The sequence below is a fragment of the Folsomia candida genome, unplaced genomic scaffold, assembly GCF_002217175.1.
Source record: "Folsomia candida strain VU population unplaced genomic scaffold, ASM221717v1 Fcan01_Sc004, whole genome shotgun sequence".
NCBI lineage: Eukaryota > Metazoa > Arthropoda > Collembola > Entomobryomorpha > Isotomidae > Folsomia > Folsomia candida.
The window spans coordinates 5576834-5648922 of NW_019091196.1; the positions used below are offsets into that span (position 1 = coordinate 5576834).

The 72089-nt window shown below is 33.3% G+C and overlaps 3 long non-coding RNA genes across 3 annotated transcripts; 2 read left to right on the forward strand and 1 right to left on the reverse strand.

Annotated features, from left to right (window-relative positions):
* The first annotated feature begins 31923 nt into the window (after positions 1-31923).
* LOC118435443 lies at positions 31924-53273 on the forward strand. The gene is made up of 3 exons (XR_004834754.1): positions 31924-32348; positions 32431-32753; positions 52692-53273. It is a non-coding gene; the product is annotated as an uncharacterized LOC118435443 (long non-coding RNA).
* Positions 48521-50370, reverse strand: LOC110849252. Its single transcript, XR_002547784.2, has 2 exons — positions 48891-50370; positions 48521-48815 (listed from the first exon to the last, which is right to left on the reverse strand). It is a non-coding gene; the product is annotated as an uncharacterized LOC110849252 (long non-coding RNA).
* Positions 53274-53325: 52 nt separating the features above from the next.
* Positions 53326-57088, forward strand: LOC118435441. Its single transcript, XR_004834753.1, has 2 exons — positions 53326-55381; positions 55498-57088. It is a non-coding gene; the product is annotated as an uncharacterized LOC118435441 (long non-coding RNA).
* The last annotated feature ends 15001 nt before the right edge of the window (positions 57089-72089 follow it).

The following is a 72089-nucleotide window of genomic DNA, read 5'->3' on the forward strand; positions in this document are numbered from 1 at the left end:
TACACACGAGCAGAAAACAAGGCAAAAGTTAAGACAATTAGTCTCCCTCCACGTCCACGAAAAGGTAAACAAAGAAGGTGGACAAGGTCGAAAAATTGTCACATTTCGAAAATAGACACTCACATAATTATTTATGTACAGTTAGCGAAAGATTCTAAACGTGATAAATTTTCAGAAATGAAAAATAGCAGGGATTTTCCGGACTTCATAATTATTAGAAAAGTTGTAAAATACATACATGGAAATAAATGCGTTGGGAATTTACAGAACCTTCTCTTAATAACTTTGTAAAGTTTGTAAATTCATAAAATTTTGAAAATATTTAAAATCAACTTTCAAACTTTATCTTTTTATTTGGAGAAATAATTTTAGAAATTGCGTTATAATTCGAAATAAAGAAGGAAAGGATCTATTTATAAATGATCTCGACTATATGCACAACATTTTATAATGAAATCCTTACAAAATTTTGAAAATAACAAATCTACTTATAAACTTTTTCGTTTTATTGTAAAAAATAATTTTAGAAATATTTTACGCTGCAATAAAAAGAGTAATCTATATTTACGATTTAAGTCGACAATATATTCAACTTTTTATAATGGCGTGTAGTCCAACAAAAATTTTTAAAAAATTTAAAATAAAATTTGCTTGCAAAGTTTCTTTGCATCTTGAAAATGGACAATGCGACAGTGCGACAGGAAGGAGAAATCTATATTTATTTATATGATCGATGATATTTAACATTTTATAATGACGTAAAGTTAAAAAAAATTTACAAAATTTTAGAAATAAAATCTACTTCCAAACTTAAACTTTTTAATTCGAAAAAATATATTTTACAATTGATTTATAATGCTAAAGATATAAGAAACACGGGGATCTACTTTCTAATAATATGTACAATGTGGTAAAAACATTTTGCTATGGTATACGGTAACCAAAATTTATAAAATTTTGAAAATACAATCCTCCCGGAGGCGTTATTTTTTTGTTTCGAAACATTAATTTTAGAGACTGTTTTGTCACATTGAAGTAGAAAAAGATGATACCTTTAATTATTATAAATATGGAAGATATATTTAATATTTTGTAATGGCAACAAAAGTTTACAAAAGTACGAAAATAAATTGTACTTTCAAACTTTGTCTATTAATTTGAAAACTAATTTTAGAAATTGTGTTATAACGACGAAGAAACGAGCAAGACATTTGAAACTTTTATTAAAATTTTAGTATATACTTAATAAAAATATCGACGATATCTTCAACATTTTATAATTGCGAATAATCCAACAAACATTTGGAAAATTTCGAAAATAAAATCTACTTGCAAAGTTGCTTTTTATTTCGAGAATAATTTTAGAATTTTTTTTATAATATGCAAATATTAATGAAGAGGAATCCATATTTACTTATAGGATGGATGATATTCAACTTTTATAACGGTTCCAACAAAAATTTAAAAAATTTTGGAAATAAAATCTACTTTCAAAGTAGATTTCCGAAATAGAAGTAGAAGTTTGGAAGTAGATTTTATTTCCAATTTTTTTTCTAAAGTTTGCAAATTTTTAATTAGAAAAACATTTTTAACAATTGAGTTATAACGCGAAATGTATAAGAAACAGGAATCTACGTTCTAATAAAATCGACAATGTGGTACAAACATTTTATAAATACATCACAAATTTACAAAATTTTGAAAATAAAATCCTCCCGAAAACTTTTTTATGTCGAAAATTATTTTAGAAATTATTTCATAATACCAAATACAAAATGAAATATCTATGCTAATTAAAAATATGGATGACATGTTTAATATTTTCCAACTTCACCAAAAAATTGCAAATAAAACCAAATTTTTAAAATGAAATCTTTTGTATTTCGAAAAAAGTTAAAGAATTGTTTAAGGTGAGCTTCGATGAGTCATTCCCGCGTGTCTTATTCCGCCCCATATGTCATGTTTCCTTATGGAGAACTTGAAATTAATATTCAATGAAATTCAAATGTTATTACTTTAAAATATTCTATATTTTTAACTTAACAAAATTGTAGCTTAGATTTTTGGGAAACATATTCCTTCCTCAATAGTTTATTGCCCCTCACAGGAAGGGAATTTTTTTCCTAAACTCTAAGCTACAATTTTGTTAAGTTAAAAATATAGAATATTTTAAAGTAATAACATTTAAATTTCATTGAATATTAACACCGGAAAGTTAATTTCAAGTTCTCCATAAGGAAACATGACATATGGGGCGGAATAAGACACGCGGGAATGACTCATCGAAGTTCATCTTAATACAGCGGTAATGAGCAGAGATAGGTATCTGTATACTAACGAAGATTATTAACATGTTCGACATTTCACAATGACGTAAAAATTTACCAAATTTTAAAATCTATTGTTGAATCCAATTTTGTGTTACAATTAATTCGTCGTGAATAATCTGAATTTTTTTCTTATTACAGTTTTACCAATTTTTACCCTCTTCACGCATTTTTAATCTGATAACATTACGCATTTATTTACACCCAAACAAAACTTTCTCTTAGGTTTGCTATATACACATGGAATTTTTTTTTCACTGGCAAAAAAAATGTATGCAAGAAAAAACGATTTTTAATTAGGACAAATTTTCATAAAACGTGTTTTCGATTTTTTTGTAGAAAAATCGTATCCACAAATCTGTGAAATTAATTAATTCTGATCCTATTTTTCATTGGGGACAATTCCCATAATGCTTAGAAAAGGGCACGTTTTTATATAAAAACGGGTTTCGATTTTGTAAAACTTTTAAAAATTAGGTTTTCGATTTTTTCGTAAAAACCCGTTTTATACATATGCATGCGAATCTCTTAAAGCTACTGAATACGCAAATAACTGTCACATCTGCTACTACTTAATATATGCAAATCGTATGCCATCTCACTGCTAATGATGCATTAACCCAGATCAGTCGAACTACAAACAAGTACAGATTACAGAAAAAAACGTGTAAAAATGCTTGCAAACGGTGACAAACTCATCCTCAGTAAAGCGGAAATGAATCAGACATCAAAATCTGTCGTAGGTATCACCTTCTGGCGACGCGTTCTGCTCTTCCATCCTCCATTGACAAGCAAAGTTTGTTTTCGTGGATCAGTTTCCGTCCTCACAAGTTTTGATCTCTTTGTTTATTAAGTAAGTAGGTAGCGGTAAGGAGATGAAGCTACTTATTGCGATCGATTTGTCCGTCCGTCCGTCTGTCCGATAACTTTGGAATGAATCAATTATTTGAAGTTCTAATTTCTGATATTGATGTCTAATTTAAAAATAAGAGAGAGCTCGTTAAGTGACCTTAGAAAAATTTGAAAATGAAATCGTTTTTTACTTAGAAAATAATTTTAGAAATTTTTTATAACACGAGTATGAGATCTTTATTCTTTACTTATTGCTAATGTTATGCTATGTTCAACATAATGGCATATAAATCCAACAAAAGTCTTTCAAAAGCTTTTTTTTAATTTTCTGAAAATTTTCATAAAACGGGTTTTCGATTTTAAAAAACGTATTAACATACCTTTACATGATATAAATACGAAGACCTCGTGACCATGTCCCAAAAGTTAAAAATGTCGAATCGCCAAAAATGTCAAATTTTCGCATTGTATTTCAAAGCACATATGTAGATGCAAAATTTGCATTGAATATGTACATGAACATGTTACAGTTAATGAACATATTCAAGACAGAATTTTCCGCTACTTCATTCTACCTGCTGCTTAAGTTTATTTCAAAGGAAGTGGATTCCCATTGATGAGAAGGAAGTGTGAACTTAAGTGCTCTTTCTCTCTCTGATCTCAACTAAGCAGTCCCTCTTGATCCCTTGAATGAAGGTAAATGAGGGACCCTGCACCAAAAATATCGCCAAATTTTGACCCCGGGTCCATAACAATGAAGGGCCCTCCGCCCAACATGCTCTCCCAACCCGTGATCTACTCATCTAATAAGTATCCCTTGAAATTCAGGCATGAACACTCTTACAAAACTGGTATTAAATCATTACTGACATATGATTCTACCTTCTTTGGTGCAAAGTTATATCCAAATCATTTCAGGGTGAGCTACTTCTAACGTTACTACGGTTTATTACCGTTTAGTAATGTCGTGGTAATGAAAAATTTACCACCCAAAAACAAACCACTACCAATCCGGTAGGAAGTTATTACCAAAGCAATACCAGTACGGAGTAAAACCAGATTTCTAACAGTGAATGAAGGGCCCCTTGCGTGAAAAATGTCATCTAATTTTGCCCCACGCTATGATGCCATGACCCTTAACGAAGGACCCCCAGCATGACTTTGATCTTTATCTCTCTCGAGAATCTTGTGCTTGGCTCGAGCCCATGAAGACAATGTGCTTCTCTCTCTCACTCTCTCACTCACTCACACTTCTCCGTGTCAAGATTCAATCAGAGAGAGAGAGAGAACAGTTAGATGATTGTCATGTCGAGGGATGAGTGACAGGCAGAGCAGTGTCTCTCTCTCTCTTTACGGCAAAAACAACATTTTCATATCTCCTTCTCATCCTCTAAAGTAAACGAGGAGAGAAACTTGCAATTTAGAAGGAGGAAGGAAAAAGGTATGGCTTGTGCAGAAAGGATGATGAATTTCATTCATGGGGATGTTTGTAACTCTTGAAATGATGAGGCAATTCATGAAACACTGTAAAATCCGTAAATTCTGGAAACGTACAAACTTTTATAAAATTTTAGGAAGGTATAAAGAGTGCCTTGAAAATGTAGGGTTTTTGGTAAAAAAAACATTTTTGAAAATTTCCGGCAGGCTATTTTTAACCGCATTGAAAAAAATTAAAATTATTATTATTATTATTGAAGGAAAAAAAATAACTTTTTACAACTCAATGAAACCTATACTTTTTTTATATCGACAAATAGTGCCTAATTTTTGTATCGGTGTCAAATTTTGACAATGTTTTGTGACCAAAACTTTTACCAACCTTTGTGAAATGAAAACAAGAATGAAATTAATATGCAATTCACACAAGCCTTGGTAACTTTGTTAAATCCGTGAATTCTGTAAACTTATAAACTTTTACCAAATTTTACACATATTTCGAAGGAAAATTAGATTACAAATTTTTGTAAACTTGCTCAGATCAAGGTGTCTCTTTATTTTGTAAGAGTTCGTAAAATTACTTTACAAAACGCACTGTTTTTACAAAGTTACCAGTTACCAATTAAATTGCCTCACTATTTTTAAATTTGCATTTTCATAAAGTATGATACTCAATTCGATAAACTTAAAAGATAAGATATAAATGTGAAGCTCATGATGAACTATTTTGTTTTGTATATTTTTTAAAATGAAATTTTCCCATTTTCTATAATATCACATATAGCACAAGTTAGACACCCACCTGAATTAGCAAATTTATAATTGAATAAGTACTAACATTTTATAAACGGCGCAAATAACTGCATTTAAACTTTTTCTTAAATCTCATTACTTTTTAGTCACACAATGTTTTGTTAATTGCTATTAAGCTGCTCAACAAGTAATATTTAAAATGTGAACTATGAGCGAATTTCCAAAATAAGTCGAGTAAAATTATTTTACAAAACGCACTGATTTTACAAAGTTACTAATGACTGCGAGAATTGCCTTAGTATAGATGTCAAAGCGTATGCTCTCGGATTTTGACCAAAACTAGTGTCAATCGATCACAAATTTAATTAGGATGGAATTTGCAAAAAAACACGGTCTCCCAATGGGCACGTTTGGAGGAGATATTTGCATCCGAACAAAAAAGGTGCCTAAAAGTTTACAAATTTTGCATTGTCCAAATTCATTGCACGTTTTTTCTGCTTTCTCTCTTTCATCAAAATCTGACAGCATCGCATAAATTCGCATAAATTCGCAAAGGAAAATTATACATAAAGATTTGAGGAAATGTATCCTAAATTTAGTAATTATCTATTACAACTTTTGTGATATAAACATGCTTAATGTTTGTTAATGGCGTGAATAACTCGCAAATTAATCTTTACCACAATTTCAGAGTTTCATGTAACATTGTAAAAAAAAATGTGTGTAAATTGACAAAACTTTACAAACATGTGAGTGAATTAGCTTCAGAGAGCAGTGGATAAATAGCGAATGTACAACTCTTCATGGTTGGAAACGAATAAAACTACATTTACCTATATAAAATCAAATTGGACAATTAAAATTAAAAAATTTGTAATTCAAGTTGGTATCAAATAATTCTACTAAAGTTTTTTTTACTGGGTTACAACAACTTATACAAATATCCGAATACGTATTACCAATTTGGTATTACGTATCTATCACAAGTTTTGGAATGCACACACATAATTTAGTTATTTTAATGTCACAAATTAATCTTTAATCGATTGAGAGATCTGAAAACGAGGACTACCCGGAAAATTTACATGTTAAATAGCAAGAAAGCAAGTTTGGTTCCCTGTGCTCATAAATATATTAGAAAATCTGTCGACGAAAAATAAAAATTCGTGGGTTAGAATTTCAACGCCATTTACGAATAGTAAGAAAAATTAAAAGTACTAAAAATATCAGAGATGGGTACAATATGGGCCATGCGTCGTTGTAAACTCGTAAATTCATGTTTCCATTAAAAATCCAATAAAAAACAATGTGTCAAATTTTGCGAAAATCAAACATGCTTAACAAAGCAAAGATGTTTAACATAAGTTAGGTGTTTAACGTGTTAATCACTTTTTATGAAATCAGTTAACAAACATCCGAGTGAATCCGGTTACTGTAAAAAAATATTCTAGAGTCTTGTATGCATGCACAACTCTTCAGAATTGGTAGCAAATATACATTTACCGATCAGTGATAATAAAATTGAACAGAAAATCCACAATTTTCTCCCCAATTTTAGCTTTCATGTCTTTGAAGCAATTCACGCAGTCATTGGTAACTTTATAAAATCCGTGCATTTTGTAAAATATTCTTACAAACTGCTACCAAATAAAGAGACGCCCTTGATCTGATTGAGTACGTTTACAAAAATCTGTATGCTAATTTTCCTTCGAAATATTTGAAATTTCAGAACTTACAAACTTATTCGTCAATATCAGGCGATCTAGGTAATTTAATTCCACTTTCTTATTCATTTATCCACATTTGGCGTAAACATTTGCCAGGTTACAAATATAACGCTTTCATAATAAATTTTCACAATAAAGTGTCCTCTGCAATTATGAAAATTGGGTTTCAAATATGAAATTGTAAACTAATTTTGCTTTAAAATGTTTGCAAAATGTTGTAAAAGTTTGTAAGTTACGGATTTTACAAAGTTACCAAACCCTTATCATCACCTATCCCATTTTCTTTCCCATCCTTCCCGCACGGGCATCTCTCTACTCGTCATCATATTTCTGTCTCTCTCTCTCCAAATACGTATTGAACTCGAGAGAGAGAACAAAATCCGAAGTGATTCTAGATGTGAGATTTATGCCAGAAATTTTACTTTTAGTTTCTCCCAGGAAGTCGGAATGGGCCGGGTGGTTTGCTTGGTGGGGGAAGAGAGAGGATAGGATTTCCGTAGAGATGACATTAAGTCAGACCCAGAAGAAGAAGAAGAAAGCGAGTTTCATTTTATGAATTTATTCAAATTTAAATAATATGCGAGGAGTTGAGTGGAGTGGAGTTGCAGGCAGAAGAAGATGATCCATATGTTTGAGCAACTATCTAATGGCTTTTATTGGATTTCTACCACCCAGCAAAACTTACTTGTAGGACCACCAAAAGTACCACCAAACCAAACCAAATCTAAATCTTCTCCACTTAACTATTGATCCATCTCTGCCGCCGCGATGCTTCCCACTTCCTGAGAGAGAGGAAAAGCGTACTTATGCACTTTGAGCTAGGAGCAACAGACGTAGTAGATTTCTGGATGTACAGAAAAGAGAAGAACAATTTGGAAAAGATGAAAATTATGGGAGATGAAGGAATGAAATGAAATTTGTGGATTATTTTTATTCGATGAGATGTCAGCTGTACATATGTTGGAAGTGGTTTTGGTGTATATATTTTTAGGATATTTTTGTAGTTTGTGTGGTTTTTTTTAAGAAATTGGAATAAATGTATATTTCGACAATTTTGGAAAAGACTAAATTACTGGAAATGAAATTAGCGGATTATTGGAGGATAAGATATCAAATGTATTTATATTGTAGATGGTTTGGTTGATTTCCGGATATTTTTGTAATTTTTATGGAAATGTTTAATTTTATGAAATGAAATTTGTGTATTATTTTTCGGCTTTATTAGTGTATGAGGCACACATTAAATGTATTTAATGGGTGGCAAAGTTGGAGGTTCTTTGGTATACAGTTTATTCATAGAGTTTTAGATTTGTTTAATTTGGGGAAAGTGAAGTGTTCAGAATTTAATTTCATATATATTTTTGGATAATTTTTTACTTGCGGAAAATTGCATTTTTTTCTTAAAGTGAGCATTTCAGTATTTAAAATCGTGTTATAACATCAGTTGAGATATTAAGTTGAGATAATAAGTTGAGATGGTTAAACAAATTTGCTAAAAATTTACACACAATTTCATACAAATAAATAATTTATTTAAATTGCACATGTTACATACCGGTGTACAAATTTGCACAAAAATTAAATTATCTTAGGGAGATTAGATAAAATACTTCTTGGTATCTAAGTATAAGAGTAATTCCGTAAATTATTTTTTTTAAATTTCTCTTCAGATTCCTAAACAGCAGATAAATTCGTAACAATTCCTTAAATTTCACAAATTTTATAATTTCCCAAACTTTGTCAAATTTTGTTATCTCCTTGAAAGTATTTTATTTATGGGAACTAAATTTCATCCCATTTTCCACAAGTTTTCCACATTTCCCATCGTATACAAATAATTCGTTAAAATTGCACAGTTGTTCCCCTGTATACAAATTTGCACAAAAATTAAATACCATAAAGAAAATTAGATGTAGTTTATCTCAAGGACAAACTCGATTTGCACTTAATAATTTCGCAAATTTTATGCAAATTTACTTTAGATCAATTTTAGAAAATGGAATTCCATTCCATTTTCCTCCAAAAGTTAAAAATATCTTGTAAAAATAAATAATTAAAATTGCACGAGTTACAACCCTGTGTTAAAATTTGTAGAACAAAATTAGACATGCCACATCATTAGATTCAAAAAGCCGACATCAGTAATATCAGTAATTCAAATTCTATAATTTCTCAAATTTTACAATCTCCTTGAACGTTTTTCTATTTATGGGAACTAACTAACATTCCATTTTCCACTAATTTTACCAATCCTTGCAAATAAATAATTAATTTATATTGCATGAGTTACAAACCTATACACAAAGGTGTGTAGAAATAAAATATCATAAAAAAATTCAGATGGACCTTTCCCCTCAGAAAAATTTAAATTGTAGATAAGAATTTCGTAACTTTTATAAAGTTTTAGCCCAATTTTAGAAAATGGAACTGAATTTCATTCTGTATTCTGCCAATGTTAAAAATATTTGGTAAAAATAAATAATTCTGTGACTTAACAAATTATAGAATTTCTCCAATTTTGCAATCTCCTTGAATATATTTCATTTATGAGGATTAAATAAATTTCATTCCATTTCCACAAATTTTCCACAATCCTTGGAAATAAATAATTTATTTATATTCAACTTGTTACAGTTACAACCCTATATAAAAATTTATATAAAAATTGAAGATCATAAACAGCATTAGATGAGTCATCCGTGACAAAAAACTCGGTTCGTGTATAATAATTCCGTAAATTTTATAAATTTGTAAATTTACCTTAGACCAATTTTAGAAAACGGAATTAAATTTCATTCCATTTTCCTTCAAAGTTAAAAATATCGTGTAAAAATAAGTAATTAAAACTGAACGAGTTCAACCCAAAATATAAATTTGTATACAAATTAAATGCTATGAACAAGATTAGGTCGTAATTTTTTCCAAGACAAATTCCGTTTGTAAATAATAACTCCGTAAATTTTTAAATTTTTTTCCCCAAGTTTTTTTCGATATGGTTTAACGGAACTGAATTCCATTCGATTTTCCACCACAAATGTTAAATATCGTATAAAAAATTGTTAATTAGTAATTAATAAATAGTAATTAAATAGTAATTAAGAATTACTATAAAATTGTATGAGTTACAACCCGGTGTAAAAATTTGTAGAAGAAAATAAATTCTTTTCGACATCATAAGATACAAAAGTAAGATAAGTCCGAAAACTAAATCAATTTGTATAATTCAATAAATTTGGCAAACTCTGTAATTTATCCAATTCTGCAATCTCCTTGAATATTTTTTATTTAAAAGAAGTAAAAATTTCATCCTATTTTCCACAATATTTATACAAATAATTACTTTAAATCGTCAATAAATCCATACTTTTCCAATAAATCCTTATAAATTTATTGCTTCACACATCTCAGCCAAATTTTAGAATCATCTCGCATCTTAGACTAAATTCCAATCGATCTAGGTAAAAATCTGGAAATTAACTTACATCTCTAATTAATGTGAATAATTCAACAAAAGCAAGTACATAAATATTTTAATCAAAATTAAATACCATTTCCATTACTATGAACGTAAACACCGTCAAGTTTCAAAAATTCCTTATAAATTTTATAATTCCAAAATCCAATCTCATTTCGAATCCTCATTTCGAAACTAAATTTCATCCCATTTTCCACATACACACATTTCTGAGGAAACTTCTCTCTCTCTCTCTCTCAGATCGAGACAGCATATCGGTTTTGTGTCAGAGATTTAGATTTGTGTAGAAAAAAGAGCGAGAGGAAAAAAAGCCGGCAGGATGGTGGTGGTGGAAACATCTGCCCGTAATGAAGAAGGGTCGTCTGCTCGTGGGTCGTGGATGTACAGATGATTACAATGGAATGTATTCTAATTTGCACGGATTGAATTGTCCTCAAGTCTCCGAGGTGCCATCCATCATCTTCCCTCCCGTCAACTAATCCCCAGCCAGTCAACGAGCAGAACTAACTAAAGTGACTGCTCTCCTACTCGGCATCAGATGAGATGAACCTACCTCAACGTGAATGTGGATCCGGAAAGAAAAATGCATGTGTGAGAGAGATTGGATTTTATTTTTAAACCCTTTTTTTAATAATGATTTGGCAGGATGAATGATCAATTCGAGTTTGGTTCAATTTGGAATTTCGACTCGGTGCGAACTTTATTGGAATAAAATTTGAAAAGTTTACGGAGAAACGATGGAATTTAAGATAACTAAAAATTTAAAAATTTAAAATTTCTAAACAAAAAGTGCATGTACAAATATGAGAAGAGGATTGGATTTTATTATAAGCCCATTTTTCATTCAATAATTCAACAGAATAAATGATCAATTCGAATTTGGTTCGATTTAGAATTTCGACTCACAAGGGAACCTTAAGTACTGTCCCATCTCGATTTCCTTCGGAATAGCCTTAATCGACAGATAATTTAGTGAAACTAAAACTTTGTCAAAGAACATGCGGTGCAAAATCGCGTTTTCGCGAAATATTTAGCAAGACCCTTTCGAATGATGAAATGAGCTTAATCGAATATTGAAAAATTATATGCACATATCCGCGTAATTTCAGCCCGATCACGAATATGCAAAAGTGATGCAAGCATTTGCCAATTTTTTGCAAATTGCGAAAATCGGATAAATTCCGTAAAATAGAATTCTTCGTTTCTTTAAATTCAACAAAATTTACAAGTTTAACTAATGTAAAATACAATTTTCTTCAATACAATCAATTTGCAAAAATTTGCAAAAATTTAAGTTCGCAATGTTTCAGTTTTTCATCATCATTGTATAGAAACTAAACAAGTATCATTTACATACGTACGAATCAAGGAAAAGCTAATTTGTAGAACAACTAAAAAATCACGACATAAATTGTATTTTTTTTTGCAAAAATAAATATCGCAAATAATTTCGAAAAATGCGTAAAAATAGACTAGAATTGGTTATTTTAACTAATTTTCATGAAAAATTGCGAATTTCAATTTTTGCAAATTTTTGCAAATTTTTTGCAATAAGAATAATTTTATATTGGTCAAACTTTGCAAATTATGTTGAATTTAAAGGAACAAAGAATTCAAATTTGCGAAATTTTCCGATTTTCGCAATTTGAAAAAAATTGGCAAATGCTTGCATCGTGTTTTGCATGTTCGTGATCGGGCTGAAATTACGCGGACGGGTACATATATATTTTTTCAATATTCCATAAAGTTCATTTCATCATACGAAATGCTGGTGGCTATGTTAAAAGCATTGGGCGAATGGCAGGTTTTGGTGCAGCTCTTGCTAAATATTTGGCGAAAACGCGATTTTGCACCGCATGTTCTATGACAAAGTTTTAGTTTCACTAAATTATCTGTCGATTAAGGCTATTCCGAAGGAAATCGAGATGGGACAGTAGTTGTGGTTCCCTTGTCAGTAAGAATCTTATTTTGTGGGAAGTTTAGAAATTTTTTGAATTATCCAATTTGAAAAATTTGCGAGGACATGATGCAATAATTTTGCTTACATACAACGTTAGAAATCTGGCGGAGTCAGGTATTGATTTCTATATATTAAAGTTGTAAAATTTTTAAATTGATTTTTTAGCTCAGAATTTTAGTGTTTATACATAAATTGGCACAAAAGTAATTTCTGCCTGTGGTTAGAACAAGGACGCATCTATATTTACATAAAAAAAATTATTAGAATTTACAAAATATGCTGATCGGAGTTAAATCATGTTAGGTATATGTATGCCTACGTAGATATGTATATGTAATTAGTTATGAATCTGTACTCACTCCAGCTTTAACTCTCTTCCAATAAATACTCTCCTTTCATAAATCATTTGAAAAAATACAAAGTAAAATTTTACAATTATCTCACTTTGTTCACAAATCTTTTGTTATTATTTTGGACAGAAATGTTTTTCGGATAATAGAAGTGCATGAATTGACTCAAGTCAGAAGATGTTAACACGACCTGTTAATTCATCAGTAAATTAAAACCGTAGGAATATTTGCATCGGATTTCAGACTCTACAAGTTTAATACCAAAAGTTTCTTAAATGCAAGAAAAAATTATTTTTCCCCAAAAAAATTAAAATCATGCTAAATTTTTTGTTCTTACTTGTTTTAAATTCTTTTTATTCTCATTACAAAATTTGTTATACATACATTTCCTCGTTTCTCATACGGTACTATGCAAGTTCTCGCCCACAAGTTTTCGCCCGTAAGTTCTAACCCGGAAATTTTCGCCCGTAAGTTTTCACCGTATGTAAATTCTCACCCATACAAGTTCTCGCCCATACAAGTTCTCACCCATACAAGTTCTCACCCATACAAGTTCTCGCCCATACAAGTTCTCACCCGTACAAGTTCTCACCCATGAAAATTTTTCCCCATCCTCAATTTCATGTGAAAAAGGGTTTCAGCTATGCTTAGCTCATGAAATTGTATCACTGATAAATGGTAAAACTAATATGACATTTTTCGACTGCATTCTAAATTTCAGCTGATTATATCAACTTTTAGAAATTTTAGAAGTAATGATTAACAAAATAAACTAATAAGTCTACCTGTTTCAATAATTCAAATCTTGGAAGTTTATTATACAAAACCTACAGTGCAGGCTCCATTTAGCCCGAGTCAGGGACAGAGTCTCTGGCTCGGTGAGTCACAACCCGCTTCTCCGATTTGACCGACATAATATTATCAAGCTCTGTGGTGCGAATGGTTAAATCGTTGGTAGATATTTTCTGTTATTTGGCACCAAATTTTTGAAGGATTTACAAATTTTTCCCAGTTACTACCAGGATCGGTGGGCTTATTTAACATCTTGAACTTGAACAAAGCTATCCAGAAGTGGTTTTTAGCCTGTATACCAAATTTCAGCTCGGTCACCCGCTAGGATCACTCTGGTTGCACTTGGCTCACTTTTAACTTCATATTCTTTCATAAGAAGCATTAAGTATCACCGTGTCGGATTTCATATTTTTAAACCAATTTCTAAAAATCGGTATGGATGACCCTGTAGGGTCGCTGCAGATAAAAATTTTACCAATTTCATTCCATATTTTTCCATTAAGACCTATAAGTCTCTCTACCAAAATGTCATATTGGTTTTACCATTTGTCAGTGATGCAATTTCATGAGCTAAGCATAGCTGAAACCCTTTTTCACATTAAATTGAGGATGGGGAAAAATTTTCATGGGTGAGAACTTGTATGGGCGAGAACTTGTATGGGTGAGAATTTACATACGGTGAAAACTTACGGGCGAAAATTTCCGGGTGAGAACTTACGGGCGAAAACTTGTGGGCGAGAATTTACACCAAATCTCTCATACACATCTCGTCACTCTCTCTCTCTTCTTGTCACAGTTTAGATTTGAGTGTCACTCAAACGTTCAAAATTCCAAGGCAGAATTATTATTTACATTTATTTAGTTTAAATTACTTGAGCAAATTTATTTAACTAAAACTAAAACGAAATAAGAGATGAGATGAAACCGTGTGAAGTACAAAATCTCTAAAAAAAATGTAAAAAAATTAACTGCTTGTCAAAATTTTGGTCGAACATAGAATAATCCGTTGTTAACAAGTGATCGATTCGTCATGAAATGGCGAAATTTGACGCCGATTCAAAAAAAAATAAGTAAATCGTTTACACATATTTGTTTTAAGATGCAGATTTTAACGTCTTACCTTCTTTAGTGTTTGCAATTGACTTAAATTCAATTGAAATTATTGCAAAACTAAAAAAAATCGCAAAAAAGGATAAACAATCTGATGACAAAAATAATAAATTTTATGACCTAAACTGATCTAAATTTGTCACAAAGTTTGGTAACAAAAATTTCACAATTAATGGCAAAAATATTAATCCAAGGTGACACAACGATTGGACAATTTCCGCATTTATAAGTGTGTTGCAAGTATTTAGATTTGTAACTACTTTATGCCCAGGAGGAGATTTAGGCATTTATAACATGTCTTAATTGAATTTATGCCAATGTCCAGGAGATTTATGTCATACCAAAAATGTTAAAAATCTCGTATAGCATTTATTTCAATTCCAATGGTTGTGTATCTCTTTCATATTTAGCAAGGAAATACACGCAGGCCTTAGTGACATTGTAAACTCTGTAAATTCTGCGAATTTTTTAAAGAAATTTACAAATATTTCGAATTACGAAAATTTGCTTACAAATTTTTGAAAGCTAACTAAGATCAGAGGCGTCTCTTTGTTTTTTAAAAGTTTGCAATGTCATTCCACAAAATGAGGCATTTAACTATTTAATAAATAATGACTGGATAATTTCTGAGGCAAGTAAATGCGAACGTTACAAATTTTATCGTGAATTTAACAGCTTAAATGTTTAAAATCTAGATTTATTAGATTTATTCATTTAGATTTATTTCATTATTATTAGATAAATTGGTCTGAAATGAGTTAATTTTGTACGAAAAATCTGCAAACTGCAATTTGTACGATGTATACATGCATTTATAGATGTAATTATGCACGCTACACAACATGTCGTGAATTTGCGTCATTAAAACGCCATAAATATTTATAAAGATTTATATATATATATATTAAAATAGTAAAAAGGTAGTTTTGCATAGAATGTACAAGTGAATTTTGGTATGAAAAAGTTTGGCAAATTTGTAATTTGCTCGATTACACAAAATTTTATGAAATTGCGGTTAAATTACCACGAAAATTTACAAATTTGGAATTTATGTAGGAAATGCGATTATCGTGAACTTTACAAAATTTTATCGTGAATTTGCAGTAGGTAATTTCCGGGCTCGTAAAATTCGTAACCTTCGCAAAAACTTTATACACTTTAACAAAACAAAAAGACGCCCTTGATCCGAGCAAAGTTTACACAAATTTGTGACCTTATTTACCTCAGAAATATTTATAAAAGTCTGTAAGTTTAAAGAATTTCCGGATTTTACCATGTTACCAAGCCCTGCGTGAACAGCCTCTCAGTTTATCCTTTGTTGTAACCAGTAAGTAAAGTCCATGGCAGTAAATATACGTGGTGCTGGTCTGTTGGTGGTGGTGGCATGGTCATAAATCAAACGATGAGAGAACAACAAGTGAGACCGAGAATTGAATTACACTTCCAGTCCATTGTTTCCAAATAAATCTCATCTTCTTCCTATTTACAAATTGCCAATTCCCCACGGACGGGATGGACCTCTCCGAATTTCGTGTATTTATTTATATGTATGTACATACGCAGTAGTAGCTATCCATCCATCCATCCATCCATTAACACTCACTCAGTCATCGCAGCCTGCCAAAAATACAGAATTCGAGACGCCAAGAAGAATCCGAACCTTTATTTACTTACTCTTCTCTCTCATCAAATTAAGTTTTTATCTTGGGGGTTGCTTGCATAAACTTTTTTTTGCGAGAGAGAGAGGTGTGCGAAAATGTGTGTCAAAAATTGTAGGATGGGCAGGGTGTCAAATTTCAATTAATTGAATATTATGCAACTGTTTGGTAACTAAATTGTTGTTTTACATGATTTTTTACCACGTTCGGTAACAAAAATTGGGTACAAAATTAAAAATAACTAGTAGCACGGTGGTATTAATTTGTCAAATTTTAGTTAATTTATTGTGTAACTTTGTGATAACAAAATTGTTAAGAACTTGGCACTTTGATTTGATTTTTTACCGCTTTGGTAACAAAAATTCGGTTGCAAAAATTTGGTAAGAAATTTCAAAAATTTACTATGAATTAATTGTACCCTAATAAATTTAAATTTTTAAATGCTACAATTATTTCTGCTGAAGCATTGTTACCAGAGTGGTAAAAGCATATTTACCACGTTCGGTAACAATTTATTACACACAAAAAAAATTCAAAACTTTATTTGAATTTCTATTATTAAAATAGTTTCTAAAATTGAAACGTCAATCTCAAATTTCTCTTATTAAGCCGTTATCTATCAAAGTGTCGATAATGATTTGCAGAAAATATGCAAATTCCCCGAGTAAATTAAGCAGCTAATAATGTTTGCTACTACATAAATACAAATGCTTAGACAAAAAGGGTGGCAGAGAAATGAGAGAGACGACACCAACCACTTACAAAAAAGTAATTGTTTTAAAGCATTGTTTAGAATTTGTGGTACGTCGTCGTGACAGTCGGATTTCATTATTGTTTCGCTTCAAGCAATGACAACAAAAGATTTCATTTTCATTTTCAGTACAACGGTTTGAATACAAGGGAAAAACGAGACGTTCATCTATTTGTTATTTACCAAAATAGCGGATTACGGATCTAATTCTTGGGTAAATGTAGATTTGAGCAGTACAATTATTTTCGGCTGACTAACATAACAATTATTTGTAAAAATGTAAAAATTTCCAAAATACAAAAATTTCAGAAATTCAACAATTTTAAAAATACAAAATTGTAAAAATATAAAAATTGTAAAAGTACAAAAATTAATCAAATACAAAACTTGCAAAAATACAAAAATTGTTCAAATACAAAAATTGCAAAAATGCAAAATTTTCAAAATTTCTGAAAACATCAAGAGCAAATTCATAATAAATTTTGTGGACTAAATGGGTAAAGATTTGTGACAAAAGAAAACGAACATGACGAGATCTAACATTTGGGTAAACCGGTTGAACATTTGGTCAAAAAAATTTCCGGCGGATTGGCCTGACAAAAATAATAAATATTTTGGTAACAAAAATATTAAACCAGGTTTAAATTGGTAGCAAAATTGTAAAGTTTAGTGACAAACAGGAGACAAAATATGGAATCAATAACTTGATAATAAGGCATGTTAATATTGGTAATTAAAACCGATTGGAAGTCTGTTTTAGCGATCAAAATATTGATACAATTCACACGTAGGTCTTGGTAATAGCCCGTAAATTCCGTAAACTTCCAAACTTTTACAAACTTTTACAAATATTTCGAAGGAAAATTAGCATACAAATTTTTGTAAACTTGCTCAGATCAAAGGCGTCTCTTTATTTTGTAAAAGTTTGTAAAATTATTTTACAAGAAAAAATTTTGCAATGTCAATATGACCAGCTTGGTAAAAAGATATGTTCACATTGGTAATTAAAACATCATTGGTAACATTGGTAAATTATAATAATTTTACTACCAAAAGTATAACTATCATGCCTCACACACTAAATACGTTTTTAGTGATCAAAATATTTATTACCAAAAACCGGTAACAATACTGCAGTTTCCAAGTTTTATACGAATAGAAACCAAGATCAAGTCTGAAAATGCATGCCTGATTTCGTTGGAAGGAGAGAAGAAAGTCGGAGAAAGTTGGGAGACGTTTTTGCCAGCGAGAATCCCATCCACGGCCACGACTTCCCCCTACCGAAGGGAAACCGAAAGCTGGCAAAGTCGTGATCCAGGTGTGCTTTGGTAGGTGGGCGAACACGCGTAAATTCCTCTAGACGTCTTCACCCTCACTTTTTGTCCCATGTAAAATACACAAACAATGGGCATATTCACGCCAAAATCTTATAAACTGTGTAAAAATTTTGAAAATCGCGTTACTAAAATGGGCATGTTTTGTAAAGTTTTCCAAATTTTGGGTCAATTTATTTGTAGCATGAAGATGCCACACATATTTTGATAAGATATTTCAACTTCAATTAATTATTTGGAGATAACATCGTCACAAAAATACTGAAGTTTTGCGCGAAAAAGTGAGAAAATTGCAATTTATGGAGGAAATCCGACTATTTATGAAGATTGGAAATTTTAGCATGAATTTAAGGGTATAAATGTTTTAAATGACTTTTTAAATTGATTTAATTGGCTTCACCCTCACGTTTTTATGCGTTGGAAAAATACAGTGGGCATCTTCAGGCCAAAATTTGTAAATTTTTTCAAAATGGGCGTTTACATTGGCGAGGAGAATTGTGCACAGTTTTTGGTAACGTTTCGGAAATTTTGGATAAATTTAAGCGGCATTAAGATGCCGTACAAATTTTTTAGAGTTATTATAACTTTATAGAATTAATTGTAGATCCAATTACAAGTTGATGGATGAGAAAATTGACAAAATTGACAAAATTGCAATTATGTAATTTGTAATTCGACTATAAAGGTTATAAATTTTACCGTTAATTTGCGGCGTTTGTGACGAGAATTTTGTAAAGTTTTTGGCAACCTTTTAGGAAATTGTGGGTGAATTTGAGAGATTAAGATGCCGTACACATGTTAAAAGGGATTTTAAGTTTATCAACTTAATTGTAGATCAACTGGTCAGTGCAGTAGAATGAATGCATGAATTTAACATGATGAAAATTTTCAAAATTGTAAATTATGCAATTTGAAATATGATTATAAAGGTTATATATTTTATCGTGAATTTACTACTTTTGTAACAATAAATTTTTGCACACTTTTAAAGTTTTGCGTTAATTTGGGGAATTAAGATGCCGCGCATAATTTAAAATATTTTTTAACTTTTCTAAACTAATTACAGATAGATTTTTCGCCAGCTGTACGAATTTTCAAGTTTAGCACGAAAAATAAAAAAAAATACAATTTATAGAAATCCAACTATTTATGAACATTGCAAGGTTTATCGTGAATTTGACGGTGTAAATAATTTATTTATTTACATATAGTTGGCCTCACCCTCACGTTTTGCTCCATGGTTTACAAACTCTATTGTAAAAATACAACAGGGATATTCACGGCAAACCTTGTAAACTGTGTAAAAATTTCCATATTTTTTTTACTAAAATGGGCAACGTTTGTGCTGAAATTTTGTAAAGTTTTTTTTTATATTTTGGGTGAATTAAGATGCCGTACATATTTTAAAAGTATGGTTTAACTTTATCAAATTAAGTCAAGATATCCTCCCTCCATTCGAAATGCTGAAATTTAGCACGAAAAATTGATTAAATTACGATTTATGTGAGAAATGTGACTATGTAGGTTACAAATTGTATTCCGTTACAATCGTCCTACTCAGTTTCAGACATCAGTATGGATAATTAGATATATATTACTCATAGCTAATATTGCGTAGAAATTTAATCCCTATTTCATTCTTTAGGCGCCCAGCAATTTGATCAGTATGGAAAAATATTCACAGCCAAACTACAATTTGTCTATTATAAAGAAGGCGTAAGACCTGGACAAATTGGAAAAAGATTTATGGAATTTGTAACGAGAATTTTGTAAAGTGTTTGGCAAGTTTGGAAATTTTGGGTGATTTTACTGTTTACTGTTTACTGTTTACTGAAGTTTATTAAAATGTCGTAAATCATCAGAAAAAATCTGCTTTTCAGATCAAGACACGTACAATAATGAATTCATCTAAACTACGCTAATAACTACAACAAAATCATGGTTACACTTCTTGGTCACAATTCTGACCAGTGACAAAGTCACGTGCTTTTGATTGAAACAATCCATAAGACAAATTTTTGTAAAATGGAAATTTACACTTGTGACGAGAATTTTGTAAAAATTTTGGGAAATTTTTGGTGAATTTGCAGCATTAAGATGCCGTACATATGTTGAAAGTTATTTTAACTGGGTTAAATTAATTACAGGTAGATTGGCAGTTAAATTTAAAGTGAATGCTTAAATTTAACATGAAATAAATTAATAAAATTAAACTTTATGTATGAAATGAGATTATAAAGGTTATAAATTTTCGTGAATTTATGACGAGAATTTTTTCAAGTTTTTTGTAACTTTTGGGTGAATTTGCGGCATAAAGACGCCATACATATTTTTGGAGAAATTTTAACTCGATTAAATAAATTGTAGATAACTTTTGCTCCTAATGTGTGTGTTAAAATTTGGCACTAAAAATCAGAAAACTTGCAAATATATATGTGTAGCTAGTGCGATTATGAAGGTTACAAATTTTGTCGCGAATTTTACAAAATTTTTGGCAACTTTGGAAATTTCGAGTGAATTTGAGGCAGTAAAATTCCATACATATTTTAAAATATATTTTAACTTTCTCAAATTTATTGCAGATAAACTTGGTCGCCTTTAGAATTTGAAGTTTAGAAAGAAAAATTGACAGAATTGAAATTTATACAGGAAATGCGATTATTTATGAAATTTACAAATTCTATCCTGAATTTGTGGCATTAAGACGACATATACGTTTTAAATGAGTTTTTAAATTGATTTAATAAATAACAGATTAAACGGTCGTAGTAAGTTAATTTTGCACAGAAAATTTGCAATTCATGGGATATATGTACTTTTAGCAAATGCGATTGACTATGCACATCGCAAAATATTGTGTGAATTTATGGCATTGAACCGAGTACATATTTAAAAAGACGTTAAGATACATATGTATGTTGAAATAATAAAAGGTGAGTGATGACGCTAATGCAAGTGAAAATTAGTACGAAAATTTGGCAAATTTGCAATTTATTTGATTACACAATTCAACAAAATTTGATTCCAAATTTTATCCAAAACACGTTTTACATATTTAAAATTATTTGTTAACTCGGGTACATTAATATAGCAGATAACGTGGCTATTATATATGAAAATCGAAAAACTGGTAATATGAAAATGTCATTTAGTACGGAAATTTTACAAATTTGCAATTTGATTGATTCCACAATGCAGAAAATTTTAATCCTGAATTAGCACGCCATATTTATGTAAAACAAATTAAATAAATGGTGAAATTTACAAGGAAACATTGACAAATTCGCAATTGATGAATCAAATGCGATTATTATGAACTTTACAAATTTTATCGTGAATTTGAGAGATTAAGTCTATCTTAATGTTTTAAATGACTTTTGAGATGTATTTAATTCCAAATAGATAAGGTTGCTCGAGCTAGAAAATGACAAAATGCAAGTGAAATTTGCCACGAAAATTAGGCAAAGTTGCAATTTGATTGATTCTACAGTACATACAATTTTACCCTTAATTTCCGCAATAATATGCGCTATACATATTTAACATTATTTTTATCTCGGTTAAATTAGTTGCAGATAATTATTTTGTCGCTTAAGTAAATGTTGAATTTACCACGAAAAATTGACAAAATTGCAATTTATGTAATTTGAAATGGGACATATGAATTTAGAAATTTTATCGGGAAGTTGTGCCATTAAGACGACATAAATAATTTAAATGGGTTTTTAGATTTATTCAATTAATAGAAGATTGGAAAACGTGCGTCTCTTTGAAAATTAGCAAAATGCAAATTAATTTTAAGGCAAAAATTTAGCAAATTTGAAATTTGATTGATTAACCAAACTTTATGCTGAATTTGCCCAATTAACGTCCCGTAATAGGTTAAATCACTTGCAGGTAATTAATATGCAGGAAATCTGTACTGAAATTTCGCACGAGAATTCCCAAATTTGCGCACTTCCATAGATAAGTATGCATGTAATCTATAGATTACATGCATATGTATGCAACTGCTATTCAATCATTAATCGCACTAGAAGGGATGCCATCATTTTTACAACTTGATTGAATTAACAGCAGAAAATCAATGCTCAAATTTCTCACGAAGAAAAAATTCGCAAATTCGCAAACTTATCTATATTACGTACATATGTATCTTGCAACTGCTATAAATCATTAGTCGCATTTGGAAGGGATGACGATGATGGGTAGAAATATCTCCATTTTCCGGCGCCCTCCTCTCTTCTCCTCTCCCTTTTCTATCTAAAAAGCTGTCCCAGAACGTGAAATCCTGCATAATTGTGAGGAACCAATAGTGGATTGGACTGGATGGAGGAAGAGGAAGGGTTGACGGTGACGTTGACGTTGACGCGTCTCTCTCTCCCCTCGTCAAAGACATTCGAGCAGATGAGGAAGAATACATGCCGAAAAGGAAGACCATGTTTTTCCCATGTTATTAAATTCTCTGTGTGGGATTAAGTAATGAGAATCGACTAGAAAGAGAGGGGACCGAAAGGGCGTTTCGCAGGAGCTGCATAGACAATTATCATAAATCGTTAAAGATATATGCGATCTTCTTGGTCGATTAATTTTTTTGCGAGGGTTAATTTTGCGAAGGAGCGATTTAAATGGACAGATTCAAGTATGGATTTTATGTAAGGGTGGGATTTTATAATTGGTAAAATAATGATAAAATTGGTGGTAAAGTGTTACCAAAACTAAAGAAAACTGGCAAAATTTATTCATTTGTACCCAAAATATGCCACCTCGTGGAAAATGATATTAACTAATTAATTATGCAATTTCTTACCATTGAAAAAGTTTAGGTATGTACCTAAGAGTATAAGTTTATAATTTATAAAATTATGTAAAAACCATGTAAAAACAGTGGTAAAATTGGTGGTAAAATTTTTACCAAATTAGTTTTTTTTCGAAATGGCCAAATTTATTCATTACTACCAGAAGTATTCCACCTCTTTAAAACTTTAAAACTATTGTTACCAAATTGTTACCCAATTCCCCAATATCTTCTCTCCTTCACTAATACGTAACAAAATTTCCCACATTGTCCTATCCCCATAATTAAATTATTTAATTAAATATTCAATTAGCATAAATTCTCTCAAAATCCATTCTACAAATTAATTTCCCACACACCACTCTTAATTTCTTCATCCGCAATGCAATTTCATTCCGTAATTGTGTCCCATCGTATTTGTAGAATGGAAAAATCGACCTCGATTCCTACATTCCAATTTCATTTCACTTTCAAATCCACCCTCCCTTTCGCCAAGCAGGTTAAGTACATACACAGCCCAACCAAACTAACAAACTAAAGCCCAGGTAAGTAGAAAAAAAGTCAAGCTAAACCTAAAGCTAACCCACCCACCCACCAGATACTGATATTTTTGCAAGTCATTTTGTTGTAACAACTGCTCATTGACCTTGCTTTCTGCTGCTTCTGCTCCTTTTAAACATGTTCAATTCATCCACCTTTTTTCCAATCCAGGATAAGTAATCTGTATCCATCCATCTAAACTGTGGGGGTGAGAGGAGCCCAGTAAAGCACTGTCATGTCATATGTCAGGTAAGGCCATAGGTAAGTACGTAGTAGCTGTTGTCCTTTTACACTACTTTGTGCTAAGGGCTCTCTCGAGGAGGGAGGATGACGATTACTTCACTGGAAGTGGAGATATTGCGGGCAATAAATCAATCCGACGAGTCAAACGGTGAACGAACAGGGCTTTCTGGGATGTACGGATGTAAGCGTTCCTTTTAATGGGAAGTGGGATATATAAGAAAAAAACTGTGTTAAAGACAGCTTGCAGAGTGGTTTTTGGTAGTGAGATACAATTTGGCAGGGAGTTTTGTGGATTTGTACAGAATTTTAAAAGTCAATGAAAATGAAGACATTACCGGTGTGGTAGTGGTAATATGGTCTAGATTTTCATCCCGAATAAATTTTACGACCAGATTTTGTACCACTGGGTTTATGCAAAACTGCGTAATTTGCAAATTTGTGGAGGTTACCACCCGTGTGGTATGAAGAGTTTTGTGACCGATTTAACCCTGGTTTTGAGACACATTTTGTGTCCCGTATAAATAAATTTGGTACCGATTTGCATCCTAAATTTTATGACTATATTTTACCGGTCTACATTTATTTTACCGGTTTTGGATCTATGTACACAGTTATTGCGAATTTCTGTTCGGGGTGTGGTTTGGGTATTCTCACTTTATTGCACAATTCTAAACCACCGTGTTGTGCAATAATTTTGCGAAAGTAAGTAAAGCTACCTTTTGCGGGGTTTTATGAGACTTTAACCATCTCTCTTCCCCTTCCATTCCTTCCTTTTACACTGGATGGATGGGGTACTTAACCTTCCCCGTAACAATAACGCCGTACATACCCAGTCCAGTCATTTAACAGTCCACAGGGACGATTATTACGTTCATCATCATCATCACTGATGATGAGCTGAGGGAAAGGTGTATAATACGAATGGAATGAAGGGAACAAGAAAAATGGCTAGTTTTTCTTCCTATCTCCGCTTCTTTTTTTTCTTTTGAGGTTGACCAGGTGCATGTACACGGACGGCAACATCATTTACAAAACAACAACATGGTTTCACTTTGTAGTTATCATTTCCTCCTGGCACCGTTGGGATGTGGTCCTTCTTCGTCCGTCGTCCGTCTTTCGACGTCCTTATTGCGTAACAAGGAGGAAACGAAGGGACTCTCATTAAGTGAGAAAAGTGAGGTGAAGTGAAGTTAAGGTGGGAAAAAATGTATGTACGCAAGTAGCAAGTTCCAAACCACGAGGGGTTTCTTGTCTCTGTAAGTGTAAGTAATAAGTAACTAACAAGGGAACATACCGAGGTGTCCAACGAGTTAAGGGTCGACACCTATACCAAAATGACCACAACACATGACTTATTAAACAAACTGAAGGAATTTCCATGTAAAATTCACTTTTCGTCACGTTGTGACGATATTTGTGACGAGCGCATGACCATCGGGTTGCCAGCTGGAGAAGTTGGCCGCTGAGCGATCAGGTCGAACACACAGAAGCGTCGTCGTCTTAAGAGATTTCAAATTCTTTCAAATTTTGAAAACATCTTGAAACCAATTTTGAGAAAATTTTGAAATTTTGAAGAAAATTTTGAAATTTTGAGAAAATTTTGAAATTTTGAGAAAAATTTGAAATTTTGAGAAACTTTTGAAATGTTGAGAAAATTTTGAAAAAATTTTGAAAGTTAAGTTGAAGAAATTTCAATTTTTTTTCAAAATTTCAATTTGTTTTCAAAATTTGAAAGAATTTGAAATCTCTGAAGACGACGACGCTTCTGTGTGTTCGACCTGATCGCTCAGCGGCCAACTTCACCAGCTGGCAACCCGATGGTCATGCGCTCGTCACAAATATCGTCACAACTTGACGAAAAGTGAATTTTACATGGAAATTCCTTCAGTTTGTTTAATAAGTTATGTATTGTGGTCATTTTGGTATAGGTGTCGACCCTTAACTCGTTGGACAGCTCGGTATGTTCCCTTGTAAGATGTGATCTTCATCGGAGGAAGGAGAGTCGTGTTTTTTTGAACGTGTAAAACATTCGAGCTTATCGTGTTATCAAGTCAAGTGTGATTTGATTTTTCGTGTTCGATTATTCGATCAATTTATGAACGTGTATGTGTAAATCAAGGGAGGGACGCGGTTGTTCGTAACCCGGTAGTAAATTTGGAAGGATACGATTACGATAAATTTTATGGTAAATTTGAACTATTTATTTACTTGGTGAAAATTTCAGTTTGTGTACAGTAATTTTGCAAAATTTTGACACGGTTTTGAGTGAAATTTCTTAATTGAGTTGTTAGTAGGACGATGTATTTTTTTTGCAAAGAAAATACAGCTTTGCTGACTGCTGAAGATTTGTCATAGTTTACAAACATCCCAGTGATATATTTTTTGCATGGAAATATAAATTTGTACATAGCTTGTTGAATTTAGAATTTAGATTTTGCACAGTTTGCAAGCTTTCAAGTTCGCTAAATGCAAAACTTAGACAGTTTGCAAGCTTTCAAGTTCGCTAAGTGCAGAACTTAGACAGTTTGCAAACATCAGCGTCATAATTTTTTTGCAAGCAACATATGTATCTAAATCAAAACTTTAAGATTGTTGAAATTCAGATTGTTGACTGTATGCACTAGATTTTTGCACAGTTTTTACAAACATCGAATTGAATCGAATTGTGTTGCCTTATTCATCGTGTCGTGTTTTATATCATGTTTTCAATCTTAAACTGCCTGTTAAATTCGAAATGATCAGAATTCAATCTCCTTCCCGAAATAAATGTCAAGTCAACTACATAGCCGTCATAAAAGGGCAGGAATTTCTATCCGACACGATCCCTTTGTTGTGAAGGAACCCAATAAATTCGACTCGATCTCTGATCCGATGTAATAAAAGCAAGAAGGAATTTTGCGGTTGGGTCGCTTTCTTTTTGAAAAAAGAAGACGATGTATTTACAAGAATAATAATAATCTTGATCATCATCATGGATGGAGGATTGTCGATGCGATGCCAATTTACAATCCATTCTTCTCTCCTCTCTTTTTCAGGAAGAGAGAAGAAGAAGATTGTGGTTGGTCTAGTGAACCGCAAAACAACGGATTTCTTCTCTAGTCCGGCCTGGCCGGTGGTTGGTTTCGTGGTCATTGGTCATGCTACATTTTCTTGGAAGGGAGAGGGCACTGCGTAAAGGGTGGGGGATTTTTTGGTAGTAAAATATCGTCACTACTATGATTACCGGATTTACCATTACCGGATAATTTCCTGGAGATTCAAAGTTATATTTCCATGTTTTATTTAGCTAATTTCTAACCGGAGGAAAGTGTCAAGTTAACTTTGGTAATGATTTGGTTTCAACCATGATTTCATAGAGATTCAAACTTGTTTGGGTTAATTTCTAAGGGGAAAGTGTCAAATTATGTAGAATTTCCGGGAAATTTTTGTTCCCACTTAATTCGATAATTCTATTTATTCAGGGTCGCTTTATTTTGTAAAAACTTGTAAAATTATTTTACAAAATGCACGAATTTTACAAATTACCAATGACTGCGTGAACTGCCTCACTTTGAAATAAGATGATTGAATAAAGCAGAATTACAATTAGATAATTGACACTTCTTTTCTATTTTTTGTCAATTGAAAGGCACAATCTTTACCTATTGGTAAATATTAAATTAATTGTTATTCTAAGGGAAAGTGTCAAATAAAATGTGTACAGTTTCCCAGAAATGTTTGTTACCATCGTGGGAACTATTTTATTACCAAAATATACTCAAATTTGATGGCATCCGTAACGCACGGCCTCCTCCGGGTGGTCAACGGTCGGTGGTTTGGTTTGGTTTGGAATTGGATGGATGATCAGGACGACGAGGACGACGACGGTAATAAAATGAGGAAGACAATGGGAAAGGGAGAGAGAAATGTCGAATTTTCCGTGTGTGTTCTCCGGAGAGGAGGAGGAATTTATTGGCCAAATTCTTGTCCCATTATATGTATTCCCACGAGAAGATGAACAACTTACAAATCATGTTAAATTCCGGTGAGAGGGAAAAAATTTGAACTTTTTCTAACGGTGTGGGACCTTCGGAAAGTTTGGAAATTTGGATTGGTGTAATTTGTTTGGAGAAAACTTTGAATTTTAGACTTTTGAAATTCTTTATTGATGTGAAAGTTTTAAAAATTCGATAATCTAATAAATTCTGGTTTTCCATAATTCTAGATTTTAAAAAGATTGGAGTGGTGCAATTTTTGTAACGATAAATTTATAATTTTGTTTACTAATTTTGAGTTCCTTCGTTGTTTTGCAAGTTTAAAAAATTTGAGAATTTGAAGGATGTATATTTTCTCGTGTTTTTTAAAAGTGCGATTTTTGTGTTATTAATTTAATACGAATTCTCGCTTAAATTTTGCATGTGTGCGACACGTGCTAATTATTATTAACTTTTAAAAGTGTATGTACGAATATTTTGCTAAACTCTCAACTTGTTAGCACAACACGTACCGTTATTTTGTATAATTATGTTTCACACTTTATTGCATAACAAAATCTCTCAGAAAATGAAAACTACTACCCAACTTTTCAACATCTCTTCTGTTACAGTTATGTCAACGGTTTCACAGATAAGCCTAAAATTACCATGTACATACGTGTAACTTATTCATTTACAAAATCGTATCACCGAGGGAGAACAAACTATGTAATCTCGCATTAAACCTGTAGTGACATTGACACCAAATGCAGATGAGATTCCGTAGAAATCCAGAATTCTAGAGAAATTCAAATTTAGCCAAGTTTTTGAATGTGTAAATAAATTATTAAACTGCACGTGCTAATTATTAAGTTTTGAAAGTGTACATATGCAAAATTTTGTTAAACTTCCAACTTTTTAGCATGTTGTTTTTAACACGTGTCGTTTTTATTTGCTTATGTTTCACAAAATCTCTCCGAAAATGAAAACTACTACACACCTTTCCAAAATCCCCTTTGTTAACGGTTTAAGATAAGCCTAAAACGACTGTGTACGTATACGTGTAACTTATCCATTTATAAAATCACATCCTCCCCGTTAACGGTTTCAGATAAGCCTAAAATGACCATGTTCGTCCGTGTAACTTATCCATTTACACAGAGAGAACGGACTGACTGATTTCGAATTAAACCTGTACTGACAGTGACACCAACCAAATGCAGATGAGATTCCGACTGAGAAATCCAGAATTTGAGATAAATTCAAATTTAGCCAAGTACGGGATTACAGGATGACGAGAAATGTTAACTTTGTCGCAAAATCGGACAGTTTTTGAGACCACGAGGAGACTTGGGTTTAGTTTGGTGGCTGGTTGTTCTGCTGAGGGAGGCGATTACGGCGAGGAAAACGACGACGGTATAGAAAATAGAAAGGGAATTCCTTTTGTTGGCAGTGAGGATGATTAATGAGTAGGACTTGTCAGTCGGATGGCATTATGTAAGCATCGATCCTTTCCTCGATCTCCAGGACAAAGGAAGTACAAGCAACGTATGTGAAAGGATGGAGGTGGGTGCACTGTTAATAATGTGGGAATAGAATTATGTATTACCGAGGTGGTGGTAATAATAAGTGGATTTATGTAGGTTCTTGGAATTCAATTTCTTTAGCGGAGAGCGATAAACTTGTGAGTGTGACTTTATAATGGTTTCGAGATTTGCGAAATTTTTTAATTTGCAAATGAATGTAAAGTACATACATAAGTTAATGATAATGGAGGTCTTCCAGCGTATGCTGTCCTATTTTGAGGAAACTAGGGCCATTCAATCACAAATTTGATTAGTATGAGATTTACAGAAAACGCGATCTCCCAACCCGCAGATTTGGAAGAGATATTTGCATCTAAAGAAGAGAAAATGCGCAGTAAATTTGCATGGAAAGTGTAAAATTTGTCAAGTTTACGCCGCATTTTCTCCTATTTAGATGCAAATATCCCTGCCAAATTTGCCCATTCGAAGATAGTATCTTTCGCAAATTTCACACTAATTAAATTTGTGATCGATTGACACTAATTTGCTCAAAATCGGGCAGCATACGCTGGGAGGCCTCCGTTGTAAGTATGATCCGCACTTTTCAATGGTTTTACCAGTAATTACATACATACCTGCCATAAATTTAAATTGAATGCACACTGGAATCAGTTGACATTTTTTGTACATATTTTTGTAACAAGATTTGTCCCAAATTTCTCCCCTCACATTATTTAGTGTGGCCTCAAACTCTCTCTCTCTCTCTGTTTGTGCAACTTTTAAGCCCCGGGTTTCATTACGTTCTCCTCTCCTCCGACTACCAGCTCTGTGTTTCACTTCACAAGGCTCTGCTTGGGTTTAGTAAAAGAGAATCGGATTAAAAAGCATGAGCACGACTTAAAAAAGCAAAACCGGCCCATAAACCGCATTGTTGTTGGGGTGGAATGTTCTCATTTTCCTCGCCCAGCCATAGCGAATCCAGCCCTTTTGTCTACTTCGCACCTCATCTGCATATTCGTCGTCCTGCTCGTGGTCCTTCCTTTTTAATGGAAAGTTTATACGGTGAAATTCAGTCTCGTTTTATTCCCAAAGTTCGTCTTCCTCATCCTCCTGCAACGGAATTGGATGTGTAAAAGAAAGAATAAGTGTGTGTGTGTATGTGTGAGAGACCAAGTTGTTTCAAGTTTCCGGGAAACTTTTCCCATTATCCGGATAGAGAGAGAACCTGAGAGATTTGAATTTCAAAATTGAGTTCTTTGTGATGTGCGAGAAAGATATTATTTTAAAATTGGATGGACAATTTGCAAAAATTATTATGTATTATATCGCCCATAAAAAATATTGGATTGGATTCAATTTCAAAAATGTAGGCATTTTAAAGTATAATAGCGGCACTTCAAAAATGTAGAAGAATTTTTATTACTGAGGGATCGGTAACAAAATTTGGTATTGTTTTAAAGTGTAAAGACGATTTTAATGGGGGGTAAAGGGGTTCAATTTCATAAATGTAGATCCAGTTTTTTATAATAAAAAAGTATAATAGGGGCGGCAATTTTAAAAATGCATAGGTTTCATACATATGTATCAGTCAAATTTTTGTTACCAAGTCGTCGGTAACAAAATTTGGTACTGTTTTGGCAGTGCAAAGGCGATTTTACATGGATCGAGATAAACCAACGAGCTGTATGCATCTGAAGGGAGGGGCAGTGCGTAAATAATGTGACCTGAGGTCAGGGGTCAAGGTATCATGTCCTTCACCATGTCATAAATTTTAACATGGTGGGGTCATAGGTCAAAAATTCTATCCAAATCGACCCCATCCTTCCCGCAGTGTCCTCCAGATCATCTCAACTCATCTCTCTCTCTCTCCATCCTGACATCCCAGCTAACTAAGCGTCCTTCTCTCTCTCTAAACTCAAATCCTTTGTTCCATTCCATCACGAGAAACACAATCGGATCTTGTACATACTTTACAAGTGTGAGAAGCTCACTCAATCCGATCTCACCACCACCAGAATTAGGGTCACTGCAGAAAAAATGTGGCCAAATTTGGGTAAAAGATTTCCTCAAACTTTTACCCCATTCGTCATAAGAACGAGTCGAACGCGTCAAAATTTTGTCAAAATTTCCCAAAAAATTTACCCTATTCCTGCCAAAGTACAGACAAAACCGAGCCGAATGTGTCCAGATTTTTGCAAAATTTCCTCAAAATTTTACCCTATTCCTTCCAAAGTACAGATAAGATCGGGCCGAACGGGTCCAAAATTTGTCAAAATTTCCTCAAAATTTCCCAAAATTCCTCACCTATTTACATATGAACCACCACCCTGACCGTCAAACATACCTCCCGCACAGCCCCCCTCCTCCCTCCTCATCCATCCAGCCACTGTATACTTCCATCCAGCAGATGCGAATCCCCCACTTCTCTCCGTGTGGTGAGAGTGAAAGTGATTTTTGTGTTATTTTCCTTTACAGGCCATCCATCAATTTCAATTCCTCTCCCCTCTTTCTCTTCTCCCTTCAGAGAAAGTGGCCCGATCTGCCTGGACCTTCCCTTCCCTGCCCTGCCGACCTCCCCCTCCGAACTTCCGAGAACCCGAATTCGGAGCTTGACGTCAGAGGAGCGGCTCCCCTGACGTCTTTTCCCATCCGAACCTCGTCTCGTCTGGTCTGGTGCAGAGAGAGAAAGAGACGTCGAGCAGATCTCTCTCCAACTTCTCCTCGACGGTACGAAACGCCTGCCTGCCTGCCATTATTTAAGAGTAAGTCGTTAACTTATTTAAACTGGGTGAAGGTGCGTTTGTTTGTGGAGTTAATTATTTATTAATCCCACTTTTTGCTCAGGTGGAGAAAGTACGAGGACGAGGAATGACTCATTCCTTGCTTGCTGGCCGAGCTGAGATTGGATTGTGGGGCTGGGAAGGGAAATGTACGTGTTTCGCGTCCGAGATGAGGAAACGGATCGATGCGTCGGGTGAAAGCGGGAGTGAAAGGAGGCAGCCGGCTCATTTCAACGGGGAGAGGAGAGAGAGTGGTACGTACATTACAACATAGCAACACCTGCTCGTCTGGGATATGGACGTATGGACGAAGGATGGATAAGGCGATAAGGAAGCCGGGACCAGCTGGACGAAGAAGAGAAGAAAGGCGACGTCTTATCTGCTTCGGTAAGTGAATTTTTTTTGATATGCATAAATAAGTGAGGAAGTGAGTGAGGCGTTTTTAACGGAGAAATGAAGGGCATGAATATGTTGAAAGGTTGGGATGGGATGTAGGTAGGTAGCCTGGTTATGTGAGTATGTCCTGATAAATTATGCATAAATGTATGTAGTGAGATAGGTATCTTTTATGGGGTCGGTGTTACATATTAGTGTTGCATATGTATACAAGGACAGATGGGTGGGATGATGGAGAAATTGTGACGGATTTTTTGTGGGGGGAAGAAAAGTGTCATATTTTTTTAAGTGAAAGTATAGGTTAAGATGAAATTTGATTAATTTAGGTTGTTATTGACTTGGAAAGTAGTAATTTGTTTGTATATTATTTGTTGGGGTTATGAGTTTGGCAAAAATTTGGCAGATTTGTATTGTATATTTTAGCAAAATTTTGGCAGATTTGTATTGTATATTTTAGCAAAATTTTGGCAAATTTGTACCCTATATTTTTAGCAACAATTAATTCTAGGTGATGTGAAGAACTAATTACCCATTTTTTAAATCAAGTCATCTTTACAAAATAAGAGCGTAATTCAATCTCTTTTTTATCAAAACTGCTACCGAATCACCGAATTATTTAGAGTGCATCCATCCATAATAACTTAACATTGAGCCGTCTACATATATGCGTGATTCTACACGATTGGTGTGGTCTTAATCAACAGGTTTAGTGGAAAAACCAGTTATGCACCGCGTGTTAAAAGCTTATTGGTAATTGTGATAGTGTAATCACCTCACCTCACCCACCAACCGAACCACTTATATTTTTCCCACTTTCACTCTCCTTTCCTAGGATTGGGCGAGGATTGAGGTTTAAGGTGGATTTTCTTATCCGTGGGTTGATGGATAGATTAGATTTCGTCATCTTAAACCGGATTCCACTTTATAGACACTTGTCCATCTTTTTGGGAGCTCCGCCTTTTTTAGGATGTCGTGTCGTCACGCGATCTTGTGTAATGTTACGTAATGCCATCCATTAAAATATGTATGGACATAGTTGCGTGCATGTTTTGTGGAAAAATCCATGTGGTGTGTGATGCATGAAAAAGATGGTGGATTTGTGCAAGGAGAGAAAGTGTTTTTGGGAGTGTATTTATGTTCAAAATTTTGATCAAATTTTGTACGAATTTTTGTACTTGAGGGGAGTGAATTTTTCCGAAAAAATGTGTGATTTTATGATAGTTCATATGATGCATGAAAAAGGTTAAAAAAGAGTCGCACAAGGAAACGTTTTTTGGGAGTGTTTTTTTATCAAAACTTTGATCAAATTTGATACGAATTGTTGTTTAAAGGGAGTGTGTTTATACGGGAAAATGTGTGATTTTATGATAAAAGTAGTAATTATTGTACAAGATTTTATTAAAAATTTTAAAAACGAGTTTTATTTTATGTAATATTCACAGCCATTAATATTCCTGTGTAATTCATATTGGATTTCTTTAAGATGTACGTTTTTTGCAGTTTTTTTTTCATTATTTCGAAAATTTGATACGAATTGTAATTTTTTAAATGTGGTAAATTTTTATGAAAAAATTATTGATTTTATGAAATTTGTCAATGGTAAATTGGAGATGGGGTCTACGTAATCTGTTAATTATATTATTGCAAATAATGAATAAAATAAATTCACCATCGTCGCCTCATTTTAACAATTATAAATTGTAAAAAGTGGAATAATTTTTCAAAAAAAGTGGCCAAGGTGAGGAGAATAAATGGGATAAAAAATTAATTGAATTGAATCTCCTTCCCTCGAGGGAGTAGATTCTTGCAAATTTAATGAATCAACGAGATTGAGCTTTTCACCCGAAACTTCAACTCGCACTTCAAATTAAATGAGACGGATCTTTTATCATTCTGTCAGTCCATTGAACATCACACTACACGTGTCGGTCCGTATATTACATGCCACGCTAAATAATGCGATAACAAAATTATTACGGGGTGGTAACTTTGGTAAAAAATTATTTGGCAGGAAATTCAAATTTGCTACCGCAATTGACTCAATTTCTTTAATACCATATGCATACTGTAAATGATTTGCATATTATTAAGGAGCATAGGGATGCAGTATTATAATTGCCGACTACCAACTATTACCGTGGTGGTAACAATAATTTGGCACGAAATTCAAATTTTGTATCAAACTGGAATCAATTTATTCCAGTGGAATGTCTTGCATTTGAGTTTCTTATACAATTGTTGTCTTCTTTCAAATATAAAACCTTTACCAGGCCGGTAGTAAAATAATTGGTAATAATTTTCTTACCACGTAAAACTCACACGAATGTTTGTAACCCAGTAAATTTCGTAAACTTTACAAAAATTATGAAAAAAATCAAATTCGAATCTCTTCCTAGAAATTTCACTTTGGAGAAAATTTAAATTTATAGCATAATTACCGGCTCGGTAATCAAAATTGTTACCAACTCCGTGACAATTTTCCTGCCCGCATTATTTAGTGAGCGAGTTACATCCGTGTTTTTGAGTATGAGACATTCATAACGAAAATGAGATGGAAATGGGAAGGATATGAAATTGCTGCAAACATTTCATTTCATTTCATTGCACTCGCACCTCACTCACTCGAGTCGTTCTTTAGGAGAAAACGGGGAGACAGGGCGAGGATTGGATGGTGAGAAAAAGGGAGCAAAATTCGCTTATTCACAAGTTTCTTTACTTTTCTTTTCCTCGTCCGTCTCGTTCGGTGGGAGACGAGCAGGTGGAAAAAATCGCAGCGTTATGTACACGTCTCTCAATCTTAGAACACCTTTGTTTCTGTATGTTTCGTAATGAAATGGGGAGAGAAAACAGGGTTACAGGGTTTCAAAAAATGGGAGATTGTTAGGTAATTTTTACAAAATTTTTACGAAAATTTTGTTTTTTGAATGAAATAAGATCGTTTTTTTACGAAATGTTTCGTAATGAAATGGGAAGAGGAAATACATGATTTCAAAAATGGGGAGAAATTTTTATTTATTTTTTAATGAAACTGAAATCGTGTTTTTTATGAAAACTTTACAAGTCGGTGGAATTCACGCAGTCCTTGGTAACTTTGTAAATCCGTAAACTTTTACAATACTCAATTTTCAAGTAATTTTCATTTCCACAAATTTTCAAATATTTCCAAGAAAAATTAGTTTTACAGATACTCAATTTGAAAACTGTATGTGTAAATTTTAAACACTTTCGCAAATCGATAGCATTTGAATTGAAAACTGATACATAGTAATTTACAATTTAGTGAATTTCAATTTCATGAAGTATTTTTAAAAAAATAGTTTGGAAAAGTTATTTTTTGAAAGTTTACAATCTTTAGTGGTGCTTAAACGACATTAAAAAATGACTTGTGTTAAAGACTAATTAATCAGATCAGTAGCTGCGTTCCTTATCATGTCACAATTTGATTACGCAAATCTGCGTTTGCCCATTTTATTCTACTACATTATATATACTATGACTACATATATATACGTTTTACATTATATTTTTACCCTTCGTTTAACCATTTCTTCCCTGGATTTAAAAATCTTACGAAGTTTAAATACATATTGTTGCAAATCGACATTGTTTGAAAATTTATGGAAATTTAAAAATTTCGATTTATAATTTAGCGAATTTCACGGTATATGTATTAAACAAAACTATATTTTATGTATTTTTTTCGGAAATTTCATAATTTTTTAGTGTTAGTTAAACGACATTAAAAATTAATGGTATTAAAGATAAATTCTGGATTAGTAAATCAGATTCCTAGTCCCAAAGTTGCAATTTGATTACACAAAATTTGTACGATAAACCATTTTTTCTGTAATTTGAAATTCTTACGAATTCGAAATATTACAATTCCTGGAAATAAAAAAAAATACGAATTGAATAAAAAAATCCATATTTCTACCCCCTCGAAAAGAAATTCGAAGCAACGGAATAACCTATTTCAAATCCTACGCATTCGAAATATCACAATTCATAGAAGTAAAAAAAATTGCGAATTATCTTAAAAAAATTCATATTTCTTTCCACCCCTCAAAAAAAGAAAGTCGAACTAACTGAAGAATATTCCTCGAACTGCTCCATCTCCACCCAAGAAAGAAAAAGCTATTACATAACTGTGCAAATAATTCAGGTAGACATGACATGAATACGTCTACGAAAAGAAGGGAAAAAATCCGATCTTTTCTTTTCCCAGAAACGTAATAATATTCAAATATCCGTAGTAAAAAGGAGCAGGATTTTTGGTGTATACATTCGTAATCGCAGCCATAAAATGTTAACACGGGTCTTTCTTTTCCTGGCGGATTTTCGCATTTATTTGGCCAGAAAGATGAGATGATGTCATGTCATGTCACCTGTCCATTCTCGCAAAGGCAAAGTCGTGGCAGTCAGTGAACTACACAATTCGTCTCGTTTCCATCCCATTCCACTCAACGAGTTGGAGAGAAGATTGGCTGGCTTGGCTCTGGATTTCCATCCTAAATGGAACTCAGTCACTCACTCACTCGCTACTAAAAGCGTCGACTAAAAGGATGCAATTTTTTACCCTGTGTAAAGAGAGAGAGAGAGAGAGCACTTCTTTTGGGGGGGATGAGCAGAATGGATGTGGGGAGGTTTTTTTAAAATTGGGGAATAATTTTGGGAACAAAATTGTGATGGAAATTCTGATCTGATAGATTTTCCTTATTAATCTCGCTAAAATTGTGGAAACTTTTGTAGATTTTGAAAATTGGGAGACATTTTGAGATAAGAATGGGAGTAAAGTTTTGATATGGAAATTTTGTAAATTTTCAACCTGAAACCTTATTTAGGGTACCTTAAGTTTTCATCGTGTTGGATGTAAAATTGTGGAAATTTGGAAGATTTACTAATTTTAGAGAAGCATAGCTTTCAGGAATTTTAAATTTGACGAGTATTCACGCCGTTGCAAGTAAATTATAGTTTTAAAATATAGGTTTGTAAATTAGATTCAAAAGATTAATGTCTTAAATATGGATAAATTTGTTGATAAATGTTAATGTTGCCGCAGAAATTTCATACATTTGATATAATCTTTTCAAATTACACATTTCTTTCGTAATCTTTCCGTGAACTTGTCTAATTTTCACTTCGATATCTAATGTGAAATTTTATGCCACCCTTCCCGCACGGCCCTCGGTCTCCTCAGGTCTTCTGCGAAGAAGGTAGTAGTCGTGGCGGAGATGCATTTGGCAGTGATTTTGCCATGAGAATGGTTCCATGAGAAATTACTTTGAGTATACGATTCTCGCATTTTTTGTACCTTGGCAAAAACAAAGAATACATATTTCTAAAGCTGGCTCGCTGTCTTTGCCGAGGTCTCGTTTAGTCATGTCTCATCTCCTCCAAGCCTGTCTCAAGAGGACGGTCGACTCTCAAAAAGTCCTATCTTCACTAGAAATCTGCCTCCGGGACGATGGGATTAAGCATGTAGAGCTGGAGAGAGGCGCTTTGCATAAGGGTGAAATATGCAATGGGGGCTTCATGTCAACCTGGGTCAGGTTTTCGAAGGGGTAAAGTTGAGACAAAAATTTCAAAAATTTTATGAATGTTTTTGCAAAGTGAAACTTGAAACTGAGTTTTTGTAAAACTATTATATGTATAACTTTGTGATAAAATAAGTTGGATAGAATGTTTTTGAAAATTCTTAGGATAACTTTTGTTCCCAAATTTTATCGAATTATTTTGCATGGGTTATGAGAAATTTTTTACAAATTTTGTGAATTTTGAATGTTTTTTGCATCGCATCTTTAAAGTTTCTTGATTAATCGAAGTTGAAACTAAGTTTTTGAAAGCTGTTATATAACTTTGTGATTAAATAAGTCGGATAGATGTTTTTGAAATTCGTAGGATAGATTTTTCCTCCAAACTTTATTGAATTCTAAATATGTTTGCATGATTACACGTCGTAATAAAATTTTTTAAATGAATCGACCAAAAATATTAAAACTAGGTGTCTTGACATTACCGGAAAATTATAGGGAAAGTTGGCGATTTTTATACTTGGTTTCAAGTTTTTTAGCCAAATTATTATAAAAATTTTTTAAAGAATTTTGAGGGTAAAAATTCTTTGAAAAATTTATTAGATTTTTTTGTACATATCGTATTTAAAATTTGACCGCTTTCTTAACATACATAATTCTAAAAATAAAACTTTGGTGACAAAAATTGTGTCTCAAATTTATTAATTTACAAAGTTAGTTGTATTTACACGTCATATTTAAAATTTTGTGTTGAAGCCAACCCGAAGTTATTATTAGATCGATTCTATTTGTATCCATAATTGTTTGCTTTGTTTACCCTATTTTAAGTTTTTTGGGGTGGAAATGGTATAAAAATTTTTTAAAAACTTAACAATTGTCAGGATATATCTATTTCATAACAAGATTTTATTGACTTGTAAATATTATGTATGGTTTACATGTCACATTGAAAATTTGTTACGGTCTAAATAAACTGGAAAATCATATTAGGTGCGTCGTATGCAAAGACTCTTTTGTAGTTACGAATTTATTTTTAAAATTTAGGAAATCTTTGAAACAAAAATTTTGAAGATTTATATTTTTCGACATGAGCACACCCATTACTTCAAAAATCACTAAAAATACATGCAACCAATTCTGCCCAAATCAGGACAAATTTTCCTTTAAAAACTCTCAGCTGAAACAATAATCGCGAAAAAAAATTCGCAACTATTATCCTTCCGTGATCACACGCATTATTTCAAGTTTGTTTACCACGGCGAGATTTAACATTTCCCCTGAACGGGATTCTTATCACGGCACATTTAGCAAGAGAGGAGGGAGGGTTGTTAAAAAGGTTTGGATTTGGACGGTTGGGTGCACATCTCTCTCTTTCTCGTTACAAAATGGCGCATCGTAGCTATCGACCCTCCAAAACATGCGCTCTGCCACGAACCACCAGATCATCACCCTTCTTTCACCAAAAGTCCCGGATTTTCGGTGGAAATACATAGCACCCGAACGGGAAAAGTCACCCTTCTCCGCGAGCTGCACGGGGAATATTATGTCGTTGTCACCGAATTTTGGTAGCGAAAAGAGTAAAAAGATAAGTTGCTAAATTTTCGGCAGAATTTGGGAGACTTTTTTTTTACTACTACGACGGTGATGATTTTGTTACCGGATTATTCAGCGTGTGGCCTTTTTGCATTACATCTTCATACTTTAAGTTTAAAGTATGAAATTCAAAAAATTTGTGACCAGAGAAATTCCCAAAAGCTTTTATGATTTCGAATTTCTCCGACTTTTTTTACCACCAGCGGTAAAGATTTTATGACCACATTATTTAGCGTGTAGCCTCGTCTCCTGCAAATGACGCCATTTAATTACCCCCGCATTCAAGAGTCACTCAGTTACAGAGATTAATATTAAGCCCGCATTATTTCCCCGACGTATGTAATTGCCCGTCTCACTGCTAATTTGAGGTCCATTCCATTCCATTCTGGCTCAAATTCTGCTGGGTGACATTTATCGTAATGGAGACAGGTGTGTTTTTTTTCCCATCTTTTGTTGAGGAAAAGGAATTATTTTTATTGAGGCAATTGACGGAGTCCTTGGTAACTTTGTAAAATCCGTTCATTTTGTTGAGTAATTTTACAAACCGCTACAAGATAAAAATACGTCTTTGATTTGAACAAGTTACGAAGGAAAGTCGGGTACTAAGTAGTACTGCAAAACTGCTTCTCAAAACGTACACAGATTCTCAAAACTTTACAACCTTTCCTGTGTCCTGATGTAAACCTTCTAAGTTTCTACGTTTAGACTTCTACCATGATTTATTGTTTTCGGATTCTAAATTTTCCAACATTTACAAAACTACAAAAATTTCCAAATCGATTCTAAATTAAAAAAATAGAAATATTTCAGTCATAAAATTTCATAAAAGTAAACAACCTCATTTTTACCCAAGTTTTTTTTACACAGTTTAAAAATATCATACAATACAACGTATACTTCATGGGTCTTGTTATTAACAATCCAAACAAAAAAATCACTACAATATTTTGTTGGATTCAAAATTGTTCAAAATTTACAAATTTTTTCACTCAATTCTACATGAATTCAAAATAGTTGAAAAATAAAATTTGGAAACATAACATTTTGTAGTACATAAACATTAATTTGATTTCTGTTTCCCCTCTCACAAAACATTCTGCGCGTAGAATTTGAAATGTTACGTTACGTTATCAATTTCTTTTTCCTGCGCCTTTGTCATCGTCCTCCCCGTTTCAGACTCGAGTTTTATGTATCTTATGCCATCATGCACATAAGTGACTGCATTTATTTTTACGACGAGTGCAAATTATGGGTTTCACTTTACGGAAAGAATTTAGTCGGAGGAATTATTGTCTTTTATTGCCTCGGGTCTGTTACGTATGTATCGTTCGTGTACTCCTCGTCGTGAGAATTGTACAAATTTTCCTGCCCAAAGAGTTGGCAGTCTTCTTGGTATTAAACGGCATTAAAAAGGAGTAAAATCTAGGAAAAGTAATTTCACAATAATTACGCGAATTTACGAGAACGATTTCATTTGCGAAAATTTGAGGACGTCGTAATTTGCAGGACTGCGACAAAACATGAAACAGAAAGAGAGAGAGTTAAGGTCCTGTGGTGGTTGGTTTTTAGAGCGGTTTGGTAACAAAATTGTGACCAAATTACCGGTAGTAAGTAGTAGAGATTTGATGACAATACGTAATTACTAAGGTTTTATATGCAAGATAAATACAATTAAGTACAATTATACAATTAAAGTAGATTTGGTAACAAATTTGAATTTCGCGGTTGACAAGATTTACCAATTTCAAAGTCATTAAGGTACAAATTTCTGAAATAAGTGTTCCTAGAAGTCAAATTTTTGCTATTCTGAGCTGGAATTCAGGAACAAACTTGAATTTCATTTCCAATTATTGTCACCAAATGTCGATCTTAATTTTGTTACCGTACTATTTACCAGTCGGTAACAAATTTGAATTCCGCAGTTTACCCTGAGATTTGACAATTATCAAAATTTCTAAATCATTAATTTAATTATCCCCCAAAAATACGTCATTATAAATTGAATTTTGTTCCTAATTATTGTTACCACCCCGGTAACAAATTATTTACCCTGCTATCCAAAACATCCCCTCCTTTTGTTCCACAATTCCTCCCTCTGTTCTGTATCGTGAAAGAGAATAAATAAAGTTATAGTTTAACGAGTAGGCGGTATCTCGGGTTGAAAGAGGGATTGATGTGCGTCTGTCGGGGTCTGGATTTGAGGTGACACGTCGAGAACAAAGGAGTCCATTAGTAAGAGAGACTAGAGATCCGCAAATCAAACATCGCATTATTTTCTCCTCGAGACGGCAAGCAATCAAGTGAATTGGTTGGGTTTTGAGACCCTAAATCTGCTCAATTTACACCTTCACTTAAGGAAAAGGGAGAGGATTTTGTGGTTTGGTTTTGGTGAGACGGCGACGAGGACGACTTTCACTTCATGCCCGGATCGGATTTCTCCTCACCCGACATTCCATTCCATTGATCCAACAAGCACTTTACTTTACTTTGCTCATCTAACAACCCCGAACTACCAAAACCAACCGCAAGACGAGGAGAGGGCAACGACAACGACGAGGACGACGACGACTAACTGAAATGTATGGATTTGGAGGTTGTTATACACTTGCGTAGAGTCACATGCTAACACGTAATACACCTTGAGAGGAAGGTGGCACGCTAAAAAAATTTGGAGTGGGGATGTTGGTTACCGGTATTTTTGGTAATTGGTAATACTTGGTAAGAAATGGAGGGTTGAATTTTGTCAGAAATTTGGTTGTTTTATTAACAGGCTTACAAATGTTAAAAATTTGATAAAAGTTACCAATATTACAAATATTACCAATTTGACTAAAGTTACGAATATTACAAATATTACCAATTTGACCAAAGTTACCAATGTTACAAATATGACCAAGCTTATACATTTCCAATTTGACTACTGTTAACAAATTTATAAACTTTCCAATTTGACCACTGTTACCAAATTTTTACCAATTTGGCCACCAATTTGACCAATTACCAATTTGGCTACCAATTTTCCCCAAACATTTCCTCTCCCCACAATTTTAAGTGCGCCCTCCTCGAGTGGATAATACTGCTTTCATGTATCTTTCTTCTTCTACTCCCGTGTTAAGCCATCCCCATTAAGCGAGCGAGTGAACGAGCGAGAGAGGACAAAGTGGATTTGTGCATACATAAAACTACATAAACTCCACCTGAACCGACATCCGTTTTGAAATCGATTTTATCTATTCGGGAAGAAAGCGATTCATTCCCTCGTGCACATATTTGGTCGTTTTCGTCGTCCGCCCCGTCCTCCTACCCGTTCTGGTCTGGTTACTTTCTTCTTTTCACTGAATTTCCATTACCCGGCCGACCGAACCCCCGTCGCCGTCCTCGTCGTGATCATCTTCTTCTTGGGGCTGGATTGGGGCAGATTTTAAGTAAGTATGGGCGAAGATTTTAAGACGACGACGACGGGACGGGACGGGATTCAGCAAAACAAGCGAAGCAACTACTACCCGGACTCATTTCCTGAACAGTTATTACTTATTGGTATCATCAGCATGATCATGGAAGTCGTGGTGGTGGTGGTGGTGGTGGAAGTGTGAGGAGAGATGGGAGTTAGAGTTGTCCTGCTGGGACAGGAAATTAAAATGGTTTTCGTCCAAGTTTTGCGCTACCTGGAGGTGGTACACAGATGGTGAAAGCACGCTTAGAAATGGGGGAGGCGAATTGGTAAAAAAATGTGACCAATTTGGTAAAAATTGGTAAAAAAAAGGTGTGCCAAACTGGCAAAAAGAATGTGTTCAATCTGGTAACAAAATGTGAAAGCACTTTTAAGAATGTGGGGAAAACATTTGTAAAAAATGTGGCCAATTTGGTAAAAATGTAGCATTTTTTTAAAGCCTGGTTAAAAAAATTGGCAAAAACCATTACAAATTTGGTACCGTTCACGGTAAAATCTTACTTGTAAAAAATGTGGCCAGCTAGCTTTTTGAAGTGTTTTTAAAATTGACAAATTGGTAAAAACCGTTTCAAATTTGATAACCACCAGCACCTTTTTCTAAAAAAATTACCATCTCACTCACGGTAAAATACTACCAAACCACCACTAGTCTGGTCTGGTACATACTTACTTTCAGTAAAAATCCGTTCCAAAATTTTTAACTGTGCATACCTACCTACAAGAATGTGACGAGTTATTATTACACCAGAACAATCCCTCTCTTACATTCATACATTCACACATAACACAACTGACAAATGCATATTTGTTGCCAACATTTCTTTTTAAAAAATTGCATAATTGTGTAACCAAAGCAGGTTGCACAACAACAAAACAAATCAATACGGAACTAAATACACGTCTCATTTAATTCATAACTAACTTATGAATTAAATTTGGCAAAAGTCATTGTTCGCCAAATTCGGGTCCGGGTAGGTAGGTAATTAAAAAGCGGGTACTTTTCATCATTACCAAATTATTTACCGGGGCTGGTACTTTCCATAATTATTTACCGGGAACTTTTCGCGTTATCGTCAAAATCATCATCATCATCATCATCAAGGTAAAAGAAAAAGCTTTTAACGTTCCCGACGTCGTCATCGTCATGTCATCGTCATAATCATGCAATCATCATCGTCACTTCACTTCACATCACTCGTCTTAATGAGGTGACTCTCATTGTGGGACGGGACGTGATAAGGCTTGATTAATCGATACATTGACATGACAGAGACTGGACACTTCATTAATTCGGGCCACGTTGCGGTAAAGGAGCTGTCATGATGTCAAAAGATTTGAGGTGTAAGTATAATAACTGAGAACTGACTACCAAATTTTGCTACTTGCATACTTGACATTATGAATTTTCATTGTGTAATGGACGTGTTTTACGGGAGCGTTTTACTTTATATAATGTGCTTTGTGTGGAAGGAGACAGAAATAATGCGGGGAGGAGAGGGTAGTGTTTGGGTTTAATTGATTGGGGGGAAGATCGATGAGGATTTTGGAGTTGGTACAAAAGTGTGAGGTTACGACCAAATTGGTAAAAATTGGTAGCACCAAATTTCTAATCAAGTATGTATGACCAAATTGGTAAAAAAATTGGTAGCACAAAATGTTTAACAAAATGTGTACGACCAAATTGGTAACATTTTACATTCCAACAAGATATTTATCAAATAATTTTGCAAATTTGTTACGCAATATGGTAAAATTGCTTAAAAATATTTGGTAAAAAATTTGACCAAATACTTTACCACAAAATATTACGAATGTGATATTTCTTTCCACGGGTATCAAAATCTGTTTGGAAAATCGGGTTAGAAATAAGAAATACGTTTTTTAAACCCGATATATTTCTGTCCATCTTTTCCAATCCACCCACCCCAGAAATCACTCACTCACTTTTTGAGCCGATATAAGGAAGGCGACCTAAATTATATCCCTCGTTACATAAAGGCCGGTCCTTTTGTTCCCTATAAATATTATTAGTATTGAATGGTTCGCTTCACGGGGAGGAGGATGCTTCTCTCCGTCTTTCATTTCCTTCGTTAGGACCCTGCATAAAGCATGCTATGTTTTTGAGAGGGCATTGCCTTTTCCCCATTTGAAATATAATTTATTTTTCATTTGAACAAAACTTTTAATCGAGATGAATTCTGATGTAATTCACGCAGTCCTTCGTAACATTGTAGAATCCGTAAATTCTGTAGCTTTTACAAAATTCTTGAAATATTCCTAAGAAAAATTAGCTTAAAATTTGTTTTTCTAAAATTAGGCAGATCAAGAGCGTTTCCTTATTTTGCAAAAGTTTATAAAATTATTTTACGACACTTCCAGATTTTACAAACTACTCCGTGAATTGTCTCGTGTATATCTGATTTTAGTAGTTTAGCATTCTGTAAAAGACTCATTTTTTATCTAAATGACGTCCAAATCTCTCGAAATTCTTTAAATCCCCCACTTAAAGTTTCCCAATGAAATAAATGCAGACATTTTGGAAGTGGCATTAATGCTAGCCAAATTGGTAGTAAAACATGGCTAAATTGGTAAAAAATTACCAAAATGGTCACAATGGTATAACAAATTTTTATGAAAGACGATGCAAATTTAATACGAAGTTGTTGATACAAATTCGCCATTTTTGAAGAAAAATGTCCGAATTTGGGAAAATTTGTGTTTTAAAAAATTCCCCGAAAATTCATTCCCATCCCTTCTGCCCGGTCCCTGGCTAAGCTTAAGCTAACTATTGCGTGCCCAGCCAGCAGACCAGCTCAAGGAAAAGGAAACCATACTATAGAAGAACTGACTGAGTGAGTGAGTAAAAAGGGGCAGAAATTGCCACGAATATATCACATCAGTCATCTCCAAAGTTTGGCTGAGAGAGTGGTGGAAATGAAAAGAAGTCAGCTTTTTTGAGCCCACGGAGACGAAAGGCTTTTCATTTCATTTCATCTCAGCCAGACCCGAGATGGAATGCCGTGATGGCAAAAAGTGTAAATTAATGGGCCCATTATACTCTCCATTGTTGACTTGAGACTAATCTAAAAATATATAAAAAATCGAGACAGCCAGAGAGGAATGAAATGAAATGTCTCATTTTTCCCGACCAGCCAACCAACCAAGCCATCCCCAATCGACAGGATCTTCGCGTTTAGACCGGCTTCCCAGAACGAAAGAGATAGTAGCAGAAAGCTGGATAACTTTTTTGGGGAAAAAAATTGTAGGCTTGAAATTTTTTGAATGTTAAAAGAAATTTTGCGTAGATTTTGTGGAAAGAAAATTGCAAATTTTTGGGAAAAATTTGAGGGAAGAATTTGGAAGACGAGATGAATCAGATCTATTGTGCTATTTGTATTATGTGATTTCATAACTTTTTTTAGATCGGCGTTCAAAAATGTCATTTTTCTTTAAAAATCTAAAAATATAATTTGCACAAGCTTAAGCTTTACTTGTCTTACAAGGAATGAATTTAAAACATTGTGCTCTTGGTTTTTTGAAGATTAAAAGAAATATATAAAATTTGGGTGTGATTTTTAAAAAATGCAATTTTGGGAAGATTTAAATATTAAGATTAGTACATCCTCAGTACACAGACAACAGAGACTTAGGTACCTGTCTAATATATTTTAGTACTAAATAATCTCTAACTTTTTATAATCGGCACTCAAAAATGCGATTTTTGGTACAAATTTTTGAAAATTTTTGGTACAAATTTTTGAAAATTTTTGGTACAAATTTTTGAAAATTTTTGGTACAAATTTTTGAAAATTGTTCGTACAAATTTAAAGCTTTGTACGCTATTTGTCTTGCATAACTCAAGGGATGAATTTTGGTGTGCATCTCGGAAAATTGAACATTTTTGGTTTTATTGTATTTATTTTCTGCGAAAATTTGCAATCATTTTAAAATGATATAATTTTCCAGACCAAAATTTACGATTTACACATCAAAACGCGTCCCTTGTTAATCTCAAGATTAGCCTCCGTATTTTCGTGGCTTCTTATTTCTCGTCTTCCTTTTTAACTTTCAGTTCATGTCATTAGAGGAAAATGGTAATTGTTCGCGTCACATTTTTGAACAGAGCAGGATCGCATTTTAGATTTTATTTGTTCCTAATGAAGCAGAGTTGAACGGTGTGTGTGTCTGCACACTGCACGATTTAGAGTATCTACTTGTCCATATTTTTATTTATCTTAGAGAGAGGAACGTGCACCTAATTTCACCCCTTAATTTGAGACGAGATGGTGGCAATTCATGACCAAATGGGACAGGGTGCCAGTTCATAAATCGAGGGTGAAATATAGGCGCAAATTTGACAAAAATACAGTTTTTTAAATTGAATTGAATAGATAAATAGATAAACTCTTAGAAATTGTCAATTTACTAAAACAATTTACTAAATAGTTGTCAATTTAGTATTCCGTGAGAATACTAAATTTTACTAAAATACAGTTTTTTAAGTGAGTTTTATGAATCGTAGAAATGCCGAAAAATAAATTCTTAAAACTTGTCAATATAATCAACAATTTAGATCAAACGTGACTCTGATGCAATTCACACAATCCTTGGTGACATTGTAAAATCCAGAATTTCTGCAAGTTTGCGAAATTTTAAACACATTTCTGAAGAAAATTAACTCCAAAAATTTTGCAAACTTACTAAGGTTAAGGCCGTCTCTTTATTTTCTAAAAGTTTATAAAATTATTTTACAAATCTTATCAATTATACAAAGTTATCAATAGGTCCTCTCAAGGCTCAAAAAATGAGCGAAATGAGCAATGAGCAGAAAAATAAAAAATCAGATTTTTCTGCTCAAACCTTGAACGTACCACTTTTTTTACCGATCATAATTCTTGAGAATCGTGATCTTTATTTGTGGGAAGTTCAATTATTTGTTTATCATTTTAATGGTTCTAAATTCAGTTTCATAATTCATACAATTCCGAAAATAACTGAACGTCAAGAGATATGAGAAATTTTATCATTGTGCATGGCTTTAACATGGCTTTTAATGGGTTTCAACAACAGGCATTGTGAAAATATTGCAGGAGAATTAACGAACAGCATTATCTCAAATAATTCATTTTATGTAGCAGCAATAAACAATTTTATGTATAAATCAAATGCTTAAAATTTAGATGTAATAGTTTCCAATTTAATTTTGAGTTCCAGTATTTTTATTTCGGCTTCGCTGAATCGTAATTTTATCGCATTGAAAATCATTAGATTTGATGTAATTGAAAGAAATGACCGCACTTTTGTCCAGAGTTTCGTCTTTCTCAGGGTCAATCCCAAAACCCGACTGGTTTAACTTCTCTTTAGTCTCTGTGTACGTTTTAAGAAATCTGTCAAATCCATTTTTTATTTGACTTTCTTCGCAATTAAGGGCAAAGCATCTTGGAGGCGACGAAGGAATTCAGTGCGGTTGGTCACCTGCTAAAATATTTTTTTGCGATTAAGGATTTGGTTATTCAAAATTACATGTGGATAACAAATTATCATTTACCTTACCTTAAATGAGGTGTTATTGTTGACGACATAATATGCCATGTCAATTTTTACTTGTGCTGTCCAGCGAAATATTTTTCGGCCGCCTACCTCCACGACGCTACTTTTGTTACAACAAATTACGGGATTTGCAACTTTTTCGACACTGGTACGCTTAACCTGGGTCTTGGGACCCATAATGATAAAGAATATGTTTTAGAGAACTTTACTTAATTTTTAAACGAAAAATTGAAGTAAACAAACAACTGATGTGCTGATGTGGAGCAGAATGAGCAGGATTATGAGAGAAAAAATCAACCCAAAACTCGATTTTTTTGTTGAGCAAGAAAATCTGATTTTGAGCGAAATCGCATGCGCACAGCCGAGCAGAAATGATCAGAATGAGCGATGAGCAGAAAAATCAGATCTTTTTTAGAGCTTTGAGAGGACCTAATGACTGCGTGAATTGCTTGTTTACTTATGACCCATATTTTTAGCGGTGAATTCACAAAATCTGCATTTTTTTCTTACATAAACCCTCCCTTTAAATGTCCCCATTTCATGCACTTCATCCCGCACGAAAAGCACTTTTCTTCGCATTATGAAACTCCCAAAAATCGTGGCATAACGAGTCGGGATCGTGTTTCATATTAAATATGATAGCTCGTTCGTCCGTCGGCCTGCCCAGTTTTTTTGAGGTGGTCCGTTCCCTTGCCTTGCTTTGTACATGTGATGGTCAAGCGAAGAAGAGTCGTGGTCTTTGTTTATCCAAGATATTAACGTCCCCGTGTCCATTACGTGGATTATTTATGGCCAAACGCGTCCCGTCCCGTATCGAAATCTACTCCATAAGTTCTTAATCAACTATTCATTCACCTCTTTAGTGCACGGCGGACGGCTGATATTTGCGTTAGGATTTGATTAGCTCACTTATTCTCAAATTGACAATAGGGAATTTTACAGACACTCTAAAAAAGACTGAGAGGCAATTCAGGCAGGAATTGGTAACTTGGTAAAAAAAATGGTAAATTTGGTAAAATAATTTTACCAAATAAAGAAACTCCCTTGATTTGAGTAAGTTTGCAAAAATTTGGGAGCTAATTTTGCTCAGAAATATTTGCAAAATTTTGCAAATGTTTACGGAATTTACCGGATTTTACTTTCGATGTTACCAAGACCTGCGTGAATCTGCTCTCTTTTTGGTAACAAAATTGGTAACATAACTTATGTACCGAGTCCATAACGCGATTTTTAAGAATAATTCCGCAAACAATTAGATGTCAACGAAACTGTCGGTAACGATTTTTAAGACTAATTTCACAAAAAAACATGCCGCTAACACAACTGTCTGTAACGATTTTTCCTACCAATATTGCCCACCAAATTCAAATTAATCATTCCCCGTACAAACAAACAGATGGTGTCAGCGTGGGAGTAAATTTAAATTTTAAGAAACACTCGCCACGCCACACATTTTTTCGTAAATGACAAAATCTGTCACCGCGTAACGATCTTTAATGCACAGCCGGTGACACTTTTATTCCCACATTATTTACCGTGTCTCGTTTCGTCTCTAAAGAAATTGTTGGTTGTTTACCCATTAAAAAAATTTTGTCATCCTTCATAAATATTTGCCCATGTGTGACTGGACATTATGAATGTATGGACATACAAAAAATTGTGTATGGATGAAAATATGCACGTACTTAATTGTGCCTTGTTCAACCCAACAATGGATTATTTTGGATGGAGAATCGGTAATCGTTTCAGCCATCACAGTTTAATTTGGAGCGGACAAAATATCTAAAAAAAAAATTGTTTCTACCTAGTGTCGTCATATTGTTGTCAACTCTGTTCAAAAAAATGCAAGCCCAATTTCCAATTTTGTTCCCAACTTCCCGTGAATAAAAGTGTGGAGAATAATTTGTTCCCCTTTCATTTGACATGTCGGATCGCACTGCACGCTGGATTTGGATCAGATTATGTAATGGAGTGAGTTGAGTGATGTTTTTATGCGTGATATTCATCTAATGACTTTTGCCTGAGGTTTGCCTCCACCTCTGCGAGCGAACGATGGATAGAGAGAGAAGGGGCTGGTGTAAAGGATGTGGGGGGAAGGTGGTGGTGGTGACAAAATTGTTACCGAGAGCAGTGTCGTATAGCCTTAGGTAGGTTGGGAATTAAGAGATTTGTGACCAGAAATTTTAGAAATTTGGTCAGGTAGAACTGAATTGAAGTGAAAAGTCGGTAATAATTTTGAATTTTCCAAACATTATTGGTAGTTTTCGGTAGCAAATTTTTACCAATGTGACCAAGCCTCGTATGGCAACCATATTTAAGCGGTGATGATTTTGTTACCAACTAATTTTGTGTGCATATAAATTATATAAACTATGGGAAAGATATAAGAATTTCGAACTTCCCAAAAATTATTGGTACTTTTTGGTAACAATTTTTTACCAATACGACCATGGTAGTTTTCGGTAGCAAATTTTTACCAATGTGCCCAAAGCCGCCATACTATGATTTTGAACCAACTTATATCCTGCACAATTTTCCCCATACGTTTAAAAATTCCCAGAAACCCGAAAATTTCCCACATCTTCCCCGTTTACCCCCCTACCTGGGCATTCATCCCATCCTTCTAGCTAGGCGTGTATACCTTTCGCTCTCAGTGAGTGAGCACAATCCATCCATGCACGGACGCTGTGTGTATGTAGTAGAGAAACAGAAAATTCAATATTTTTAACCCTTTGTTCCTCCATGGACAATTTTATTTTATTTTAGTTTCGTTCTGTGCAAAAGTTCTACGTTCGTAGATACGTACACGAGTCGAGATTTGTTTGTGAGTCGCTCTCTCGATGTGCACGATTTTTCTCGGCTGGTTGTTTTTCTGCTGAGGAAAAACGTGATCGTGAAGAGGAGAAGAATGACTTTTTGAAGAGTAAGTAGTGCAGAGATTTGTATTTGTGAGAGGCGAATGGCATTAAAGGTGTGTTAAAAGATGTACTTTTGTATGTGATCTTGATTATGCTGGAGGGATTCCCTCCAGCATAATGATATTTTATGCCGGGAGAGGATGGTGCATAAAGGACGAGAAGGAAAGAAATTCGAGGGGGATTTTGACCCCAGTTTTTTATCAAATTGATGACACGCTTAATACGCGTGAGTGAAGGTTAGGATTGCTTAAATTTGGTGGGTTAAGTGATTTGGTACAGATTTTTTTTTGACATGGTTTGACGACGATTTTGAATTTTTGGGGTGAAATTTATATCTAATTACAAAAATTTGTAGGTATGCTGTCTTCATCATTCTGGAAATGTAATGAGAAATTCAGCATACCTTTGCAAAATTTTGAATTTTACAAAAAAAATGTTAAACTCGAAATTTTGTTGGATTTTTATTTTGGGAATCGAAAGCTAAACTTCGGTTTTATTAAGTTATGAAGCTTCATCTATAATTTTGAGATTAAATAATAACCATTTCCAAAATTTTACGAAATTTGATCCCTAATTCACTCTCTCTTTTTAAAAAATCTCTCTTAAACTTTAAGGGTGACTTTTTCTACGGGAATTCCCCCATCACAATTACATCCATCCATTCCATTCCATCCGTCATTCATTAATCCATCGTTACATTCTCCCCGATCAAAAGTAGAATTTAGTGACGCGCATTACTCAAAACTCTCGTCATCCCCATTACATTCCTAACTATGGGCCGGCGTAATTACTTACTTAGCTTAAATCTGGCCAGAGAGGAGAAGACGTTGTTAAAACCGTGCAGGATTAAAACGTATGTATAACCATTAACTTGTATGAATTGCAGGTTTCCTTCACTTTACTCACCTCGAATAATCTTCTCTTTTTGGGATGGATGGAAGTTAGAAAATTAGCATGATTCTCGGATTTCTGCTCCCTCTCCAACTGGCCTGGCGTTTTGATAGAGGAAGTCATTAAGACTTGGCCAATTTGTCTCCTTCGTTTTCAGCAGGTCTGCCAGCACCAAACCATCATCATCACCAGGACGAGCAAGTAAGAAATCTGTGTAGTTCTGGCCAGCTCTCTCGGAGAGATAAATAGGGGACATTAATCTTTGCGAGGAGATGAGATATCTCCTTTCTGCCAAGTCTCAAAGTACTCAGGGGAATGAAAATCATGCCAGTTTTGCTTCAGGAGAGGAGAAGAAGAGGATAAGTCTCCGTGTCCATGTATTTATTAGGGTTAAACGTATTTATGAACCGACTAGGTACATATGAGCAAAATATTTTGTAAAAAATGTATAACGAACCAATTAACGTGGGAATTATTGGTAACTTGGTAAGATCGGTAAAAATTTTGGTAAAAATTGGTAAAAATTTTACAAAATAAGGAGATCTGAGCAAGTTTAAAAAAATTGAGGGCTAAGTTTCCTCAGAAATATGACTAAAATTTTGTAAAAGTTTGTAAAAATTTACGGGTTTTACAATGTTACCAAACCCTGCGTGAATTGTCTCGCTGTATTTTTACAGCATATGCACATATTTTGTCCACCTTTGGATGGGTGACAAGCTTACATACATACATATGTCCATACACATTAGTGCCTAGTCATCTTGGTCAATGACGAGTCATTTCTCCTTGGTCACGTGGGAATGACTAAATTCAGCCAGAAAATTTCCATCCGTATCTACCAGAGAGATGACACGTCTTCTTCTTCTTTCTTACCGCTTGGCTGACCAGATAAGCTACGTTCATCCATCGTTCCCACCCCACAAAAAATCCTCCCCCAAGAATTTTCATTTCTCCGTAATGAAACTCTTTCGATTCTGGATTGGACCAGTCCATTTCAGTCAGACGACGATGGAACGACAGGTATTTTTCATTCTTCTACTTCTTCTTCACGACGATGGATGTAGATCCATAGCGCACTTTTTTCTTCTCCTTCCCCTTTAAAAGTCGTGAGTCGTGTTGTGGGACAAAAAATAGGATTAGAAATTTGAAATGCTCATCAGCATGACTCTCTCTCTCCGCTCAGCCCAATTGTTCTCATTCTAAAGAAACTCCACGGTCTGAGACTGCCAACGCTCAGTCACACCTCCCCCCTCAACCCTTTCGCAGCTAGAGAGATAGATGCTGCATTCTTCCATCTCCTCATTTCCTCCTACCTGTGTCTTGTCTCAATCATCAAATAAGCATCATCAGCGTGATGCACACACCGACCGACCACCTTTCGTTTGTACGTACAAACGTATGCACGTAGACTTGCGAATCTAAAAATTCAATCAGTAATCAGTGCTGCGTCGAGGAGTGAAGACAGAGAGAGAGTGGGGAAGGGGGGAAATTGTCACCAAGATGGATATGGGAATTTTTTTGAGGGGAGGGGGATTTATTTCGGCCTGTTTTTTAAAAATTTGGTAGGTGTTAATTAGCCAAATTTTGTCACAGTATTTGTTTAAAGGGAGGTACAATATTGAGATACAATTTTGCCCAAGTAAGGAATAGTAATTGTCAAATTTATCATCGCAGAGAAATTAATTAATGGAGGAGCTTAGATTTTATTTTTTTAAATCGTTGCCGACGAGGTGTGCATTTTGTCCCGGTGAAAAATTGTCATCATAGTCAATAGTAAAATCTGGGTAAATTGTAGGAATATAAAATTCTAGAAATTTATCATTTTTCTTTTCGGGTGAGAAATTTATTACAAGAAAATAGATTTTACATAGAAATAGAAACAGATTTTACTTTCGTACATTGAAAAAATCGTTACCAACCCGATGTCACTTTTGTCCCCGTATTATTTAGAGTGTCCCCAACAACGAACATTAACACCTCTTCCAACCTGGTGCCTCTGTCCCCAGTTAAACACCTCACCTCACCTACCTCGGGGCGGACTAAGATAACACAACGCAGTCAATTCCTCCTCACAACAAAAGAGAAAGTTTCTAGAGAAAGGTGTGCTGCTGATATCTCTCCTCCGAAAAAGTGACAATGTTTGATGTCCTCGTCCCACCGTGGTGTGTTCCCTCTGGGGAAGAGTAAACATGTCATGTGGTCCATTTGTCACCTGGTCTCGTTGTGTTATGTTCTCTCTCTCTCTCTGCTTTGTTTGTTGACACCTTGCCGGTCGATTTTCCGTGCCTGGTACGAACCAACGAAATGGAGAAAGCAGATTTTTTTTCTCTCTCTCACCACCACCACGAACGGAGCAGACTCAGCAAAAGACTGGATTCGTGGATTGCCCACCCAAAAGAGCCCAACTTTCTCTCCATGTACAGCCAACCAGACCAGACCACCAGACCAGTCAGGAGAAAGCCGTCGTCCGAGAAGGAGGAATACCCACCCCGAAAAACACGCCACACTCTTAACCTACCCTGTAGATCCGGGCTTTTGTAGAGTAGCATGGGTGTCCCCAAAACACCTCAGAAGCTCGTTTCTACAGGTATCTCAAGGGTGCTGAGCTAATCAACAAGGAGAGAAAATCACCAGAGAAAACAGCCCCTTTCGGATTAAATAAGGACCCTTTTGGGACAAAGTAACGTAATTATTGAGCCCCTTAACGGCTTTTTCTCTTCTCCTAAATACATTTATAAGTGTACAAGATTAGTGTGTGATCCAAACCCTAATTTAATTTCCTTCTTGTTCTTCCCTCACAGAAAAAAAACCGAGTGGAGAAAGTAGCAGCTCTCTTCGCTTAAGTTGATGGAGTGGTCACTAAAACGAAACAGAAATCGTGTCGGATAATCAATTTTCTCCACCCGTAACAATTATCTCTCGATAACAAGAAGGCGTTACGATTATTGGGAAACTTTCTCAAAAAAATAACCAACTTTCTCCCACCTATGGCTCCCAGAATCGTCGCCGTCCATTTCTCGGCCCCCCTGGGAATTTTATGATTATTATGACTGACCCCCTACCTACCTAGCTGCGTACCATCATCACGGATCGTATCGGGGTAGATACAGGACTACCCGCACCAGGATTTTCTACCATGCACACACAATGGAGCCAAATCTCTGCCGATGATTGATGAGGTTGTCAATTCCATGCAGAAGAAAGAACACGAAGGAAGAAGGAGAGAACTCACCAACCAAAAATCAATTCCTTGCTATATACGAACGAACGTGGTTTGGATGGATGCTTTCTCCATTATGTGGACGTGGACATGGACGAAAGGAGGAAAGGAAAGGAGGAGGAGGAGACGGCGTCGGAACTTCAGACTCAATCAGCATCATCAAACAAGAAGGAGGCGAAAGTTGGAGAGACTAAATCTAAATCGGGGGCGGCCGTGGGATGATGGATAGATAACGAGAAATGGAAATCTATATAACGAATTAGTATCTCGCTACGCGCGACTAGTTTCACTGGATGGGAGAGAGAGAAGAAGAGGTTACATTTATCTTGTGAAGAGGAGAAAGGATGAATTTTTTAGGGAGAGAGCAAGAGAGATAGGAATTTTTTTGGAAAATATTTTAGTTTTTGAAGAGATTTTTGTTGGGGCGGAGTTGTTTTGTTTTGGATTATACTTTTTAAATAAATACCGTATTTTGACTAAAATACGGTATACGGGGGGTGTAGATTTGATATTTTTTTAGAGTTTATATTTTAGGGGAGATTTTTGTTCTGTTTGAAATATTTGTTGGTTTTTTGAGGAGAGATTTTTTAGAGTTTGGAATTTTTGATCATCCTAGTTTAGAGTTTAAGGGATTAATTTGTGTCTTTCCCCATGTGAAATAATGTGGTAGGAAAATTGTGTTCGTAACGATTCAAGTAAATAATTGTCCGGGAAATTAAAATTTGTAGAATTTTATAAGTCCTATTATTTACAATTTTTCCATAGATTATAGGTTTTGATTTTAGACTAAATGTTTAATTTTATTTTTGACTAGTATATGTACTTATTAACAAATTTGTCACCTTATGTTAGTAACGATCTAAATAATCCTCCGCCAAATTCAAATTTGCACTTACGTAATATTTCGAACCCAATTATTCCAACTTATTCCCACCCTCCGAGACAATTTTGTCCTAACTCAACCCTTTCCTACCCACAATTTTTCCTCCATGTACTTTAATCCGAAACAAAGCCTCCAAAATTACGAAATTACACCCGTTTTAATCTCTCCTCCTCAACCTACGTACTTACGCGACACCAAACTTGGTCTCCATCTCCGCATCGCATTATTGCATTATTACGAAAGAAAAAAAGGTCTCGAAATAAAATAAAATAAAATAAAATAAACTACAGCTCAACTACGTACGTATTGCTGCTCAGCCTTCCAATTAATTTGCTGGTCTGGTCTTGACTCGAATGGGAATGGAATGTCTGTGAGGAATTCGTCTTCATTCATGGCGTCGGAGCTGCCGTGTCATTAGAATTTTTTCTCTGTGCAGACTTTTCAAAGGACAAAAGGCTTTAGAAAGAGAGAGATGTTGCTTTTCTTTCAATGTTGCAAGTCATCCCATTAAAAAGACTGAGGAAAAAACAGAAGCAGCGACCAGACCAAACCAAGTTTTGGTCGTCTTTTTATTATTATTTTATTAAGACGAAAGCAGAAGAAGAAGAAGTGCCAGATTTAAATTTCATTCCAAAGTTAACAACCTCTCGGGAGGAGAGGATTGGAAATTTTAATGTGAATACAAAACCGCAGAGACCAAGATGAAGGAAGACCACCACACCACCACCACTAATTCATAATCCATTCTTAATCATGGTCCACTTTTTGGATGGGATGAGAGGAAGGTCTTATGTGAATGGGGTGGTTATTCTCTGTCTGTGTGTCTGGGTACATACTTTTAGAATTCAGTATTAAAATAGTACCAAGCGGTATTCATATATGGAACGCAAAACGTACGCGTATGACAAAGTGGTACGATGTAGTATCTAATTGGTTGTATTGAAGTTTTACCATATCGGTAGTAAAGTTTTACTGACTTTTTTAACAGAACGTACGAATTTATTCCAAGTAATGAATTTCAGTATCAACAAATTATTAATTTTACGGACCGGTATAATTTTAAAACCAAGCGGTACTAGCAATTTTAATACCAAGAAATAAATAAATAGCTGCCTTACTATCCCAGATTTTTAAAAATGCATCGATTATTTACGGTCGTAAAGCTTATCCGATCGACTCGAAATTTTGGACACATGCAAAATATGCTAAATTATCTGTAAAAGATGATCAGCAAAATCTGTGGAAAAATGATACGAAAAAGGTTGTTCTGATCGACTCGAAATTTTGAACACACATAGAACATGCAAAATTACGAATTAAATAAGTAAAATCTGTGGAAAAATTTGAAAAATAAATAAAAAAGTTGTACCCACCTAAATAATGCTTTATTAACAACCTGACTCGGGCTAAACAAAACTGCACTTTTTATTTGTGTACACAATTCTAAAGAATTTCTTCATGCGATTTATTTATGTATGTATTCATGCACAATCGTAATCAACACTTTCTGCTCCTTAGAAGAAATTGCATATTAAAATTATTTCTGGTATTGTTCGTCTCGCTGAAAGAAATGTATTCTTGAATTTGTTCGACATCTGTCACTCGGTGTGATTTTTTTTATTCTTTGGTATAAAGTTTTCTGGTGGAATATTTCTTCTTTCTTTATGTGAAGTTTGTTTGTTGATGTTGAATAAGATATTTTACTTTTTGAGGTCATTGTTTGCGGATAAAAAAGTTGTGGCAGATTTGCGCCCATTGTTGTGCAGATGGAATAAAACGAAATGACATTGTGTGTCTGTGTCCGTCTGTCTGTTAAATTTCGATTTCATTTCATTATTGAGCGATAATATTGAATGCCATATCAGGAAAATATTATGGGAGATAAAACTGACCGTAAATCATAACAGGGGTGGGAACATAAATGCACTGGTAATAATGTAGGGATGAAATTGTTACCGAGTGGAAATAGAGGGAAATATCGAGTTTTATGGTAATAATCGCGAAAGAGAGGTATGAAATTATTACCGAGTGGAAATAGAGCGAAATATCGAATATTGTGGTAATAATTGCGAACGAGAGGTATAAAATGGTTACCGAGTGGAAATATCGAGTTTGTAAAGATGTGTTGTAATATTTAAATGCCAACGGGAGGTTAAACTGATGTAGGTCGAGTAGAGTTGAATTTAGGTGGAAAATTACTGTTACCAACGCGGGAGTAGCATAATGTTGGTCTCCAATACAATTTATGTTTTTGTAAACTCGGTAAAATATTTTCCAAAAATTGTTTCACGAGTAATTTTACAAAATTTTGCAAGATTTACAAAGTTTTTACGTGACACGTATTTGTGCTATAATTTGTGCTATAATTTGTGCTATAATTTGTGCTATTAAACCGCCGTATTTGTTATTTATACGCATTTTTTTAACGAGACTGAACTTATAGATTCCTCTCCCTTTTGGTTATCATTTTTGGTAACAATTACACCCGATTTCTCTAACTTTACTAGCCGTATATACGAACATTTACAATGAAAATCGGGTATCGTAAATTTACAATTTAAATTTATTACCGCTGCTTGAAAAATTTCGAAATTTGATGTCCAAATATGTCTCATCGATAGAGCTCTACCTCTACCGAATTCGGAGTCAATACAATTTTATTACCAAATTATTTAGCGTGCACATCCTCTGCAGGAGCGAATGTGTCAAAATTAATAAATTTTTATGGCTCCTGTTTGCCCGAGTATTTGCAAAGTTGTAAAAAACAATGGGGAGACGAGATCCCTGCCGAGATGGAAATGATGATGATGTTCGCTCATGTTTTCTTCGAGAAATCTCTAGACAAATATTTTGACGAGATAATAAATAAATAGATAAAAAAAAGTAAGTGAGTAAAAATCACGGGGAAACAAATTGTGTATTGAATGAAAGTGAAATGAAGGATTTAAATTTATTTATGCTTCTCCTACTGGCTTCGTAAACCTCGTAAATGTATTTTTTTTCTTGACAAATTACTGAAACAATTCGTGCATTTTTGTGCAAATTTTACTTTTGCAAAAAATTTGCACAAAATCACACAACAATATCCGCTATTACCAAACCCGCTATCTGAATTTAAAAAAAACGTATTATAAGGTTTGTATTTGGTCCACAAAGAATGGAAGAATGTAAAATGTCTTTTACTGACCTAGTGAATTTGCAAATGTATTTTATTCTTGACAAACTACAGAGGCAATTCACCCATTTTTGTGCTGATGTTACTTTTGTAAAGCTGTAACGTAACAAAATAAATCAACGTAAGAGAACTATCTAAATTTCTTAAAACATATATTTTCCACTTTCGTAAAATATTTTTAAAGACGTCTTTAATCTACAAAGATGCAATTGTCCCGTAATTTTCATTCGTAAACTTAATTTTTTAGAGAGTTTACTCCACTGAGGAATATCCCACAACAAAATTGTCCAGTTTACACAGAAAATTTCACGAGAGTTTACTCCACTGAGGAATGTCTTACAATAAAATTGTTAAATTAATTAACATTAATTAATGAAGTTTGTATAGAAAAATTCACCTCACAAAATCACCAGCATTTCTCAGAGGAATATCTTACAATAAAATTGTAAAGTTTGCACAGAAAAATTAATCTCTATAAAATAACCAACTTTTCTCATTCTCCAAAAAATTTGCATCCTTTACTATACATGAAATTCACCTCGATCTCTTTCCCCATGCACCTTTATCTCATCTTTAATTTACTCCGCTGAGAAATATTCTCACTGAGGCAATTCACGCAGTCATTGGTAACTTTTAGAATCCGTAAAAACTTTGTGTCATAATTTTGCAAACTTTTTCAAAATAAAGAGACGCCCTTTTTATCTGAGCAAGTTTAAAAAAATTTGGAAGCTACTTTTCCCTCAAAATATTTGTAAAATTTTTGTAAAAGTTTGCCAGTTTCCGGATTTTACAAAGTTACCAAGTAAGTACTGCGTGAATTGCTTCAAAGTTGACTGCAAAACGTAATTTGACACACTTTTTCTTTAAAAAAATTTACAACCATTTGGAATTAATTTTAGCGCAGTATTTGCCAAAGTTGGAAGACTGTTTGTACTTTTTGTGAGTGAAAAGTTACAATAACTATTTTTAGATTTATGTTGTATATGGTCGTTTGCAAAGATTTGTAAATGTAATTTTTTGAGAATGTTGACGGAAAATTAGTTTGTTTATCTAAAATTAGTAAATTTTCCTCCGAAATATTTTCAAAATTTTGTAAAGTTTATAAGTTTACAGAATTTACAAAGTTTAATTTTAAGAATTTCCTCAATGTGAAAAAATCTGGAATGGTAAATTTTGGTTAATTACGTAGATTTAAGCTTAGATTGTACCATAATTTTATATTTCTGATAAGATTTTAGTATTTTTGGGATACTCACGTCAATTTTACAATTTAAAAAAATTCAGAAACTAAGTTTTGTAAATTACTAAAATTTGAAAAGTTCCAATTTATCTTTTTGTAACTGTGTAAAATTTTTGCGCAAGTTTGAACTTGCTTATTAAACTTTTGCCAAATCTAAGTACTGCACACAATTAAAAAGATAGGATAATGCGAGTAATTAATTTATTTCATACATATAACACTGGAATTTAAACCAAAATGGTTGTTTTTAAAATAATCGCCGAATTATCCGTACACTGTAAAGCATCCGGTAGAGTCACATATGTACTCCGTACTGGTATTGATTTGGTAATAATTCAATACCGGATTAGTTATAGTTTAATTCTGAGTGGTAGCGATTTCATTACCACAACCTTACTACACCGAAATGATAGATATTACCAATGCCGGTAGAGTCATATATGTACTCCGTCCGGTAATGATTCGAAATGATTTAATACCAGATGCCTAAGAGTGTATTTATGTATGAAAACCTAGAAACGTAATAAAGGTTTTCGTGAATATGTACACAAAATTTGGCATTTGGCCCTTATCAAATGCAAAATTCTAAAATAAATACATGTCCGTCCACTGCATATCTTACACAGCCGTGTTTAATGTATGAAAACCAAGAAAAAACATATTTTAAAATTTTCATAAAAATTTGCTATGTTAAATGTCGTTCGTAAATAATTAAGGAATTTTTATATTTATATTTATAAAGCAGGTTAGATGATTTAGTAATGTGAATGTATTTGTTTCACATATGACTTTCCTTACCTACAGTCAAAATAACTTGGTAACAAAATCGTCACCGCGTTCAGTCATTACATATACAAAGCTGGTAAACCTGGTAAAAATTTGTCACCGAATGGTAACACAAATTTCCAAACTCACAAGTTTGACACAGATCGGCTAAAAATGTTACATAGTTTCGAAGCTAATTTTCCTTTGAACCATTATGAATAAAATTTTGCAAAAGTTTACGAATTTCACGAATTTACAAAGTTACCAAAGTCACTGCGTGAATTTCCTAAATAATTTTAATAAAACTTATAACAACAAACAAAAATGTGTAATTGCATTGGTAATTTTAGCGCTTTAAATACCCTTTAAACATTCACCTTTAAGAAAAAAATCTCCTAATCTTAATCTTCTTCTTGGCCGTCAACACATTTCTAAACAAAGATGACATATCGCCCCTTTCTTCTTATTTCTTATTTTGGTGGACGGACTGCCTGCGTGCCTGGTGTTTGGCTGTAAAGAAACGGCCTGCACTTTACGAGATGAAATATGACGACGCAATAAATTTGAATCTTTTGACACTCTTTGAACAGCAGGAGGAGTGAATGGTGTGCAGCGCTAATAATTCATTACGTAAAAACATACACAATAAATATTGTGACAATTATTGTGATCGATCACTTCTTAAATCCGATCCTAAAGTATGAAATGAAAATGAATGAAATGCGATGCAATGCAAGTAATAATTTCGGCTAGAAACAAACATAGGTCGAAGGCTTTCGTATTTTGACACGAATTTTACTGGGTTTCACTCTTTCTTATTTTAAAAATAAAAAAATCAGTGTTCAACTTTTTTATACCTTTCAAAAAATTAAATTAAAAAAATAATTGTAGCGATACGTAAATTATTAATCGGAGGAGAAAAACAAAAAAAAACTGTGTTGGTCAGTTTTACCGTTTAAACGGACGATACAAGATAAAGATACTATTTTTTTAAATTTGTATTTTGATATAGCATGACACCCAATAAGACTAATTTCAAAAGAAAAATGCGCATCTGGGTTACATGCTAGATTCATTGCTATCTTCGTTGTATTATTCATTTATATATTTTTTTAAATAAAATCATTTATATATTTTTTAAATAAAATTATATCCATTTTCTATATATTTGAAAAATTAAATGCTTAAAGTTAACTTAATTAAATCACCCACACACCTGAGAAACAATTTGTTTATTACATAAGTATTAAAATTTTATGAACAGTATAAATAATTGGCATAAAACTAAAAGTTTATGAACAGTATAAATAATTGGCATAAAACTTAATCTTGATTACCTTCAAAATTCGTTACTTTTCGGTTTCATGATTTATCTGGTTAAGAATTAATGTTTAAATTGCGAACTATGCATGTATTTAGTGTCAAATTTTCGCTACGGCTACGTTTTTTTATTACTCTATTTCATTGCCGGTTGTACGCTAATTTTACTCAGAAATATTTCTAAAATTTTGAAAAAGTTTGTATGTAACATTGTGTCAGTTTCCAACTCCACCTGACTATAAATTAATAACTAAATAAGTAATAATATTTTATAAACGGCATAAATATAATTTTTTTCTTGATTACCTTTCAAATTCGTAACTATTAAGTTAATGGTTGCACAATTTTTCTTAATGTCAACAGTTAATGTTTTAATTTCAAAGTATTTTCAAAAATCCAAATAGAAAAATGATACAATGCAATTTGCAAAAGTTACTTTACTAATTACTTTACTAATTTTGAAAAAGTTTGTACATATGTTTACGGATTTTACAATGTTACCAAGGCCTGCGTGAATTGCCTCACTATTTCGGGCACACTTTGCCTTTTATTATTTTTTACTTCAAAAATTTTATGTCTGTGTTTTATCCTGTTTTCCCTAAATTTTCTAAATTTGTCCACTATTTCATGCACTTTCATGCCTTTTACCAGGACGAAATCCTTACCGCAATTCTTGCAAATTATTTTACGCAACCCTACAACTACAACTACTTACATGCCATACATGCCATTTATTCTTCCTGCCATCCAGCATGTGACCTAAAATTTGCTGCATTTGTAAGTATTTTATCTTGTTTTTCCAAAATTTTCTCAACTGTTCCACGATTTCATGTACTCTGCTTTTGAACAAATTTATAATAAATTATTTTTTTACTTCGAAAATTTTATCCACATGTGCATATGTATTTTATCCAATTTTTCCAAAATTTTCCCAATTTCGTTCACACTCTGCCTTTTAACAGAATTTAATATCTGCAGGATTTGACCCTCACCACAATTCGTGCAAATTTTTGTAACCCTACAACTACTTACTTACATGCCACTTATTCTTCCTGCCAACCAGCATGTGAGCCTATTGCCATATATTTCTTCTCCACTTCATCTCTCTCCGTCTACTAATAATAATAATAATAAAAGTAGATCACCACCCAAACCAAACCACCAAGAAACTCACCAACCGACCAAAAAGTTGAAAGTGCACACAATGGGAGTTAGTTTGGTTGTTTGGTGGCCTGTGTGTCGTGACCTCATCCACATGTATAAAAGGCATCATCCATCATTACATTTTCGACAGCCGACTTCTTTTCAAAATTTGAGTAGAAAAATACAAGAATCATTAATTCTCTGGGAAATGACAGCTTTTAAACTTTCTAGTTTTCTACAGAATTTCAGAGAGAAACACCTTTCTTTTCGGAGGATTTCCCAAGAAAAATGCTGCGCCGGCAGAGAAGAAGAATTGTGAGTTAACTAATCGTACGTAAGTTAGAGAAAAAAAAATTGGGATACAATGGATTGGATGAGATGAGATGAGAAATGTGTGTGTGTGTGGAAGAAATGTCAGATTTGGGCTGGTGGACGATTGACTCAGCAGTTTTGATTGTTGTGATGCGAATAATTTTTATGGTTTGGATGAATGGGATGAATTTTGGTGGAGGTGATGTTGATCGGGGTGATTTTTACGTACCTGAACATGATGTGATGAAACGTTTGGGAGGTAATTTTGAGTTGGTTTTTTAGCACGGAATTTTTAAAATTTCAAAAATTAAATATTTAAGATGATCGTGAGTTTTATGGGGTAGGAGATAAGACGTCACAAAAGTCAATGGGACTATTGTGTAGGGAATTTTGACGTTTTTTTAGCACAGAATTTTTAAAGTTTCGAAAACGTAGGAATTTTAGAAGTTAGCACGATTTGTATCGGAGTGAAGATGAGATGATGAAAATGTCACAATTTTGTCGAGAATTTTGACTAGTTTCTTAGCACAAGATGTTTAAAACTTTGAAAAATTAAATACGCCAGTTGACCAATAATGAGCATGAATTTTATGAGATGAAATGAAAATTTGTTTGGAATTTTGACTTTTTTAACACAAATTGTAACAATTCGTACCTTGTTAAATTTTCGAAGTTACTTTGCAAGATTTTTAGAGGAGTGAAGTTGATTTAAAAGTGTCAATATTTAATTAAATTATTTTACCCCAAAATTTCATAATTTCGAAAAATGCACCTCACTTCACACCAAGTTACTTTATCTGCTGAATATTCCCGACTAATTGAGTACGCACGCGATGAGTGAAACATTTCCAACAAAAATTCAACCAAAATTCAATCCATTCCTAAAAATATGCACATGTGGATTCTAATCAATGTCCGGAATTCTAGATGGAACAAAAATACAGAAAATTTGACCAATTTTATTTAACCGTGTCAATCATCCCGTCAATCATTCCGAAACGAAATGGAATTTCAATTTTTTCCCTGAATTTCAACAACTCCAAGTTATCACACATGTTTTCATGTTTTTGGGTGCGTGTGTTAGATTTTCTAGTTGCGTGTGTGGGAAGAAGGAGAAGGCGACCATATTTAATAATTGGGACAAAACTACAGGCTGCAGAGATGTTTTTGAGGGTGACATACAGACGGACGTGTCAATCAAACGTCTCCCTTGGGTCATTTATCATCCATCCGTCTCAGCCTGCCTCGCTCTCTTTAGTAACGAGCTGTATGTATTACTATAGATCTTATTCCAAGGTATGTCGTTTAGGAAAATTTTCTAGTGGCAAGGAGAATTTTGGCATGAATTGCATATAAGAAAATGTGTTTTGCAAATATTTGCAAATATTTCTGCTTTATTTCACGGTAAACTTGTAAAATTTTAGTAAAATATTGGGTTCAAGATGCGATCAAAATAACGAGCTATACAAATAATTCGTTAAAATTAATTAGTAACTTTTGAGAATTAGAGTTTGGCATAAATTGCATGTGCATAGGAAAATGTGTTTCGAAAATATTTGCAAATATTTATATTACGGTAAACTTGTAACAATTGTAAATTTTAGTATTTTAGTATTTTAGTAACATATTGGGTTCAAGTAGCAAAAATAACGAGCCTTATAAATAATTCGCACAAATTCCTGCAATTAGTAACTTTTGCGAATTGGATAGATTTTTTGCATGAATTGCATCTGCATAAGTAAAAATAGGAAAATCTGTTTCGAAAAATATTTCCAAATACTTATTGGGTTCAAAGTGTGCTAAAAGCAATGAGCTTATTATTTCGCTTAATTAATTAGTTTAAAGTATCCTTTACGAATTGGATTGCGCCTTTTCTATTTTGATTTTTGATAATACGGTATGAAAAAAATTTATAAAATAGTAGACGTAGCGAACATTCGACAAATGCATATTTCGCAGTTAAAGCATTCACCAGGTAAATATCAGGAAAAATTGTGTAACTAAACAGTAACGAATTTTAAAAATAATCAAGAAAAAATTGTAAAAAGATAGGTATTTATGCCGTTTTTAAATTTTATTATTTATCTAATTATAAATTTCTGCTCAGATAAGAGCTACGTCACCAATTCATTCACAGGTCGTGCCATTTGCACATTTCATAGTATGAAATTTGACGAATATTACTCGTTAAATTTGTGATCGATTGACACTACGTGTCTGTAATTTGGTCAAAATTGGAGAGCATACGCTGCGAGATTTCCATTGTCATATTTATTTTGTAAAAGTTTGAAAAATTATTTTAATTATTTTGCAAAACGTACCAATTTTTGAAGTTACTAATGCCTGCGTGAATTGCCTCAATATTTTTATCTTGTATCGTGCGATAGCCTACCCGCAGATTTTTTGTGCCTGGTACATATTTTGTATCTTTCATTACTTGTTATGCACATTTTTGCAAGGATATGTTTTCTCGTGATAAAAACTTGTAATTATTGAATTTGAATAAAATATAGATAAATTGTAGTAAAATAAGAGGGTTATTAATTAGTTTAGAGTCCATTTTGCGAAGATTTCGCGAATTATATTTCACCACTTCTTTATGTTAAGATTTTATATTCGGATTTTTTAAAATATGACTATGGTAGATTTTTTCATTACGTTGTTCATATATATTTAATGAAAGCGTCTGTGAAATTATCTGAGGAATGAGTTGTTCGAAATTGCAGGAATATCTAGTGAAATTATGACCAATATTTGAAAAACGTGGAATTTTTTATTTAATTTGATTCAACTTCACGCCGTTTAAAAAATGTAAAAAAATAAATCACCGAAATTTATTTTAGCAGATTTAGCTGCAGAAACTTACAAAATATTTCAAATCAATACGTAGAAATTATACTTTTTACTGAACAAGAAACAAAAATCTTGCATGAAAATTGATTTGAGAAAGATATTCTGCATTCTTCTATGATATTGCTTAAACTATCTTCACATTTCATTGTCCAAGAATATTTAGGCAAATTATGACAATTTTCTTTAGAAATGTGGATCTTTTAATTTGATCTGCTACAACACCACACCATTAAAAAAATATTAAGAATAAGTAACATATTTTATGTTAGTAGGTGTGATAGTTTGAAAACCGGAAATATTGAAATTGAATAAATTCAAATTATATTTTTAACTGAAAAAGCATAAATTTTGCATGAAAATAGATTTTCATAAATTATCCCTGCCTTATTACATGATATTACTGAAAGTACTTTCACCCTTATGAATAAACAATTGGACTCGATCATTTTTTACATGAAATTTATTTTTTTGCAAGAAAATCAAACGAGATTTATTTTTTCGAGAGCGTAACTGTGTAGTTATATTAATGAAAATATCTTAATTTTCGAAAATATGCGGTCTAAAATTTTAGAATTTGCATTATTGCGTTGAAAATATTTTGATAGTCAAATTTTAACATTTTTTTTGGAAATGTGAAATTTTTTATTTGATCTGTCTGCAACTCCACGCCGTTTTATGAAATCTTAAGAAACAATAATGCGTCTTATTTGTAGATTTGACATCTCCAACACCTAGAATATATCCAAAATAAATAAATAGAAATTATACTTTTTACTGAAGAAGAAGCAAAAATCTTGGATGAAAATAGATTTCAAAAAGTATCCCTGCCTAATTCTATGATATTTCTTAACTATATTTTCAACCCCGTAATTGTGCTGTCTATATTTAATCAAATTGTAACAACTTTTTAAGAAATATAAAATTCTTCATTTGATCTGCTTCACTTCATGCCGTTTAAAAAAATTTAAGGAAGAAACGATTTGTGTTATTCGAGTAGATTGGAATTTCAACGATTAAATAAATAAAATTTAGACTTTTTACCGAAAAAGAAGCAAACATCTTCCATGTAAATGAATTGATGAAATTATTCCTGGCTTATTCTATGATAATACTTAAGTTCACCCCTGTAACTGCATTGTACAAGAATATTTAGTCAAATTATGACAATTTTTGTTTAGAAATGTGGAACTTTTCATTTGATCTGGTACAAAATATTCACGTCGTTAAAAAATATTATGAAAAAAAACTTTCTTTATTTTTGAGCAGAAACTATAACTTTCAAACGGGTGATATTTTAAATAAATATACGAATAGAAATTATGTTTATTACTGAAAAAGAAGCAAAAATCTTGTATGAAAATGGATTTAAATAAATTATCCTGCCTTATTCTATGATATTTATTAAAGCATTTTCACCCCTGGAATTGAATTGTCCACAAATATTTAGTCAAATCATGGCAACTTTTTTAGAAATTTATATTGGATCTGCTACAGTCCACGCCGTTAAAAAAATATGAAGAATAAATTGGTTATTTTCTGGCAGAAGATTGTTGTATCATCGAAAATGTTGAAATTGCTGATCATGCAAAAATATGAATAACTGATTAAATTTTTATAAAATTTGTAATTTGTAAAGTTTAATTTTTATTTAGTCTGTTTGTTACATATCGACGACAGTAAAAAATGTTAATAATAATCAAGTCAATGTGTGTAGATAGGTCCAATATGCAGATAAATTCCTTAATTTCTGAAAAACATGTTTTAGCTAAAGTAGTCAAATCAATTAATTCGAAAATTCTATTTTTCTACCAAAAGAAACCTTTCATGCAACGTTTAGGTTTATTTACCAGACAAAATTCAAAATATTTTCCCTTACAAATAAACAATTGGATTCGATCATTTATGAATATCTGATCAAATTTTTTAAATTTTTTAAATGCTCAGTATTTATATTGTTTGTTATATATCGACACCAGTAAAATAATAATAATATTAACAGTTAGCTTTATTTATACAATAGATTCGCTTTTTAAGCTGTCCTGTTGATTAATTTGAAATTTTTTTAAACAAAATTACAATTTTTTGAAACGCTCGCATTTTAAAATTTATACATGCTTTATTATTCATCAGACAAGATTTAAAGTATTTCCGCCCTATACGAATAAACAACGGGATTCGATCATTTATTATGTATTTTTATTTTCTAGTGTATTTTATATTTTATATTTATTCTTTTCACTTGAGAAAATGCAACCAGAATTATATTTTATTAATTGGTAAAAGATTATTCATGTTTAATTACGTTAATGCAAATCTCGTAATTTTCGAGTCATAGGTAATCAGCGGTTTAAAATTTGAGAAACTGCATTGAATATGAGTAATTGATTATTTTTTTCCAAATTTTTTGGAAATGTCCAATTTGCATTTTGTTTATCTGTTACAAATCGACACCATTTCAAGAATATGAATAATGATTAGTTTAATATTTACTAACAGGTTAGCCTCTTTGTTGCCAGAAATGCCTTTCAATTGCTGAATAAGTTTATAAAAATGAGTGTGCTTATTTTCATTTAAAACATTTGTAAAAATTTTGTAACAGTTTGTAAGTTCACAAAATTTACGGATTTTACAATGTTACTAAGGCCCAAGTTAATTGCCTTAGTATTTTCTAACAAACTATTTTTGGTCAATATAAATAGTTCGTATTGCGTAGAAAAGAAGAAGTCAAGACTGTGCCGATCCATATTTTGTACGTATTTAACTCCTCTTAATTATAAACTGTGTAAAATTCCGAAGTTAGAATTATATAGAGATACATAATCTCCGTTTTAGTTCCAACTAACGGAAATTTTTGCCTTTCTTTAAAAAATATAAGCGATACATACATCAATTACAAAATTTTTCTAAGAAAACACATGCACTTCTCCATCAATACTTTACAACTCAAATATTGGGGTGGGCAAAACCTGAATAAATATTGTTGCGTTTTATGTTTAATAAATATCCATATAAGGCCGTCAAACTGTAGCGAATTTGCAAAAATTTCGCAAATTGCCGCAAATATATAACCGCAAATTCTAAAAAAAAGTCGTGACATCATCTCTAATTTTACCAAAGCAGATTCAAAAGGTGGATTGTGTGCGTTTTATAAACAAAACAATTAATTGACACAGAATGAATATGTAAATCTTGTAATTTTCGAAAATGCAGTTTTAAATTTTATAAATTGCGTAGTTGCATTACGCAAGAAGAGTTTGTTAAATTGTAACAAAGTTTTTACATAGAAATGCACAACTTTTCTTGGTCTGCTACAACTCAACGCCGGTAAAAACAATGTTTAGAATAAGTGAGATGTTTTATTCTGCGAGATGAATTGTCAACTTCGTGGCAAAAATCTTAACCTCATTCTTGAAATTTTTACCTGATTAAAGAGTCTTCCATGAATTTTAATGAGAACATGAATTAATCAGATTTTTGTGAAATTTTGTGTCCAAAATATAAGACACCCGTTTTTTTAAATCTGTTTAAAAATGGTAAAGTTAGCAATATAAAGTTTACCACAAATTTATCTCCCCAAAATTTCATTTAAAAAATCTTTCAAATCATGAAATTCTTGCCCGATTAAGAGAAAAGGGTTGACAAATACCTACAAATCTTGCTGAGAACACAAATTATTCAGATTTTTGTAAATTATGTGTCCAAAATACCATTTTTTTCAATCTGTCAACAAAAATCGTAATTTTACAAATACAAAATTTACCACAAATTTATCCCCCCAAAATTTCTTTAAAAAATCTTTCTCCTTTTCCAAGTCATGAAATTCTTGCCCGATTAAGCGAAAAGGGTTGACGGAGCCTCCTATGAATCTTTGCAAGAATTTAACCCTTTCCTTCCTTCACCAGCAGGCGTCGTGGAGGATTTTCCCCTCGTCGAATCGCATGAACAAAGACGTCTCTGTTTTCATAGAAGAACACAAGAATCTTGTTCTTCTTCTCCTCTTCTTCTTCGCCGGGTTGATAAATCGTCCTGCCTGGTGACAATGAAACCACGTCCATAAATCATTCCGTGCCACTCAGGAACGTCCAAATTAGCAAAATTACATGTTTATTTTCACATCATGATCATCATCACGGTCTCGGCGCAAAATCTTGGAAATAATAATAATAAATTATTCAATTCCTTCCTTGAGAGAAGTGAGAAAATGGAATGTTATATTATGCAATGTAACGTCGTGGTTACGTGAAAAGCGTTATTTTGTCATGTCCTTTTGTGTCCGGGGGAAAAAAAGTGTCAACTTGTAGAACACGGCACGATTGTAAATAAGTAAGTATGAAATGAGACGTTGGTTGAGAATGCCGCATGGTCTGGTCAACTGAATTTTTGTATGGATTTGATGTGATGATGACCAAGAACAAAAGGATTTTGTAAACTTTGCAGTCTTTTAACACGGATAAATTTCATGTTTTGTTGGTAAATATAAAA